The sequence below is a fragment of the Macaca nemestrina genome, chromosome 3 (genome assembly GCF_043159975.1).
Source record: "Macaca nemestrina isolate mMacNem1 chromosome 3, mMacNem.hap1, whole genome shotgun sequence".
Taxonomy (NCBI): Eukaryota; Metazoa; Chordata; class Mammalia; order Primates; family Cercopithecidae; genus Macaca; species Macaca nemestrina.
In genome coordinates, this window is record NC_092127.1 from 131633506 (window position 1) to 131705594 (window position 72089).

The window sequence follows — 72089 nt, forward strand, 5'->3', positions numbered from 1 at the left end:
GAGTGTTTTCCAGCTTGGTTCCATTTTCCCCCTCACTTTCAGGCACCCCAATCAGACGTAGATTTGGTCTTTTTACATAATCCCATACTTCTTGCAGGCTTTGTTCATTTCTTTTTCTTCTTTTTTCTTTTGGTTTCTCTTCTCGCTTCATTTCATTCATTTGATCCTCAATGGCTGATACTCTTTCTTCCAGTTGATCGAGTCTGTTACTGAAGCTTGTGCATTTGTCACGTATTTCTCGTGTCATGGTTTTCATCTCTTTCATTTCGTTTCTGACCTTCTCTGCATTAATTACTCTAGCCATCAATTCTTCCACTTTTTTTTCAAGATTTTTAGTTTCTTTGAGCTGGGTACGTAATTCCTCCTTTAGCGCTGAGAAATTTGATGGACTGAAGCCTTCTTCTCTCATCTCGTCAAAGTCATTCTCCATCCAGCTTTGATCCGTTGCTGGCGATGAGCTGCGCTCCTTTGCCGGGGGAGATGCGCTCTTATTTTTTGAATTTCCAGCTTTTCTGCCCTGCTTTTTCCCCATCTTTGTGGTTTTATCTGCCTCTGGTCTTTGATGATGGTGATGTACTGATGGGGTTTTGGTGTAGGTGTCCTTCCTGTTTGATAGCTTTCCTTCTAGCAGTCAGGACCCTCAGCTGTAGGCCTGTTGGAGATTGCATGAGGTCCACTCCAGACCCTGTTTGCCTGGGTATCAGCAGCAGAGGCTGCAGAAGATAGAATATTTCTGAACAGCGAGTGTACCTGTCTGATTCTTGCTTTGGAAGCTTCCTCTCAGGGGTGTACTCCACCCTGTGAGGTGTGGGGTGTCAGACTGCCCCTAGTGGGGGATGTCTCCCAGTTAGGCTACTCAGGGGTCAGGGACCCACCTGAGCAGGGAGTCTGTCCCTTCTCAGATCTCAATCTCCGTGTTGGGAGATCCACTGCTCTCTTCAAAGCTGTCAGACAGAGTCGTTTGCGTCTGCAGAGGTTTCGGCTGTGTTTGTTATTTCCCTGTCCCCAGAGGTGGAGTCTACAGAGACAGGCAGGTTTCCTTGAGCTGCTGTGAGCTCCACCCAGTTCAAGCTTCCCAGCAGCTTTTTTTACCTACTTAAGCCTCAGCAATGGCGGGCGCCCCTCCCCCAGCCTCGCTGCTGCCTTGCCGGTAGATCACAGACTGCTGCGCTAGCAATGAGGGAGGCTCCGGGGGTGTGGGACCCTCCCGGCCAGGTGTGGGATATGATCTCCTGGTGTGCCTGTTTGCTTAAAGCGCAGTATTGGGGTTGGAGTTACCCGATTTTCCAGGTGTTGTGTGTCTCAGTTCCCCTGGCTAGGAAAAGGGATTCCCTTCCCCCTTGCGCTTCCCAGGTGAGGTGATGCCTCGCCCTGCTTCAGCTCTCGCTGGTCGGGCTGCAGCAGCTGACCAGCACTGATCGTCCGGCACTCCCCAGTGCAATGAACCCAGTACCTCAGTTGAAAATGCAGAAATCACCGGTCTTCTGTGTCGCTCGCGCTGGGAGTTGGAGCCTGGAGCTGTTCATATTCGGCCATCTTGCTCCGCCCTCTGTATAAACATCCTTGTAGGTTGGTGACAATTTTGGATCTAGATTGAAGTGACAATTACACAGTACTGTGAATGCCTTGTGAATGCCACTGAATTGTTTACTTTTAAATGGTTAAAATAGTACATGTTATTTTATGTAATTTTACCTCAAATATTAAAAAAAAGACATGTAAACATGTGGCTGATCAAATTTTGCCCACAGGACCCAATGGATTTGTCAGTCATCGGTTAATTAAATTATCATAAATTTAATTCTGACATATTTAAGATAACAAATTCTGTCATTTTTGTCATTTACATTTGAACTATGATACATTTAAAATATATGAAGCATTTTAGGTAAGGACTCAAATCGTGAAAATTTTTCTGTCTACTTAATAATTATTATAATTCATGCAAATTTCATTTGCTACATACAGCCACTGTAGTGCTTTACCAAGTTAATACACCCAACCTTTCATCAGCCACATGAGGTAGATAATGGCATTATTCCATCTCCGTTTCACTGATGGAGAAGTTGAGGCATAGAGGTAAGGCAACTTGCCAAACCCCACATAATTCTGTAGTGGTTTTGCAAGGACTTGAATCCAAGCTAACTGGATCCAGAGTGCCAGAGCTCTTAACCACCATGCTATGCTGACTCCCCTTTCTGGGCTACAGTTATTTTCAAAATATTACATTTGTAGTTTCCATTTTCTTGCCTCTATATTAATTGTATGTTATTATGAATGTATAATTAAGATTTTAGAAATATCATTTTAGTTTTCTATCACTTCATAACCCTCAACCATGGGGACTTTGAAAAACAATAAGCATTTTATTAGAACTCTCATAGCATGAGTTTTGGGTGGGCTGAGCCAGGTGGTTCATACAGAGTATTTCTCAGGTCGTTACTTTCATATGATGGCTGGGGATGTAATCATCTGAAGGTCATTAATTCACATACTTAGTGATTGATGTCAAAAGACTGAAATTCCTTTTTGACTGAATAATCCTGACTTCCTAGTCTCCTCTCTGAACCTCTCCCCAAACTGTCATTTATCATCAGGACTTTGGGTGTAACACAGGGCTCCAAAGTGTACAGAGGGAGAAAAAGAGAGAGAATGAAAAATGACAGAGAGAGAGATAGAAAGAGATATAAATAAATAAAAAAAAGAAAGACAGACAGAGACAGAGAGACAGACAGAGATAATGTACAGTCTTTTGTAATAGTCTTCTTCCACTATACTTTTTTGCTGAGACAGCCACAAGCCTTGCTAAAGTTCAAGGGGAGGGACCATGGTTTGATTCGAATGTCACAGTATTTGCAGTCATGTCTCAAAATCTCCAAAATATAAGCTGTTGAGTTAGTCAACAGAAGTCACTGTGCAACTAGCAAATTCATTGTATATTGACAATAGAAACAGAGTAAAATCATAAAAGTGTATGAATTTAAACTTTTACACCTACTGAAACATTTATTATGGATTGTGAAATATTTATTCATAGATATTTTAAATACAAAATAGGTTTCCTATGAACAGACCTCAAATTAATCATATGGCGTAGAATACTGAAGTGATCATAAGTGGATCAATTCTTTCCCACTTATTCTATTGAAGACACACACACTTCTACAAGAAAAAAATGACATAGAACAACATATAGAGCCTAGTATAAAATGATGGAAGAGTCAGGCATGGTGACTCACACCTATAATCTCAGTGAAATGTCAAAAGTTCTTCTTGCCTTAGCCATGCCAAAGAATTGGACTGAGAGAAAAAACAAAAAAACAAAAAAGCTGTAGACTTTATTGAGCAGAGTGACAGTACAAAGCTTCCACAGCGTGGAAGGGGTCCCAAGCGGGTAGCCAGAGTTAAAACGTGCTGTTGCCTTTTAAATTATTTAAGGCGGGAAATACGTGCAGAGGGAAGATGTTACTAGAGTGAGAAACAAACGCAGTAAATTATTTTGTGACATGTCTTAGATTTTGAGGAAAACTGGAATTGTAACTTAGGTTTTATCTACTTTCTTGCAGCGGCCTGGCAAAGGAGACAGGATTTTACAGGACTTTACAAAGTATGTTTACAGGGAATTGGAATTGGGAGCATGGATAAGGCATCTGGTCTCAGAAAAAAAGGGGTTTTAACTTTCCTTTTAGTTTTAGGGGAGCGGGAAGGGAGAGAGGACACTGGGAAGCTTACAGCAGAATTTTCGCTGCTTATAGCTTTCTTGAGGAAGAAAATACATGCACAAATTCTGATGTTAGGAATATTTTAAGCATATATCTTCAATATTATTCATCCAGGACCAAAGTAAGTTCTGATGTAGGAAATGAGTGAGTTTCACAGCTTTCCGAGTCCCTACTGGACCCAGGAAGCCCAGCTGGCCCCTCCTTTCATCAGCACTTTCGGAAGTCATGGTGGGTGGATCGCCTGAGGTCAGCAGTTTGAAACCAGTCTGGCCAGAAAGGTGAAACCTCGTCTCTACTAAAAATACAAAAATTAGCCAGATATGGTGGCGGGTGACTGTCATCCCAGCTATTCGGGAGGCTGAGACATGTGAATTGCTTTAACCGGGAGGCAGAGGTTGCAGTGAGGAGAGACTGTACCCCTGCACTCCAGCCTGGGCATTAGAGTGAGTTTCTGTCTCAAAAAAAAAAAAAAAAAGAAAAAGAAAAAGAAAAAGAAGGAAGGATGTTTACAAATTGTTAAAATCAGAGGGAATTTTGTGAATAGATTCTTGTAAGAGCTGTGACAAAGTGACTTTTGGGAGGAAAACTTATGAGACATAGTCCCTAGAAGTAGGAAAAAAAATTTACTCTACAGGGTGCATTGACATCCTGTTATAAAATAAATATGGAAAAAATATGTGGTACTAGAGATCTCCCTAGACTGCAGCAGAGACAATTGAAAAAAACTGTGAAGGATGTTCCTACAATACAGAACATGAGGGATGTTGCAGAAAGCAACACCTGTTGAAGATTTCCTCAAGAAAACAACATGAGGAACTAAGCAGTCATACAAAATTGGAAGATTTGCCCTCAAGGATTCTAGATAGAGGGAACAATCAGAATGAGATTTGATTTTCAAGTTTTATATTTATTTTTTACGGCATTGCTCAGTCCTCCAGATTGGAGTGCAGTGGTGTGATCACCGCTCACTTCAGCCTCAACCTACTAAGCTCAAGTGGTTCTCTCACCTCAGCCCCCTGAGTAGCAGGGAACACAGGTGCATGCCACCACACCCAACTAATTTTTTTTTTTTTTTTTTTTTTTTTGTGGTGATGAGCTCTCCTTGTGTTGTCCATGCTGATTTCAAACTCTTGGGCTCAAACAATCCTCTCATTTCAGCATCCCAAAATGTTGGGATTACAGATGTGAACCACTGTGCCTTTACAAAATGAGATTTTTAAATAAGCATGATTCAAATGTCCAGAGCTGAAAGAGTCACTAATGTAAAACAAGAATGGGATGAGGAGAAAGATAAATAAAAAAATAGATATTTTTAAAATCAGAAATGTGTTCCCTAATTATATGAAATGTTGGTTGATTACATGAAGTAAAGTGGAACTGAATGCTTGACTGATACAGCCCTCAAGAAGAATCCCTTAATGCTTTAGAAATTGCCAATAAACTGATTAAAATAAAAAAGGGCTGCTTGTTAACACCTTATGTTAAAGCTTTCCTGATTAGTTTTTCTTCCAAAGCTCTCTTGTTTCCAGTTTTTTTTTCTGGTCTTAACTACACATTGTATGCTTTATTGACGTATTTATGCCCTGATTAAATGTGATTGTCTCAATTTTTATTTCGTTCTGTCCTGCCTCTTGTATACCGCATGTCCTCATTATTATTGATCAATCCAGCTGCAATGTTTACCTTGTCTGACTAAGGATTATTCATTAATTTTTACTTGTTTTAAGGGAGGAGACCCCCCTCATATCGTCTTATGCCCAATTTACACCTCCAAAGAAAGAAGAAGTAAAAATTAAAAGGCAGAAATGAAATCCACAGACAGACAGCCCGGCGCCTTGCCCTGGGCCTGGGAGTTAAAGATCGACCCCTGACCTAATCAGTTATGCTGTCTATAGATTACAGATGTTGTATAGAAATGCACTGTGAAAATCCCTATCTTGTTTTGTTCCAATCTAATTACTGGTGCATGCAACCCCCAGTCACGTACCCCCTGCTTGCTCAATCAATCACGACCCTCTCACATGCACTCCCTTAGAGTTGTGAGCCCTTAAAAGGGACAAGAATTGCTCACTCGGGGAGCTCGGCTCTTGAGACAGGAGTCTTGCCAATGCCCCCACTGAATAAACACTTTCCTTCTTTAACTCGGTGTCTGAGGAGTTTGTCTGCAGCTCGTCCTGCTACAGTTTATCTGACTTTTACTAACTTCGTTTCTTTGCTAGTCACTCTGAGCCATGGTCATGATGACTTAGGATTCTAGATCACTTATGAGTAACAAATTTATCCTTAATAAAGTCTCTATATTAAAGAAGAATCTAATGAAAAATATCACTTGAAAAATGAGTGTAGTACATGAACAAAGTTCTGACTGGATCATAAACCCAAAAAGTGATTAGTCAGTTTAATAATTAGGGACTAACAATGGAATCAATGGTATATCTTCATATACTTGAATTGGTAAAAATTAATATCCAACATAGGTAAATCTCCAAATAACCGATGACTCCAGTGCTGGTTTGTTAGGAGTATGAATAAAGTGGTGCTAGTACACATGGGCCCAGCACAACAAGACTCCCTCTAACCAAGTCTGAGCTCTGAGCTAACAACTACTGAAATCAAAACTCCAATCTGCTAGTATCTCAATTCTTATTATATATTTGGACATAAGACAAGTGACCACCAGTGGAAATGTGGACTCGGTGGGCCAATTTTAAGCTCACCTTTGTCAGAACCTCTGTATGCCCCCACTTTCAAAAATGTTCTTTTCTTTTCTTTCTTTTTTTTTTTTTTTTTTTTTGAGACGGAGTCTCGCTCTGTTGCCAAAGTTGGAAGGCTGGAGTGCAGTGGCGCAATTTCGGCTCACCTCACCCAAGCTCCGCATCCCAGGTTCCTGCCATTCTCCTGCCTCAGCCTCCCTAGTAGCTGGGACTACAGGCACCTGCCAACATGCCCGGCTAATTTTTTGTATTTTTAATAGAGATGGGGTTTCACCGTGTTAGCCGGGGTGGTCTTTATCTCCTGACCTCAAGATCCACTCGTCTTGGCCTCCTAAAGTGGTGGGATTACAGGCGTGAGCCACTGCACCTGGCCAAAAATGTTATTTTCAAAAGAAAGTCAGGCCTCCTACTCATCCAAATTTTACCAAGATTCAGTGCCCAAGGATACAACTTGTAGAATAATAACAAATGAGAAATTTGAAATGTTATGCCCCACCAGTTTTTAATTTATTGTCCCTCGGATGCAAATACAGCTTTATGATACCGAATCAGGATCCTGTAAGCATTCCTCCTTTGCCAGGTAGTTGAATGTTAAGCTTCCTCAATAGAGGACACTGGAGGGATAGTGAGGTGGTTGATACAGGAAGGCTCATCCCTTCCAAAGACAAACTCCTCAGTTATTCAGAAATATTTATCATTAATGTTGGAATTTAAGGATATGTATGTAAAAGAATATACTTAAGAATACTAAATAATATACTTAAAGAATGTAGGAAGAAAACTCCTAATAGCACATTTGTTTTATCTTTTAAGAAATATTGCATGCTGCATAGAAATTAATTCAGAAAACTCCTAAACCATTTGTTCTTGACATAGATAGATTCAGCTTCATATGTTATTTTCAAGATAACATTTACAATTATTTTATTTTTATGTTCAAGTTCTGTGGTGCTTGCATATCCCTGTCTTTATGCAGCATATTCAAAATTAAAAAAATATTGCAAATATGAAGAATGTTATATCAATTGTATCATTCTATGTGATTGCTTAGAGTTTCTGTGTTTAAACTTTGTTAACTGCTGAGATATTTAAAAGCTTGTAGAATCAATCTCCAAGAAACAGACACATCATATTATTGCAATTTTTGTAATTCAATTTACTATGAAATTTTTATGACTCTCCATCCTTCATGTTCACATATTTTCCTAAATATAAATGTACATATCACTTTATGTGAAAAGACTTCTCAAAATTAAACTAGTGAAAGTATTATTTGTTCACTCATGGATAGATATGGAATCATGTATCTGGAAATATGGTCTAAGAATTTCAAAGAAGATCAATTTTCAGAATATACTTTCCTAATAAAGAATATACTTTATTAGGAATATATTTCAGATACATTTCAGATACAGAAATGTATCTGAAAGTATATTCTGATACATTTTCAGAAGACACTTCATTAAGAAAATATAAACAGACTAGAATTTAGCTTTTGTAGTACATGTTGAGCATCATTATTGCCTCAGACTAATATATATACATATAAATTTTTTCTTCAAACTTAAAAAAAAAAGACATTACTATAATTAAAGTGCATGAATGCATTACTTTTTTCTTTTCTTGGACTTTGTTATTTTTTTCTTTCTAGTGGCATGACTATATATTCAATATTTAATAAAGTAAAATATTCAGTGTATATTTCTCTTCTAGACATTAAAATAATTTGTTTTATTACCAACTGTAGCTAAAAATATTTTTTCATAGCAAAGATTACTGTAACAATCTTTTTCATGTGTTACAAATGATCATTATGCCTCTGTTCTGATTGTTCAGGCACATCTCTTGTCAGACAGAAGAACTGTTCTTAAGTTGGTTCCTTTCTTCTTTGCGATTTGCTTTGCAAATCTTTTTCTGAATCCAGAGGCTGTAATGACCAATATTTAAAGGCAGGATTTGGAGAGCTTTTTGCCATTTATTATGCTTTCTTCAACATAGACCTTAAAAATTATTGCACAGGATGTTTGACTCTTTATTCCATCTACAATTTACTTTTCCATGTTATGAGCAGAGAATAAGAAAAATGATTATACATATTTCTGGTTTGTGTACACTCAGTATTCCAGGTATTAAAGAAGTCAGAAATGTCTGACTTGACAAATTAAGGCCAAGAAATAGTGACATCTTATTGCAGGAGAGAAATCATGTAACATTATAATCTAGAGGGACTGGTCTAAACTTGCTGGACCATATCTACAATTCCTAACTAAAGGGAACTAGTCTAGTAGTTTATTTTGTGTATTATTCTCCAATTACAAAGGGTCATTACTAAAGTGAAAACAGTAAATCAAGCATATTCAAGGCATCATGTAGAAACCATCTTTAGTCTTTCTAACCAAGGATTTTACAAGGTTGCATTGTTTTGGATAGGAAGTCAGTTACGACCATCTATAATTTTGAAACAAACAACATTCTCATTAACAAATATTTTGTATTTCATGAAGGATTTGAGCTTTAAACTCCCATGTAACACAAAAGACTTGTATAAACACCATGTTAAGAGACTTGGCCAAGTTTTGCTTAGCTTATATGCTAGGTCATAAATTTGTCTTTAATAGTCACCCTAGCTTCCATGGTAGGTCTTGAATCAAAATAATGTGATCCTGCCAAACTGCAAAACATACACTGTGTAACCCACCTTGCCTAATAGTTTTCAATTATTTCCCACTTAATTTTTATGTAATTTTCTGTTTTCATATAACCCACTAGTTCTTTTTTGTATTCCTCATTTTTATTCATATCAGTTTTCTCTTTAAAGGCCAAGCCTCAGTTACCTTTGTCTTAGAGTTGAACTTAATTTGTACTGTAGTTTCTATCTCCTACTTCAGTAGTCAGAATAAAATCTGTCTTGCCATTTTTAAGAAGGATCTTGCTGTTTTTCTTGACAGGGACACATATAATCCATATCATTGCATTTGTTTATATAGAAGAGTTTTCTTTACCTATGTAACAAACCTGCATATCTTGCACATGTGCCTCTGAACTTACAATAAATGTTGGAAATAAAAAATAAGATAACATAAAAATAAAAAAGAAGTTTCTAAAAATGCACAGTAGAAATACGTGTTTCTGAACTTCTCAAATAAACAGCCTGAGTTTCCAGTGAATCTCATTTTTTTTTTCAGTTTAGAAATATACGTAAGCAAGCATTAAAATGGAGTTATTTTAAGGTTTCTGAAATTAAAATTGTATATTACCTAATGTTTAACAAAGAGTAAAATATTTAAATAAATCAGGAAAGGCACAAGTCTTGTGAAATGTAGAGGAGAATTTTGCAACACCTTGATGAATAGTGGTGGCATTAAATGTCATGACCTTCCCTATCATGTCTGCCTGCTTTAGATCTCAAACAGTGCTACTCTCTTTTCATTTCTTTCTGGTCTTAACAAACTTTTGATCATCAAACAAGCAACATATTATGAAAAAGAGTAAAAATTGCCTCGCAGGCCAGCACAACCAGAGAGCAGTACTGGAACCAGGTGAGATTGTTGGCAGGTGGCAGCAAGTACTTGACTCCTTTGTGGCGCATGACAAACTTGATCTAGAAGACTGTTTGGTCCATGGGCTTCATAAGCTGATCATAATGAATGATTGATAGCCAGAAAACATTGTCTTTATAACTAAAGGAAAATCAAATAGACATAAGCTTATAGAATATAAATTATAAATATGTGAAAATTTTGTGTAGATGTCAGAAATTAGTGCTACATAAAAGTAGATGAAAAAATATTTCATTTCATGGTGGTTATAGAGATTTTGGTTTATGGGTTAGAATTTGTTGAATGCATAAGATTCCAAGATGTGAAAGGAGAATTGAAGAGAGGACAAGTATTTCTATCCTAGAAATTAAAATTAGTTAAGTCCAAAGGATAAAAAGAAATCATTTCAGAGTACAGAGGTTGAATTAGCCATTAATGAAATTGTAATGAATCTGGTGTGCAAATTTCAAAATAGTATCCAAGTCGAGAGATAGGAGACAAATCTTTGACAAGGTTCAGGTCCATGTCAGGGCAAAGCTGATAAGAAGTTGGCATTGATCAGGAATTAGTATTGACATTATATCAGTGAATTAGTGATTAAAAGTGTAAAAGTAAATGGCCTTAGTTTGAATTATGAACTGATATCTACTGGTCCTTTTCTTTTTTTAATGTATCTCTTGCTAGTTTTTTTTTTTTTTATTGTTAAATTGAATGAATAAGAATGGTATCTTTCTTATCTGATTATCGTGAGTAGTCATGCAATGATTCTTAGGGTACTTGGTAGAATTATTCTCATCATAAAGAGACTCTCAGTAAATGTTCACTATTATTACTGTTTTTCTTGCATTGTGATTTTAAAATCTAAGTAGTGCTTAATATTTTACTTTGAGGTATTGTAGTTCCATTTATTTCCAGTGTTGAAATAATTATGAACTAATAAACAAGGAATAAGGATGAATATAAGTACAAGGCTTACCAATTCAAAACCAAAAAGTGTGAAAGCCTGGCACTGTAGCAATAGCAATGGAGGTAACTTCTCTTTTTGATATTCAAAAAACAGAGCAGGAAGGCTCCGTTTTTCAGAGGAGGGAATTAATTCTGATATGTATTTTTAACACAATTGGGAAAAACTATAACTAAGAAGTTACATAATACAAACTACCAATATAATGCACACCATTTTATATACATTCAATGGGTATCAACTAATTAAAAATTATCTTTATTTTTCAACACAACATTGTATGTATTAATATTTATAATATTATCAAAATAATAGTAATAGCAAAACTAAAATTAATGTCTACTGAAGTAATTTAGAAACCATATATTTCTGGTTTCAGATATTTTGGCTATTAGACAGGAATATTCCAATCTATGTCTTTCAAGCCAATTATTTTTTGATTTTATAAATTTTCCAAATATGCAAAAGCAACCACAACCATAAGGACAAAGAATATGGCTACATTTATACAGTATGTTCCTTTCCCAATAATTTTTAAAGGCAAATTTGAAAGCTCTAGTTGTTTACAAGTTATCAGTAATGGGATCAAAATGTTAGGATAAAAAATTTGGAAAGCATTAAATATAATGGTAATTAGAGATTGATTATGTCTTGCTGATTTACTGAAAATAAGTTACTTTACAAGAGTTTTAAAAACAAGGAAAAAAGGTAACTAAAATGAGATGATGGACATGTTTATTTGCTTCATTATGGTAGCCTTTTCACTAAGTATTTATATCCCATAATATCACTTTCTGTACCTTCAATAGACAAAATAAAATTTACTTGAAGAATAACATTTGATGAGATCTCATTCTAAAAGACCCTCATGACTGTGCTGAAAATTAGTCAGTGCTGTAAAAATATTTATGCTTCTTTTCTTTAACTTTGCTCTCAGTCTTTCTTATAATCCTTCTGTTACTATTTTCAGTAATTCCTTTTATTTCACTTTTTGGCTATTTTAAAACTTATGCAGTATACTAAAACCTCTGACAAATGTTTCCACTAAAACCACCAAAAAAAAGATTGTGATACTCACAATTATTTATTGACGATTGCTTTTAAGCGTTACCAAAAAAAGTGTACTCAGCATTGTGTTCATGTTCAGAGTCACTGCTGCTTCCTTGGCATTCATGTGAGAAGTTGTCAGTACATGCTATGTAGTTAAAAAATTACATTCATGAAGAGTCATTAATGACTGCTTTTAATGCATTGATCAAATCTGTAATTGGCATTGTTTTTGAGTCTACTCTAACAGCTTCCCCCTTAGCCTTCATGTGAACAAACTTATCGAGTTGATCTGCAAACAAAGGAAGGCCCACCATAGGGATCCCATGGTTGATCCACTTATTGGTGTCATTGTCTGCACCATGAGGTATAAAAGCTTTGGTTTTTAGATGACCTAGGATTAGATAAACTTTTGAATAATTATTCGTAAAGAGTCTTAGAATTAAGATGAGTAATGCTCAACATGAGGCAATGAAATGGGCAATGTTCTCTAGATAACAAATTACTGTAACAGTCAAACTGCACTAAAATTACTTTCAGATCTCAGAGAAAGAAGCACCAAGTCCTCTGGGATGATAAGTGAAGACTGCACAGTTAAGAAGTGGTATGTGACTTGTGACTTGAAGAATGAATGCAAGATTGTCATGCGGACAAACAGAAAGAGCACACTGTGGACAAAGAAAACTGCATATTCCCTACTCCAGCCCCCAAAAAGCATTATGCATGCTAGAACATGTTCTCTTAGAGAAATAGCGGAGTCACTGAGGGTGATATGGCATGGTGTCCAGGGCAGCAGGGAGTAGGGTGGTGGTGATGCTCAAATAGAGGAAGGACAGGCCACCCTCCATCACAAAATGTGTTACCACTTCATAATAAAGACTGGGGATTTATTCCCATAGAAAATGAAGTCACTGGTAATAAAAGAAGAGCTGTTATTTTTCATCTATATTTGAAATATCTAGCTACTAGGAGAAGAGGGTAGGTGTAACATTTGAATTAGGAGATGGACAACCCAGAAAATGGTTGAAAAATTATTCGCGAGATGTAACTACACTTGAAATAAAGTTAATTTGTTTCTGGTCATAAAATAATGTGACTGTATATAATAAAATGCCAACAGTTGTAGTTTATTATATTTCCCCCCAGGACTGGAACATAAATGAAAAGAAGTAAGATTTTATTTTTGAGTTTTTAAATAACAAATGGTGAATCACAAATTTTCTGTTGTACTATTTTTATCCTGATTGGCTATTACCCAAGTTTTCAAAAATTTATTCTTCAGAGTCTTACCAAGAAGGCTATTCTGGACTACCCACTTGTACAGCTGAGTAACTGTACTAAGGTATCTGATTTTATGTCATCAAATTCCCATAGATCCATATAGATAAGGGAGCCTACCGATGAGAATACATGGACACATAGAGGGCAACAACACACACTGGGGCCTTTCAGAGAGTGGAAGGTTTGAGGAGGGAGAGGATCAAGAAAAATAACTAATGGTACTTGGCTTAATACCTGGGTGATGAAATAATCTATACAACAAATCCCCATGACACAAGTTGACTTACATAACAAACCTGCTCTTGCACCCCTAAACTTAAAACTTCAAAAAAAGATATAAAGTACCTTGTTTTATGAGTCAAATTCAAATTAGAGCATGTCTATTAGAATTCTAAAAAGAGACTGGGCACGGTGGCTCACTCCTGTAATCCCAGCACTTTGGGAGGCCGAGGCAGGTGAATCACGAGGTCAAGAGTTCAAGACCAGCCTGGCCACAATGGTGAAACCCTGCCTTTAATAAAAATATTTAAAAAATTAGCCAGGTGTTGTGGCGAGCACCAGTAATCCCAGCTACTAGGGTGGATGAGGCAGAGAACTGCTTGAACCCAGAAGGCAGAGGTTGCAGTGAGCTGAGATCGTGCCACTGCACTCCAGCCTAGGCGACAGAAAGAGACTCCATCTCAAAAAAACAAAAAACAAAAAACAAAAAGAGTTCTAAAAAGATGGATATCACCTACTTAAATGCTTTCCATATGGTTGATAAGGAAATTAGGACAAGGCAGGGTAAGTAATGAGAACTACTAGAAAACTGAAGTAAATAGAACAACCATATTTCCTTGACTTGGTTTTATATTAAATCAGATTAAATAAAATCATGATGTTTTATACATAGTGACTTAGATATTGAGATAATAAATGAAAAATTCAAATATTTAAGTAATCATTAGGCGGACGTAATTCCAGTGTAAAGAAGAGTAACAAATTGCTAATGGTCCACACCTTTTCTATTAATGTATTTACTACATTCATTTTCATCTTCCAAATACAATGTTAAGCTTTTCATTTCTAAAGCAATGAAGTGGGAGTGAATCTACTTATATTCACTTGTTTCATAAGTTACATTCTCATATCTGATGATTATAAAGAAAGCAAATCTATCAATCATCTATGTATGATTTCATAGTTTCAGGGTTTCAGCATGTTGGCAAGGCTAGTCTCGAACTCCTGACCTCAGGTGTGATCCACCTGCCTCGGCCTTCAGTTCAGTTTTTGAAGGAGAGCAGATTATCTAAGATTCATTTATAGTTAGGTATATTTTGCAAAGTGAAAAAACAGGAGTAAATTCAATAATGAATCTCTACAATCCAAAACCATTTAATACAATCAAGAATATCTTTCTTATCTATTATCATAAACATCCCAGTTGCCTCCTTCTAAAATGTTATTTCAAATGTTAAGACACAATTAATTCTACTCTATTAATTTGCTCAAAAGCAAAAATAAATATGTACCATTCAGTATATAAAAGTTACACAGTAAAAGTAAAAGTGTACATATATATCTTTGTTAATTGGCCAACTTATTAAATTTACATTTGGTCATCCTTACTCTTAACATGTGTATATAAATGTAGGTCACTATAAATAAAAAAAATTACTTCCACACAATACATGCTTTCTTCATGATATCTTAACCTCATTCACTTCTCAATCATTGTAAACTTAGATAAACCCACAGTTTGTGGGACAGTTAACATACAAGACAAACATCACATATTTCACTAAAAATCTGGGCCAACTCATTGTTTATTTGCCCCCTGAAATGAAAAATAAATTAGAATTGAAGCAGTGTATTGCTGTAACTTACTTTCAAGGTAAATGTGTTCTCTCATAATTACAGAACTTAGATTGAAGACATTACTGGTAAACTCCAATACAAGTGCTTTTAAAGAGAATTTAATATTAAACTTTGAGACAGCATAGGACAAACCCTATAAAATTCACTTTTCTTTTTCAACATAAAAGATCTTTTTGAAACTCAGTATCTTCAGTTATCAATAGTACTGCATTATAAAGCTAGTTTATGCAATTCTTCATAGCATTGGTCAAAATGACAAGTAATAATAAATAAAATTAAAGCATTATACAAACAAGATAAGTCATTGAAAATAATTTAAGGCCTTGAAGTGAATTAATCAGTCTAACTTAAAGCTGAAGAATAAACCATTAATTATCCACCTGAAATGCAAGCAATATGCTTTTTTAGCTTCTGTTCTGTAGACCAAATAACAGAAACAACTCTTCCTTACGGTTTATGGTTTATTTTTAGAATCCTGGACTTGAATGACAAAAAGTCAATTCCATTTTTCAATTGTTCACGGAAGATTTCTGACTGTTTTAGCCATTTGTGTGGAATGCCAAACTGTGGACACTGTGCAGATGCTAGTGCTCAGAAGGCTTCTGCTACTAAGTAAGGGTGAGACTGAATCATGGACTTCCCCCTTGATGTTTCCATTACATCGGTTGCTTGGTTGCTGTTCCAGTTTTTCTTATGTTTACACCCAAGTTGTCGAAGTACAATGCACCTATTAATAATGTCTATGGCTTGTGTTTTCAATTGTTCTGCAAAGTGCAAATCTGCAAGGACAAGGGTATCAGCAATATTTTCTATTGAGAGATTACTAGACAAAGCTTCCTCACACATGACCTTCAGCTGTTCCCAGTGCATGTTTGTCTGCAGCTGCCAACAAGTTTTCAGCCATTTTGTCAAGGTTTAATCCTTTCCCTGTGTTAATACATCTCATCATTTCTTTAAAAATATCAGCGTCTAAATCATTTATTTCCACTCAATTCTTTATGCTTTCTTCCATTTCATGTTCAAACATGGCATTAAAAACTGGGGATTGAGGTACAAGCAGATTTAAAAGCTTTACATTCTTCTCCTCTCATAACAAAACTGCAGTCTGTAAATCTCCTGTTTTCCCAGAGATTACCTACATCTTCTAGTTGACACTCAGCCACCTTCAAAGTAATTGTATTAGTATGTTCTGATATGTTTACTGAATCTTGGACCACACTCATCTTGCAAAATAATGTAAGCTTGTCATCTGGTAAAAGACTATTAGCTTCGTCAAGCTAAAGTTTCCCTCTAATGAATTTTTTAAAATCTCAGTCCTTCCCTTGCACGAATTGATATGCTCTTTGGCTTTCCATTGCTTTTATTTCTTCCCTTTTGGCATTCAGAAGGGAAAATTTGAATTTTGCTCACACTTCACTTTTTGGAAAGCTGACTAAATGCAAATATAAGGACAAGAAATCTTTACTTTCGTTATCTAATCCCTTTGGGTTTACCCTCAGGCACCATTTCATTTTGTCATTTGGGCCAAGTGAAAATGTTGAACTTTTTAACACCTCACCCATTTCCTCTTGACAAAAACTGAAGTTATTAATGGTCTATGTGTTGAATACTTTACTACTTTGACCTGTGTATAACACTAGCTTTCTACTATGGGACAAGAAGTTATATCTCTAGGTAGAGGTGGGGCAGGTTCCTGAGACATTGCCACTTTATTGCATTCTTTTAGGATTTATGTAGTACCTCACACAGTTGATACCTTACCTTAGATGTCTCAGAGAATTAGTGTTTGATTTTCACCAGGGGCATGGTTGAGAAGGGCCACACTCATGTTTTCTCAATTCCCGGATGTGCCCTGGCTGCATCAGCTCCCAGACGCCGAGGCTGTGCTGGAGGCAGCAGGGTTAATGGCGGCAAGTCCCTGTGGAGGCACCTCCACCGACCCACATTCCTCCTCCCTTGCCTGCCATCCTTCCCTATCTCCCTCTCCTCTTGGTGTCATTCCTTGCTGCAATAGAGTTTTGCATCCACATACCTCCTTAGTGCTGTTGACAAATATATTACATATGTATAAGTTAAATGTTCAGCATTACAACTATATATATGTATGCTTTATATAATTGTTTCTTAAATTTGTTAAGAAAGTTAAATAAATATGAATTTATATTATCTGTTAAAATTACATAATTATTTATTCAGGTGTGTTTTTTATTATGTGGATTCACACTGCTTTCTGTGTTTATTTACTTTTAGCCTGGAAAATTTTCTTTAGAATTTATTGTGAGGCAGATTAGTTAGCAATAACTTTCTGTTTTTGTTTGTTTAGAAATGTCTTTATTTCATCATTTTTTGAAGATGATTTTGATTTTGTAGTATGAAGAATTTCTGGTTGGCAGTTTTTTCTTTCAGTACTTTGAATGTGACAAACCATTGCCTTAGGGGCAGCATTGTTTCTGATGAGCAGTCAGCTATTAACGTTATCTGAGTTCCCTTATATGTGGTTACTTGTTGTAGTCTTTGTGCTTTATAATTTTCTTCCTTTAGTTTTCAATCTATTATTATTGTGTTTCTGTTTGGATCTTTTTGTGTTTACCCTAACCTAAGAATTTACAGAACCTCTGAAATGTGTAAATTAGTGTTTTAAAAAAAGTTTATAGGATATTTGGGGCATTATTTTTGAATATTTTTCCACTGAATCTTTCTCTTCTTCATGTGATACTCCTGTTTTGCCTACGTTGCTGTGCTTAAGTGTGTCCCAAGAGTCTATAAGGCTCTGTTTATTTCTGTTCATTCTTTGTTTCTCTCTTCTTTGGATTATATAATCTCTGTCGATCTCTCTTCAGCATTTTTTGGCTCTTATTTTTCTTCCTCAAATATGAAGCAGAATCCTGCTTGTGCATTCTCTATTTCTGTTATTATATTTTCATAGCACTATGTTCACTTGGTTCTTTGAAAAAATATAACTTCTATGTTTTTCTACATATTCTCGATTGAATGTGACACTATCTTTGTACCTTAATTTTCAGCTTTATATGTGATTTCCTTTAGGTCTTTGAGTATATTTATAATGTCTAATTTAAAGTTTTGCCTGTTAAATCTTCAACTCATCCTTTTTTTTTTTTTTTTTTCAGACAGAGCCTCACTCAATTGCCCAGGCTGGAGTGCAGTGGCACGATCTTGACTCACTGCAATTCCCACATCCCGGGTTCAATCAATTCTTCTGTCCCATCTTACCAAGCAGCTGGGATTATAGGCATGCACCACCAGGTCCGGATAATTTTGTGTTTTTAGTAGTTGGGGTTTCACTATGTTGGCCAGGCTGGTCTTGAACTCCTGACTTCAGGCAATCCTCCCAACTCGACTTCCCCAAGTGCTGGGATCACAGGTGTGAGCCACTGTGCCCAACCTAACTCATCCCTTTCACAGGCATGTTTTATTGCCTATTTTCCCCATATAGCAGTCCCACTTTCCTATTTCTTTATATACATGTTAAAATTTGTTAAACCCTCAATATTTTAGATAATATGTTATAGTTACTCTGGAAATTATACCCCCATCTTCTTTTAATTCTAATTGTTAATTTGTTTGGTGAGGAGATGGATTATTTTAATGAAGTCTTTTTCCCTTGCAGTGTTATTTCCTTGGTGTTTCTACTCAGAAAGTGCACCCTTGGGTGTTTTCACAAACCCTGGAATAACAGTGATTTTAATAGGAACACTCTTTGACTCCTTTCTGGTTTTTTTGTTTGTTTGTTTGTTTGTTTGTTTCACATGCTCAGTCTACCTCTTAAACTTTACAAATTATTGGCTGATTGATCTTTTTCTTTTGATATTGCCCTTTGGGCATAAATTACTTCATAGTCTGAACCAATAACATTTAGGCACTTTTGCAGTGATAGATTCTGAGGCATTTCAGGGTGATATGAACACAGGAAACACTGTTCTTTTCTGTCTTTTTTTCCTGATTAGTTAGCTTTCTTATGGTCTCGTTGGCATCACTCATGAAATTACCACCTACTTTAGCTGTTACCAAAAACTCTTCGTATTTTGACCACATGCTTAGGCTTGAATTTCCTACACATTTTTTCATATAAAGTGAATTGCTGTCATGAAAGCTTTAGAACTCTTTGTTTAATGGTCTCTTTCCTTGGGAGAAAGGTATCATCAACCTTTGCTCCAGAGCTAGGGGCACGGGCAGTGGCACACTTCTGTTTGTGCCACTAAGAGTAAGGTGCTAGCCTATAGTCTTGATTTGTTTCTTCTCTCATGGAATCTCCATCCTATAAATGAACTATCATAATGACTGTTTGGGACTCAGAGGTCTTAGTATGTTGTGCCTGAGTAAAAATTCTGTGCTTTGACAGTGGCTACATGAAAGAAGTGAAACTTTTTTCACCTCTCTTGCCAGAAATGTAGCCTCTGTAACACCTAGTTGAGGTGTCTCTGTGTGAAAAATTTAGGAAGCTTATTCCCTCCCAAAAAGATAATATAGCCCTCTTGCAGAAGTTTCACAGAGGGGCAGTCCAATGTTCTTGTCTCCACCGGCTTGCAGTAAAATTTCTGTCGCACTGAGGGAGGGTAGGCTAGCAAACAAGACATTTTTTAATGCCGCAAGCTCCTGCTATTTTAAACAACCCTTAGTGTGTTCCTTAAATGTTTATTTGTTTGCTGCATGTTTTGAGGGCAATTCCTAGTATATTGTTAAATTTGTTAATTAATTTTATTTTTTAAACCCTTTCTCTGTTTGCCCAGAGAATACTCACTGGCAGTACTTGCAGATGCAGCATTTACCTCGAGATAACTTTGTCACAAAATATCTAGCTTTTATTATTATTTTTTCATTCCTTTAGCATGCGAACTTTGGAAACAAACAAACAAACAAACAAAAAATTCCATTTTTAGCATTCTATTGGCAGTAGTGCTATTTCCGTTTACAAAATGTAGACATTTTCGATTGCTGAAAATGTCAAATTCTAGAAAATGTAGGATGATATTCACATTGTTCTAGAGCAGTTGTTGGCTGAAGATTAATCTGATGAATTCCATTTTTCTAAAGTAGATGATTCAGACTATTCTGATGTTAGCTCTCTTTAGAAATAACTCCAAGAAGAGTTTTTATAATGATGTTCACACTGAAAAAGAGTCAGATTTGCTTCATCCTGAAGGAGTGTATTTATGTAAAATTAAATAAATGCTGGCTGTGAGCTGCACTATTTTTTTCCTAAACTGGAAAATGGTGAGGCGATGTGGTTTCACAAAATTGCCCAGGCTGGCCTTGAACTCCTGGGCTCAAGTAATCCTGCCTCCTCAGCCTCCTGAGTAGCTGGGACTATAGGTCCATGCCACTGCAGTCAACTTCTCCTAACGTGATTAAATAGTTGTCTCTAAAAACAATTTTCACTATTTATTCTTGTTACATTTCAGAGCTGATTCATTTTATGCTACCAATCTGGAATTGGCCAGGACATGTTTTCTTCTAAAATGTCTATCTTCATATCATAAGTTTGCTCTGCCTCAGCATTCATTTTTAGACTTAATATGAGTTGTTTAAGATCTAGTCATAGCTTGTCACTTTTGGCTTTGTTAAAACTTCCCTTCCTCGTGTAGTTGTTTGAGATAGAGTCTACTTGTTTCTCATCCTAATGACCCAGAAATGCAACATATCACAGATGTAATGACCATGATATAACCTAATGATCAATACCAGAGTCATATAATAATTTTCCCCTTCTTGTGTGTTCCCTTAATCCAGCCATTCCTCTACTCCTGCAGAGAAGCCTAGGAAATAATACTCATGGTCCTTAATAAAAGTCCTCCCACAGGGGTTTCCCCTTCCACTTCCAGAGCTGGTTGAGTTCTCTGCCACTTCTGGACTTTCTGTCAGTTTCTTATCATCATCCCTAACATCAGTTAGGAACTATGAGTAATAAATTTCTTCTATTTTATGCATTTTGTTCTTCCTTTCTCATTTTAATATATTTTACCTGACTCATATATCTGAAACTCACTTCCCCACCTCCATGAGAGCTTTCCAGGATCTTGGTTTACAGCCATTCTCAAGAAAGATACTTCAATATAAAATTGGAAAGAACTCATAACAATATAAATCACAACACCTCTGAATATATTTAATAACAGAGAAATTAGAAATAAAAGTTTAATTTTATGCATCATAGAATTGCTATTTGGAAACAAATAGGACATGTTAGAAATAAGAAAAAATAAAACACTTTGTTGAAGTTATATACCTATTTGCATTTTTTAAAAAGTATTACCCAATGGGTTATAGCATGATGCCAACACATAATGCCAGGTTGCAAGGCATGGAGAATGGGAGAATGTGACATGACTATCTAATGGGTACAAATCTTCCTTTTGAAGTGAAAAAAATTACTTTGGATCTAGATAGTAGTGGTAGTGGCAAATGTGTTAAATGCCAATGAATCATACACACTAAATGGTTTAAGTGTATAATTTTGTGGTGTGAAATTCCTATATCAATTATTCTTTAAATAAACAAGTGGCTGACCGGATTTGACCAAGAAGCCATAGTTTGTCAGCCCTTGGTTTATGCTACAAATTTAATTCCCATGTGCTTGAAATAGTAAATGCTGTCATTTTTATCATTTACATTAGAAACATAGTATGTTTTGAAACTAATATATTATGCAATTATATGAACACTAAAATTATTACCGTGGAAATTTTTTAATTTAATTATAATAGTGCCAATTTTATTTTGCTGTACACACAATTGTTAGTGCTTTGCAATATTAATGATTTCATTCTTTCAGCAATCCCATGATACTGATAATGCAATGACAACCATTTCCATTTCATTGGTGAGGAAGCTGAGGCAAATAAAGTCCCCATAACTTGTCGAACCCCACGTAATTATATAGTGATTTCTAAGACTTGAATAAAGGCCATCTTGATCCAGAGTGCCAGCTCTCAACTACCATGTTATGTTGACTCTCTTACTCTGGGTGCAGATATTTTCAAAGTGTAGGTATTAGGTGGGCTCAGTTGTGTGTTCCTTCCACAGTTTCTTATTTCCTATGGTGCCTGGGTCTTTAATTATCTGAAGATCATTCACTTAACATACTTAGTGATTCGTGTTGAAAAGCTGAGAGTGCTAGTGGGCTACCAGGATTTCTTAGGCATATATTTATGTCTCTACAAAATTGTCATTTGTTATGGGGACTACAGATTGAGTTGTTGTGTAATAGTGAGAGAAAAAAAGACAAGAAAGGAAGAAACTGAAAGAGAGAAAGAGAAACAGAAAGAGAACGTGCTATGTTTCCACCAGAGCTTTGAAAGTTTAGCTGCATTATTTCCATTACATTCTTTGTGTTGAGACAGCTACAAAGTTTGCCAGACTTCAAAGGGAGGGGATATTACTTGATTGGAAAATTGTCAATGTATTTATAGTCATGTCTCAAAATAACAACAAATAAAACCTTTCGAAGAAGGCAGCAGAGGTTATTTATTTATTTATTATTTTTATTTTTTTTTTTGAGACGGAGTCTCTCTCTGTCACTCAGGCTGGAGTGCAGTGGCCACCTCGCCCGGCTAGTTTTTTGTATTTTTTTTTTAGTAGAGACGGCGGCGTTTCACCGTGTGTTAGCCAGGATGGTCTCGATCTCCTGACTTCGTGATCCACCCGTCTCGGCCTCCCAAAGTGCTGGGACCACAGGCTTGAGCCACCGCTCCCGGCCCGGCAGCAGAAGTTATTAAACTATTGTATGATTCATAAAATATTAAAAATAGTTATAGAAAAAATATTAAAATTACATGAATTTAGATTTCTACAATTATTGCAATTTTTAAACATTGTATCAGTTATTCATACATATTTTTTAAAATAGAACAAACGTCCTAAAAACAAGCTACAAGTGGATAAAATAGATGATATATGAGAAACATTATCAAGTTTTTGAATGACACTAGTGAATTAATAACATGATGTTACATTTTGGAACTTCCTGTCCTGAATTGATGTGTTTATTTCACTAATTAAATTTTAAATCTCATAATTAATACATGAAAACTTTGTGGAAAGTTAAACATTGCAGAATTGTATAGAATAGAAATTTAAATTATCATCCTTGGAATTACATGTATTTTTTGAGATTCTTTCTTCTTCATACTAGCTTACGTATATTTTATTTCATTGCAAAAACTACTTTTTTGTTTTTCTGGAAACTTCTTTTTCTGTTTAGTAATGTGATAATCAGCCTGTTATCTGCAGTGGCTACATTCAAACACTTGTTGGAGGTACATGTGTTCATTGACTGAAAGCCATTTAAGTGCTGGAGAAATTTGGTTCATTCATGTGCTTGTATGCAAGGATTTCTACATGATAAATTTCTAGATGTAAAACTTCAGTTTCAAATGGCATATTTACATTTTATTTAAGAGTGTTGGCTCAAATTATACTCCCTCAAAAATAGATTTCTCAGGTTTTTATGGGGTGCAAATCTTCTCTATGGCATTAATTTGTTGGCATTAGTTCTATTTTTATGACCATGAGTAAATTTTTAGTCTTTTATATCTTATTGGCCATTTTGAATTACTTCTTCATATTTTCATCAATTTTTTATTAGATTGTTAGTCTCTTTTCGTTGGTGATTTGTAGTTCTCACTGAACAATGGATACCAATCTTTTGTTATGTGTGTTATAAGATAGGTTTTATGTGAAATAATTCAGGTTTATAATCATGATAAAACATTAATCTTTGGCACTATATAAGTTCTGTTTGTCTTTATACCTGTATTAATTCCTGGATGATTTGTATGAAATTTTGTATAGTTTCTCTATCTCATTAATGTTTTAGTGCGTACGTGTCTATAGATTACATTATTTATCTATGTGTATACAATTATAAACATGCATATATATCTGTTTTTAATCACACCTTACCCTGGAGAATATTTTTTTGTGAGAATTAGTTAATGGTAAGACATTTAAGTGATAAAGACAAGTAGATTTCTGTCAATCTGGGCTAGTTTGATCATAAAGTGCTTCCCTGATGTGTAGATTAAAGGAGGGTTATGACTTGATTTAGCTATTTTCCACAAAATTTATAAACTTTTTAATTCTTTGTATATATTTTTTGACATGCTAAAAAGTTTATATTTCCATATTATATTCATAGGAGAGATGAATCAAAAGACTGTGGAAAATAAGAAAAAAGATACGATTATTTAAAGTATAGTTATGTGGAATAATAATAAGTATTTCAAGCTGTCTTCAAAATACAAATTGAATTTCACAACATATCTGTTAGCTAGTTAATTGATGATGTGTCTTGTTTAAAAGAAATGGGCATGTATATGTACATGCATGTTTAGCAAGATAGAAAATTCACTAAGTCCCTTTAGAGTGCAATTTCTATATGATCATAATCTAAAATTAAGGACTTAACGATTGTTATTAAAGGTCAAAAATGATAATAAAACCCATATGAAATTTAGGATGGTTTTTTCTCGTTTTATTAAGAATGATGATGGTATTTTAATGAGAATTGAATTAGATTTATAGATTTCTTTTGGCAAATGCTCATTTTCACAAAATTGATTCTACCCATCCATGAGCATGGGCTGTATTACTATTTGTTTATGTCATCTATGACTTTTTTCGCAATGTTTTGTAGTTTTCTTTGTAGAGATCTTTCACCTTCTTGGTGAGATATATTCATGAAATTTTCTATAATTTCTCTATCTCATCAATGTTTTAGTGTGTATGTGTCTATAGATTACATGATTTATCTATGTGTATAAAATTATAAATATACATATATATATATACCTGTTTTTAATCACACCTTAAGCTGGAGAATATTCTTTTGTGAGAATTGGTTAATGGTAAGACATTTAAGTGACAAAGACAAGTAGATTTCTGTCAATCTGGACTAGTTTGATCATAAAGTACTTCCCTCATATGTAGATTAAAGGAGGGTTAAAGGTAGATTAAAGGTGAGAAAAAAGTGTTTTTTCTTTTTTTTTTACAGCTATTGTGAAAATGGATGAGTTGTTATTTGATTCTCAGCTTTGAACCCAGCATAGCCAAAGCAAGACTAAGAAAAAAGAACAAATCTGGGGGCATCACATTGTAACGCCTAAGGTTCTTGCCAGCCATGCCAAAAACTGGTGGTGTGGCTGACCACGGCAAGTGAAAGAGACCTGGACTGAGAGTGAGCAGTAGGTTTTATTGAGCAGAGCAAGAGTACAAAGCTTCCACAGTGTGGAAGGGGTCATGAATGGGTAACCAGAGCTGGATTACATGATTGCCTTTTAAACTCTTTAAGGGGGGAAATATGTGCAGCAAGAAGATGTTACCAGAGCCAGAAACAAAGGCAATTAACCATTTGTAACATGTCTTAGTCTTAGAACTTGAGGAAAACCGGAATCGAAACTTAGGTTTTATCTACTTTATGACCTTGCCGTGGCATGACAAAGGAGACAGGATCTTACAAGACTTTACAAAGAATGTTTATAAGGAATTGGAATTAGGAGTGTAGATAAGGTCCACTGGTTACAGAAAAACAGGCAGTTAACATTTCTTTCACTTTAGTTTTGGGGAAGGGGGAAGGGAGAGAGGACACAGGGAAACTTACAGCAAAATTTTCATTGTTTATAGCTTTCTTGGGGAAGGAAACACATGCACAAATCCTGTAGTTAGGAATATTTTAAGCATATATCTTCAATATTATTCATCCAGGATCGAAGTAAGTCCTCATGTAGTAAATGAGTGAGTTTCACAGCTTTCTGGGTCCCTGCTTGACCCAGGAAGCCCAGCTGGCACCTCCTCTCAACATTACCCAACATATTGCAAGGCATATTCCAAGTTACCAAAACAACATGGCATCGGTATAAAAACAGGCATGGAGACCAATGAAACAGAATAGAGAATCCAGCATTAAAGACAAATACTGACAGCCAACTGATGTTTGACAAAGTAAACAATAATATAAAGTGGGGAAATGACACCTTATTCAACAAATGGGGCTAGAATAATTGGCAATCCACATGTAGGAGAATGAAACTGCATCTTCTTCTCTCACCATATAAACAATCAACTCAAGATGGATCAAATAATGAAATCTAAGACCTGAAACAATAAAAAATTATAGAAGGTAACATTTCAAAAACTCTTCTAGACATTGGGTTAGGCAAAAACCTCGTGACGAAAAATCCAAAAGCAAATGAAACTAAAACAAAGATAAATAGTTGTGATTTATTTAAACTAAAAAGCTTATGCCAGCAAAAGAAATAATCAGCTGTGTAAATAGACAACTCACAGAGTAATCAAAAATATTGATGAACTATGCATCTGACAAAGGACTGATGTCCAGAATTTACAAAGAACTAAAAAAAATCCACAAGAGAGAAATAAACCCCTTCAAAAAGTAGGTTAAGGTAAGGGTAACTAGATAAATCTTAAAAGAAGATGTATAATTGGCCAACACATACGAAAATATACTCGACTTCACTAATTATCAGTAAAATGAAAATCAAAAGCATAATGCAAAACCACTATACTCCTGCAAGAATGGCCATAATTTTAAAATCCAAAAATAATACAATGTTGGCATGGATGTGGATAAAGGGGGACACTTTTATGCTGCTGTGGGAATGCAAACTAATACAAATACTATGAAAAACCATATGAAGATTCCTATAAGAACTAAAAGTAGAAGTACCATTTGATCCAGCAATCCCACTACTGTGTATCTTCCCAGATACATAGTAGATACAAAGAAGTTTTATATGAAAAAGATCCATGAACATACACGTGTACAACAGCACTATTAGCAATTTAAAAAATATGGAACCAAACTAAATGCCCATCAACCAACCAACAGGTGGATAAAGAAAATGTGGTATACATAAATATATACACACACACACACACACACACACTCACATATACCTATGTACATACACGCACATATACATACTATATTTATACACCATGGAATACCACTAAACCATAAAAAGAAACAAAATAATGGCATTAACAGCGACTTGTATGGAGTGGGAGAGCATTATTCTAAGTGAGGTAATTCAGGAATAGAAAACTGAACATCGTAAATTCTCACTTATAAGTGGGAGCTAAGCTATGAGGATGCAAAGGCATAAGAAAAATAAAATGAGCTCTGAGGATTCAGAGGGGAGGTTGGGAGGGAGTAAGGGATACAAGACTACACATTGAGTGCAGGGTACACTGCTCACGTGATATGTGCACCCAAATATCAGAAATTACCACTAAAGAACTTATCCATCTAATCAAACACCACCTATTCCCAAATAACTATTAATATAATTTAAAATATTATAATAAAATCAACCAGATGAATATTTTTAAATATCTAGAAAAAATAGAATTGGCTCATGAAACCAAAGACGTTACAAAATAGTTCAATTTTACAGTAGGAAGAAGGTTAAGAGTTGCTGTATTTCCAATTCCACATAATTTCCACTGATAAATGACTTAAGCTCTAAAACAGTAAACATTTGGCTATAAATTTTAGGAAAAATGTGAAAATAAAGCTGCATGCATTCTAAAAGCCAAGCAATACTACTCATCTTAAAATATCCAAAGGAAGAGAGACTTTCTATATAATATAACTATGTAATAGTTTCCTTAGCAGCAGTTAAAACAATACAATCCCATTCAAAATGAAGCCAAATTATTCTGAGTATGTGCAAAACAGCACTGATACTGTCAGTGGACTTCTTAATGTTCTTGTGTTTAAGTAGAATGTGTGAAATATAGTTAAGCTGAGTAAAAATTTTCTTGTGTAAACTGTGAATTAGAACACAAATTTCAATATAAGTTCAACAAATTTCAATACAAACTCATATGGATTTATATTATTTTTTATTTTCCCGAGTGTTTTCTTCATTTCCACAAAATATTTCTAACCATTAACTGGGTGGTAAATCTCTGAAAAACAAATTTTTATTTGACAATGTACATTTTGAAAAGATTTTTATTTTTATTTTTTATTTTTCTTTTGGTCACAGGAAGAAAGAAATCTTGTATCATAACCTTTCTTGCTGGAATAAACTGAAGTAGTCTCATCTATCAGGTTTTCCAGCTTCAAATCTCAGATATAACTAATCACTTTTTCCCTTCTTTCCTTTTCTAGCAAACTTCCAGAAACAAAACAGACAACATTTCATGATGATAAATATCACAGTTGCCACACAGGCCAGCAGGAACCCAATCACATCCAAAGAGTGATACTGGAACCAGGTGAGGTCATGGGCTGCAGGCCGAAGGTGTTTAGCTCCTTTGTGGCGCATGACAAATTCAATCCAGAAGACTGCTCGATCCAGGGGCTTCACTGGTTGATCATGTTGAATTCTTGATAATTTCATAACATTCTCTTTATATCTGAAGGATAAAAAAAAAGACACCAATGCAGCAGGAACAGACGTTTACAAAACCCCTCAGACACCGAGTTAAAGAAGGAAGGGGTTTATTCATTAGGGAGCATCAGCAAGACTCCTGTCTCAAGAGCTGAGCTCTCCAAGTGAGCAATTCCTGTCCCTTCTAAGGACTCACAACTCTACAGGGGTCCATGCGAGAGGGTCATGATCAACTGAGCAAGCAGTGGGTACATGATTGGGGGCTGCATGCACCAGTAATCAGAACGGAACAGAAGAGGACAGGGATTTTTACAATGCTTTTCCATAAAATGTCTGGAATCTATAGATAATCAGTTAGGTCAGGGGTCAATCTTTAACTACCAGGCCCAGGGTGTGGCACCAGGCTGTTTGCTTGTGGATTTCATTTCTGCCTTTAGTTTTTACTTCTTCTTTCTTAGGAGGCAGAAATTCGGCATAAGACAATATGAGGAGTGGTCTTCTCCCTTACTAACACTGAAAGTAAGTTAATGTGTCTGTGCATATCAAGTTTATGAAAGGCTTTTAAAGTGCCAAATAATTCAAAGTAAATGTCACAGAATTGACATAGAATTTATGTATTTTTATTTGAGTCATCATAGAAAGTTTGGCTTTTAAATTTGATTTTTCTCATTGACAAATATTTTTAAAGTAGAAATTGAATGTTAGGTGAGAAAGTTAATTTTTTTGAAGCAGAGAAAATATGAGGCATTTTAATTTGCCTTTAATTGTTTAATTTTAAGTTTTTGTGGGTACATATTAAGTGTATATATTTATGGGGTATATGAGTTGTTTTGATACAATGTGAAATAATCAAATCATGGAAAATAGGATATTCATCCCTTAAGCATTTATCCTTTGTATTATGAACACATTACAATTACACTGTTAGTTCTCAAACAGACATATGAGAACGTGCTCAACATCATGAACCATTTTAAGTGCTGTAAGAAAGATCGTGAAAGTGCAATATGAGAATTATCATCTCTAAGTTCCTAAAAAGTAATTGTGTCATGGTGAGTGACATGCCTCATAGCTAGCCACTTTGCTTCTACATTACTCTTTTGTCTCCTACTGTTTCCCAACCTGTAGCCAGATTGACTTTTTGCAATTAAAGTCAGTTTATAGCACTCCCCTGATTAAGACTTTGGCCTGGCTTCTCATTATTTAGAGAATAAAATCCAACTCTGTTATTTGGTCTACAGAACCCTACATTATTAGACACTGGCACGTTCTTTTTCTAACACTTTCCCCCTGCACACTGTCTTCTAGATTGGCCTTCTATTTTTCTTTAAGCTCCCAAAGGTGTTCTTAGCACCTTACACATTTTTTTTTCCCTCTCTCCTGCTCTTGGAGTATTCTCTCTTGCTACAACCCAAGGCATGCTTCTCTCCCTTTCTATGGCTTCCTTCTAATGTTACTTCTAAGAGAGGCTTTTACTGACCACACTATCATGGAAACTCTAGGATTTTCTCTATTTTCTGTGCTTATTTTGCTATTTGATTCCTAGAATTTTAAAATGCATTATATATCTCATAAAATAAACATTTAAATATTAAATACAAAAGATAAATATACATACACTAAGTGAATAGTTCAAAAATGTAAGATCATCTTGAACATTATTTAGAGGTGAAGATATCTATTTACCTACTCTTCAGATCATGGTATAGGATATCACAACCTGTCTAGAATCACTCTCTTTTTCTGAACCATTTAGTCACTACTTTTGTCCTCCAATTAAGTATTAGCCTGACTTCGAATAGCATACATTATTTTTCCTTGTTTATGTAATTGAATTATATAGTATGTATTCATTAGTGTCTTTTTTTAATGTAGCAGTTGTTGGGTAATTCCTTTGCTGTGTAGTATTTTGTTGATTGATAAAGCACAGACTACGCCTTTATTTTATGATTAATACATATTTGGGTTGCTACCAATTTTTAGACACTATTGATAATTCTGTCATAAACATTCTTCTAGATGGTATTATATTTATATATTTATACATATCTCTTGGGTGTATAGTTGAGAGTAGAATTGCTGAGATAAAACTGGATGCATAATTGTGATTCACTTCTTGACTTTAAAATTTTTTGAAGTTTGTTTTTTTGATCTCTAAAATTTAAAGATATGTTAGTTATAGTTTTTATAACTTCCCTTACTTCCACTATGACTGAATCATACAGTTTCTATGACATTGAACCTTATTATATTTACTAAGTCTTGAGTTATTGCCCACCACATATCACTTCAAATAACTATTCGACATCCTCTAAGAAAATGTGTCTTCCAGTTGATATATATAATACATACATGTGTATTGTGTATGCACATATGTGCATGTGTGTGCATCATTTACATTATAAGATTACATTCATTAATGGTGTTCTTCAAATATTTTATGTCTTTACTCACTATTTGCTCTTTTTTTAAGTCTGTTTAGGTTGAGTGAAACTATTTGTATAATCACTTTTAAATCTACTAGTTTGCTTTATATATTTTTTTTCTATTTGTCCAAGCTGGTTTGTGTTTCTTTTCAATTATTTCCCATCTTCTTTAAAGGTATTTTTATTATTCATTAATCTTCTTTTTTTGTGATAAAGTATTTTTAAAGTATTCCTTTAGATGATACCCTCCTTACATAAAAGCATTATTGATAGTAGTTATAAATGCTGAATTGATGGTAGCTCGACTCGGCAAGGAATTTTGCACATTGATATCTTTGGGTGTGAAAAAATCAATTACTAAAAATTTAACTTAAAATTATATTTTTTGTGCTTCAAAGACCATCATCAAAAAGGAAAATTTAGTGCACCCAGAATAGGACAAAATATTTAAAAATTATATATCTGACATGACCCATAATATATAAATAGTTCTTAAAACTTAATAATAAGACAAATAACAAAGTTTTAAAATGTTCCAAGGATTGCAGTAGGCATGTTTTCAAAGAAGATATATGAATGATCAGTAAGCACATATAAAGATTCTCAACATCTTTAGCCATAATGAAAATGCAATCTGAGACCAGAGATTATTTTACACCCACTAAGAAGGCTGTAACAAAAAGACAGATAATTACAGGTTTGGCAAAAATATGGAGGAATTGTAACCATGTTGTACTGCTGGTGGTAGTGATGAATGAAACAAGTACTTTGGAAGACAGTTTAGCAGTTCTTCATAAACATACAGTTCCCACATGAGCCAGCAATTCCACTTGTAGTATCAACCCAAAAGAAAGGAAAACAGGTTTATGCAAAAACTTGTGTAGCAATATTCCTAGTAACCACAATTGGAAACAATCAAAAGGCCAATGAACTGAGAAGTTAACAACTAAAATATGATATATCCTTACTGAAAAATATTAAACTGCTGTAAAAAGAAATGAAGTATTAAAACATACAACAACATGAATAAAACTAACAGCATAAAAAACAACAAAAAATTAATCTAGGTGAAATGTCATTTACACAGCACCCTAAACTGTATGATTCCATTTATATGAAATTTCTCTAGAGAGAATAATCTCTAGAGAAAGAAAATAAATTAATGTTAGACTGGGGCTAAGCGGTCAGAGGAAGTGACTTCTGTGTCATTGCAGTATTTGTGCTGATATAAATATTCTAAAATTTTGTGATAGCAATGGCTTCACAGCTCTGTAAACCTAGTAAATATATTTGGATTTTATATCATAAACAGGAGGATTTTATGGTATCAAAATTAAATCTCATTTTCAAGTCCATTACAATAATGATGATAATAAAAGTTAATATTTCAGTGGGAAAATAGTCATGTTCTGAGGCATTTTAGATATCGAATTAAAATATTTATTATATTATTTAAATTATTGTTCCTTTCTACTATGGATTCATTATGTCAAAGTTTTAAGAAATGTATTTTTTATATTCACTATATCATTTTAAAAGTATTTTTGTGTAGAAAATTGTTTCACTAACTGGCTATTCATTAGATGTATGGGTCTCAAATACAATTTTTAAATAACTGATGCAAAATAAAAACAGATTTCAGATTGGTTAAATCATTTAAATTCTTTCAGAATTACTCTCTTATAAAAAGGATGAAGCTCACACTCACTATTGACAAGAGAAGCTATCTATAAATACCACCTAGTGAAAAATATTGTTCTACTCACAAAGGATCATTAATTACTGTCTTCAGGGCATTCACCAAGTCTGTACTCGACATTGTGTCGAAGTCCAATCTAACAGCTGCTCCTTTGGCTTTCATGTGAGCAATGTTATCAGGTTGATCGGCAAACAATGGAATGCCCACCATAGGGACCCCATGGTAGATTGCCTCATAGATGCCATTGGATCCACCGTGAGTTATAAAAGCTCTGGTTTTTGGATGACCTAGGATTGGATGAATTTTAGAAAACTTATTCATAGGAATAAAATGAGACACACAATGAAAGGCTCTGAAACTGACAGTGTTCTCTAAATAATACATTGAACTAATTTGCTATTACTTTTCAGACTTCAGAGAAAAAGACACGTACTTGTGCTGGGTATGTAAGTGAAGGCTGCATGGTGTGTGTGACTTCAGACTGCAAAACAATACAAGAGTTCCAGTTGGACTATTGAAAAAGTGTGATCTAGATTTTTAAAATGTGCAATAAAGAAGACAGCAAAGAGATGGGCATGATGTGAACTGCTATTTTAAGTGCAGTCACAGAGTGTGATAGGTGGGGTGTGCAAGGCAGCAGGCAGTGGGTTGGTGGTGGTGCTAGGATTCAGGAATGACAGGTCACACTTCATCATGACCTATCATCACTTTATGATTAACAATTTAATCCTTCAGAAAATACAGAATCACTGGTGATAGAAGAGCTATTATTTTTGGTGGCATTTGAAATAACCCTGCAAGAGAGGAAACAACAGGTGTAAAGTTGTAGAAATAGGAGACAGAGAGATACCTCAGGAAGTTATTGAAAAATTCTGTGAGATATATTAACACCTGAAATAAAGATTTTCGCTGATTCTGACCATAAAGAATGTGAGTGTATATCATAAAATGCCAATAATTATAGCGTATTCTTTTTCCCCTAGGACTGGTAAATAAATATAAAGAAGTTACATTTTGTTTTTCCTAAACAAATACTCAAAAAGCTTGTTTCATGATTAACTATTAACACTCTAATGTACTGTAACTAATATATCCAGTATTTGTTCACCCGAGTCTTACCTAGAAGATCATTCTGGGGTATCCACTTATAGAGCCGAGTATTGAGACCTAAGGTATCTGGTTTTTTTCCATCAAATCTCCACAGAACCTGTTACAGTGAAGAAAATATCTTATTCCATGAGTGGAATTCAAAAGTTATAGAATGTTCGAACTGTAAAAAGAGTAGGAATGAGATCAAGGGATGTTAGTAAATCAGAACTACTCAAAGACTGATGTAAACAGAATACTCACATTTAATTTTCTCAACTTTCATAATTAGTTAGGCACGTAAGGAAATCATGATTTTCCAAAATAGTACCTTAGAAAAAATCGGATTATCAATGAAAAGTTCAAGTATTTAAAAAATTGTTACACTTTTTAAAAGAAAACCTACGTGCAGCCAGTCATCATATGAAAAAAGAAAAAAAAGCTTAACATCACAGATCATTAGAGAAATGCGAATCAAAACCATGATGAGACAGCATCTCACACCAGTCAGAACATCACGATGTGGGCGAGGTTGTATAGAAAAGGCTTGCTTATACTCTGTTGGTTGGAATGTAAGTTAGTTCAAACATTGTGGAAGACAGTGGCGATTCTTCAAAAACCCAGAGGCAAAAATACCATGAAACCCAGCAATCCCATTACTGGGTATACAGCCAAAGGACTGAAAATTGTTCTTTCATAATGACCCATGCACAAGTATAGTAATTGCAGTACTATTCACAATAGCAAGGACATGGAATCACCCTAAATGCCCATTGATTATGGGCTGAATAAAGAAAATATGGTACATATACACTACTGAATATTATGCAGCCATAAAAAAAGAACAAAATTATGTATTTTGCAGGGATATGGATGGAACTGGAGACCACTATCCTTAGCAAACTAACAAAGGAATGGAAATAAAAATATGGCCTATCCTCACTTATAAGTGGAAGGTGAAAGATGACAACATGTGGACACATAGATAGGAACAACATACACTGCTATGTATTGGAGGGTGGAGGGTGGAAGGAGAACGAGGATCAGGAAAAGTAATTAACTGATATTAGCCTTGATATCTGGGTGATGAAATGATCAGTACAATAAACCCCCATGACGCAAGTTTACCTATGTAAGAAAACTGTACATGTACCCTTGAACTTAAGATAAAAGTTAAAAATAAAATTAATTTTTTTAAAAATAAAAATATTCTAAGAAATGTATAAGAAATTTTTACTATTCATTTTAATTCTAGTGTAAAACACTAACAATTTCATAATGACCTGAGTGCTTCTTTCGTTTTATGTATTTTATACTAGTTTTCATCTTCCAAATTTAATTTTAATGTATTCATTTCTTTTTGAGTAATTTGACAAGTAGTTCACATGTACCTACTTGTGTGTGGGTTAGAGCCCGTTGTCCTTTGATTGACAAAATAGCAAGAACATAAATAAGCTACTTATAAGAAAGAGATTAATGCTGCAAGGGTAGTATGCATAACTTCATTGGAATTATAAATTATCAAGCACTACTTCCAAAATAAATTTCAAGTGACCATTTTTGACACAAATTCAGAGTATTATCAGTGTTTCTAACTTTGGATACTTTTTGGCATAGAAATGAGGAACCTGTTGGTATCATGAATAAAAATACAGCTGTTGAATAAACTCAAAATTGTAGTTTGCTGAATTTGGTCAACTGATTATTAATACCAAGACAACGTGCTACAAAGCTTTGACAATAGTGATTAATAGGTTTTGCTATAGCCAAGACATTTTATGTTTAAGTTACTAATTTTGAAACTCCCAAGCAATCCTCATAAACTGAACAATAATTTACAGTGTTTAACTTTTATTTGCTACATCAGTGTTAAAGTAACTCAGGTTTCAGCAAAAGGTTGGAAGAGGTCATTACAGAAAGCTTTATCAGGCAGGAAATTAAAAGGTAATTGATAAATACACAAAGGTCACTGGCTTATTCTATATAGAAGAAAATAAATTTCTACTATGTTTTATAGAGTGGGCATCTGAACTTGTTTCTGTGCCTGGCTACCTTTTGTTTGACTCCTTTCTATATTTCCTTCTGCTTCCTCCATTGAGAGGGGTTGTTAATCTGATAGTGCAGAGTCCTTGTCCGGCCACATTTTATACTGCGCAGTGTCCACCTTCAGGGCAGGATCCATCTCCACCCTTTCTCTTTCATCTTCCTCCTTCAGACATTGGCTGGGTGCAGTCCAGCAGGGCTGGCTGCTTTTTCTCTTTCTCTAAATCTATCTGGCTGTGTGAATACTTGGACAAGTTTTCTGTCAGCCTAGGCTGTTCTTTCTCTGAATAGTACCCTGAACATTACTCAGGTACACCTTTTACAGTGATTCTCCTGCACCAGCCTCCCAAGTAGCTGCGATCACAGGTGCATGGCAACATGCCTGGGTAATTTTTTGTATCTTTAGTAGAAATGGGGTTTCACCACATTGGCCAAGCTGGTCTCGAACTCCTGACCTCGTGATCCGCCCGCCTTGGCCTCCCAAAGTGCTGGGATTACAGGCGTGAGCTACCGTGCCTGGCCTACAGTTTACACATTTAATCACAGGATTGGAATTCATTTTCCTTACTCCCCTACTCCCCACATGTGGCAGTTATTCTTCCTAAATTAATAACATTCGATCATGTTATACTACCACAGATCTGTAAATAGAGTATATACCGCATAATTACTAACAGAGCCAATCTTCTCCATTTGTTGTCAGGTATTTTACATAAGCATTTGACTTAAAGTGCAAATAGAAATACTACATCCCATAATTGTAAACATTCACCAAGAGCTTCCAGAGTGCAATAAGTTATAGAGGTGGTTCAAGAGTCAGTCAAGTGTTCTTCACTCATTGGATACTGCTGAGATTAGGAAAACTGTTCTGAAGCAAATGATCATAAGTCTTACTTGTATTTCTACAAGGAAACAGTTCTGGATATACATTTTTTATGAAAACACCTGAAAGTCATTCTAAAGACTACATTAAGCACAATTTTCACTTACCTGAAATATATCGAGTTAAATTCAGCTGTATGTATGAGTGTTAATATCAGAAATTAAAAATAATTGTGGGTCTCAAGTTGCCTTTGGTGGATACATATGGAGTAGTGAGTTCCCACTGATGCTAATAGAAACCACTCATGCATACGAAGGGTAGAAACTCCCCCAGGGCCACATGCAACCTCTAAGGCTGAGGCACAACTATGACTTCTGTTGGTGGATGCTATACAAGCACATTTAAGGCTATATTCGGCTATAAAGAGTTCAATCTACTCTTTAATATTCTTTCCATGTAGATCACATACACAATTCAAAATTTTATGGGACACGAGCTGAAAAATCTCCAAACACTTTTTAAATACCTTTCTCCATACAATTTATTGTCAGCATATTTACATACTTGTTCTCATTTTTCAACTTTTGGTCAACTTCACATTTGTCAGAAGTTTCTAAAATTGGATTACTTACAAACTTTAACAGCCTCTTTCAGTAGTTTTCCACACCAGTAAGGCACTTCATCTTACCTTTTGTGGGATCTGGGCAAGGGCTGATGCAATTACGTTGGCCCTTTCTTCTTTCATGTTAGTGACCATTGACCCCAGAGAAAACACCACAACACCATTTTCTCCAGAGCTCTGTACAAACTCTTCCATTTCCTGTGAAAAACGAATTTGTTTCATCACAAAAGAATATCAGCATAGCAGGCACTACTGAAAGAATTGGTACGAGTTACCAAAGAGAGAAAATCAGGTGTTTTGAGGAATTTTTGGAGTAAATAATATTTTCTAACTCAATCACTCTGGTTTTTTGCAATTAGATATATAATGTGAGATAATTGGACTCTGTTAAGGATATTTGTGTAAATATGTGTATATGTGTATGTATTTATGTGCGTGTGTGTAAGGGAGAAAAGAAATGGAGCTATTACGTTGTAGTCAGGGAGATAATGTTAAAAATATTATACCCAGACTCTTCTCTTACAATACTAAAATTACTAATATAGGTTCTTGGAAAGTGGCACCACTCAGCTTTAGTTCTATATTGTTGTTCTACTAAATCACTTGTGTTGATTTCAGGCAGGTTTTCTGTAGGATTCTTTTAGTTGGAAGCCATTAGTGTTTACTTCCCTCACTATGAGCTTTGAGGATAAGCTACTCACAGTTGGGATAATTTTATATCTATGTATATGTTTCTCTACAATGCTTTATACTTCACTTAAAGTTTGTCAGAGTTTTCTGGTAGTTTTTGAAAAATTAAACAAAAATAAAAGCTGATGGTTAAGAACCACTGACATTCTGGAGTTTGGTATTGTAATTTGGAATTTCTGTGAATTAGTCCAGGATTCTCATTTATAGTACAGAATTGTACACTATACAGTTACATAGTTGAATGAACATATTTTCAGGTTATTGTTTAGGTGGAACACCTATTGACCTGAGATCACACTGTTAAATTGATGTACTACTTATAACTGCATATGAAGAACTCTCATCATCACTTTGTTGTGTTTCAGAAGCAGCACTTGCACCAGAATAGAAGAAGCCACCAGGCCTTTCTGCAGGGGAGATCTTGTCTCTCTTTTGAGCAGCTCACTCACACCACGTAACACTCCTGGTGAAGATGTGCTTGGCTGAAATTGATTGCGAATTATTCTGAGTTGCGTTTTCCTATGTATGCCAATATTTAAATTTAAATACTTTGAGATTTAATCATTGTGGTAAAACTTTTCCTAATGGTCCTTAACAAAACAAAGAAAAAAAGTCCAAATGTTAACTGTGCAGACCACATATTACAGAGTGTTTTTTAAAATATGATTTTTAATCTTAACGTAAGAGTCATTGTACTGCTATTCCAGGTAATACTTGGGGCATCTAGGTATTGTGTGTGATTGCCGTTGACTGTAGCCATATTTACTGTAACTGGTGTTCAGTGTTTCACCTCACTAGCTTGATGCCGAGAGCCCTGTTTATCCATGCAGTGTTGAAGGAATCTAATCTCTGTCTACAGATTCATCACGGATATGGACTGGTTTTTTCTTCTTCTGTGATAACATAATAAAAATAATACAAAATTAATGTAAGAAATTTTATAAAAGCATGAAAAAAATGTTTAAATAAAATTTTTCTAAAATTTTATGTTGTGATATTATTCATGCAAAATATATTTTTTCATCATGGCTTTTGTCCTATTTATATAGCTCAATGCACACATGTGACACTTATTTAGAAAATTGTGTATACATTTTCCTCCTGCAAAAACTTGTCACCTTGTCACATTTATCATTTTCTAACTCCCTTTATTTGTATTATGGTTGACAGTGTAATTGAATATTTCATTGATAAAATTATTGTAATGCTATTGTATGTGCATAGTATAAGTTTTTAATCATTCCTTCATTTAAGATGTTGGACTACTTCCAATGTTAATTTTATGCATATATTCCATAATGTTGAATAGGTACACCTTGATTAATTTTTTTATCTGTATGATTTCATATGAATATATTATAAAACTCATAGCAAATTTCATTTTTTAAAACACTTGATACATTTTGTCAAGTGTCTTATTCTCTTATATAGAAATTATCTGAGAATCTAATATTTAATTGAAATGAAAGCAACCTGGATTAGCAATTATTTTACAAAATAAACAAAGAACTGGTTTCACAACCACTGACGTGCATTCAAATCTTTCTGCAAGTTAGTAACAACAGCTAATAGTAGTAATTATCACTATTGTACCACTAGCCCTCCTTTTTCTTGTCCTTCTACAAGTCCTACTCTCTTCCCCTTCCTACTGACACTATCGGTTTTCCTTAGTGTGAGTGGGAAAATCTTTCAAGAGTAGGGCAGGGTGGCATAGATTTTTCATTAGTCTTACCTCAGCTTTTGTCTCTTGAGAAAGTTATCATATAAAGCCCATGCAATTTGCATTCAACATAGATACTGAGTTTTAACAAAGAAATAAAATCTCAGTTTTATGTGGACAAAAATTATCTTTTAAGAGATTACTTAATAATGTAATAAAGAATGCTTGCTTTGTACACAGGTTTTAAAAGTGTGATATTAATTTAAAATATATGAGTTTATTGTGTCCTTTCATAAAGAATATAATCTTATATGCCGACAGAATTTTTTTGGTATTGAAACTAAGAACACTATTCAGATACAAGTGGTATAAATTATTTGGTCTTTATTATACATGCATTGTTCATTACCTCTGTGCTTCTCTGTCAGGCAGCTATGATGTTGAGACAAGTTGCCACAGGAAGTTTTAATATGGCAAAAATCGTCTGCTTTCATAGGGTATGTTTATGCTATAGTATGTAAACCTCTGGGGTCTCAACGAAGAATGATTTAAATGCTTTAGTAAGATCAAATGAACACTGAGTTCGTCTGCAAATGTTAAAGGAACAGATTTATATTGTTGAGAAAGTGTTTTAAGCTGCAATACTGGTGAAGATCCTTATTACCTGTGGTAGAATTTTAGAATTTCAACTAGCTCATCTTACTGTCAAAACTGATATGTCTACTTTTAATCAAGTCCACAAGGTATCTGTCAACTATGACTTTGCAAGATAATATAATTTTGATGTACTAAACAATCTGGTTCTATTAAATGAAGAACGATATCTCAAATGACTTGCACATGTTAAGTAATTAGTAGTGTTAGTAATAATAAAATAATAATTGCAAAATTAATGATATTTCTGAGTAACTGACTATAGGCCAGAGATAAATTACTAATATAAAACCCTCCCTCACGCAGGAAAATACACTAATATTTATACACCTTTCCCCCATCCTCCCCCATCTCTTAACCCTAATATTATGCTATCTTGTAAATATAGTTTAACCAAACATTAGATTATGAATCTAACTATAGAAGCCTACTACTTCTTATTTACTGCGAAAGTTCGCAGAAATTGCTAATTCATGCCCCCATGTTTAACAACATGGCTCGCTTAACTTTTAAAGGATGAAAGTTATCCATTGGTCTTAGGAACCAAAAATATTGGTGCAACTCCAAATAAAAGTAATAACCATGTATACCTCCATTACCATAATAACCTTGACATCCTTAATTTCCCCTGTCCTCATTACCTTTATCAACCCTAGCAAAAAAAAACCTATACCCATACTATGTAAAAATAATTATTATATCCACCTTCATTATCAGCCTTCTCCCTACAACAATATTTATACACCTAGACCAAGAAACCATCATCTCAAATTGATGTTGAACAACAATTCAAACACTAGAGCTGTCACTAAGTTTTAAACTAGACTACTTTTCCATAATGTTTACTCCAATTGCACTATTCATCACTTGATCCATCATAGAATTCTCACTATGATACATAAACTCAGACCCCAAAATTAATCAATTTTTAAAATACCTACTCATTTTTCTCACCACTATACTAATTCTAGTTACTGCCAACAATATCTTCCAACTCTTTATTGAATGAGAAGGTGTAGGAATTATATCCTTCCTTCCAATCAGCTGATGATATGCCCAAACAGACGCTAACACTGCAACCATCCAAGCAATCTTATATAACCACATCGGCGATATTGGCATCATCCTAACCCTAGCCTGATTCCTCTTACACTACAACTCATGAGACCCTCAACAAATACTTATCCTAGACTCCAATTCAAATTTCCTCCCACTAATAGGCCTCCTCTTAGCAGCAACAGGAAAATCAGCCCGACTCGGTCTCCACCCCTGACTTCCCTCTGCTATAGAAGGTCCAACCCCAGTCTCAGCTCTACTCCACTCCAGCACTATGGTTGTAGCCAGAATCTTCCTACTCATCCACTTTCACCCCTTAGTAGAACGCAACACAACAATTCAAAGTCTCACACTATGCCTGGGAGCCATTACCACCCTAATCACAGCAATCTGTGCCCTAACACAAAATGATATCAAAAAAATTGCAGCCTTCTCCACCTCAAGTCAACTAGGCCTAATAATAGTTGCTATTGGCATTAATCAACCATATCTAGCATTCCTACATATCTGCACTCATGCTTTCTTCAAAGCCATACTATTTATAAGCTCCAGATCTATTATTCATAACCTCAACAATGAACAAGATATTTGAAAAATAGGAGGATTATTTAAAACAATACCCCTCACCTCAACCTCCTTAATCATTGGTAATCTAGCACTTACAGGCATGCCTTTTCTCACAGGCTTCTCCTCCAAAGACCTCATCATTGAAACTGCAAACACATAATATACCAACACCTGAGCCCTATCTATTACTCTCATTGCCACCTCCCTAACAAGCGCCTATAGCACCTGAATCATCCTTCTCACCCTAAAAGGACAACCCCACTTCCCAACCCTAATCAACATTAACGAAGGCATTCCTACCCTATTAAACCCAATTAAACACCTCACAATCGGCAGCATAATCGCAGGGTTCCTTATTACTAACAGTATCTCTCCCACTTCACTCCCTCATACAACAATTCCACTCTACTTAAAACTCTCAGCCCTAAACGTAACTGCCCTAGGATTCCTAGTAACCTTAGACCTTAGCCTCATAACCAACAAACTTATAATAAAAACTCCACTATACATGTTCAATTTCTCCAACATACTAGGATTTTATCCTACTACAATCCAACGCATAACCCCCCACCAAAACCTGCTTATAAGCCAAAGCCTAGCTTCTATCTTACTAGACTTAATTTGACTAGAAAAATCTATATCCAAAACAATCTTACAAACCCAGGTTGCCGCCTCCATTGTCACCACCACTCAACAAGGTATAATTAAACACTATTTCCTCTCTTTCCTCATCCCGCTTACCCTAGCCTTGCCTGCAATCATGTAGTCTGTTACCCCAAGCAATCTCAATCACAATATACATACTAAAAATAATGTCCAACCAATAACCACCACCAACCAAGGGCCATAATCATATAAAGCACCCGTGCCAATAGAATCCTCTCGAATCAACCCTAACCCTTCCCCCTCAAAAACCACTCAAACCCCATGTTATTAAAATTAACCACTACCACCAATCTATCATACTCTGATGCCCATAAAACTAAACCCACTTCCATTACTAACCCCACCAAAGCACTCCCCAAAACTTAAGTCCCTGAGCTCCATGTCTCAGGGTACTCCTCAAAGCCATTGCCGTAGTATAACCCAAAACAACCATTATACCCCCCAAATAAATAAAAAAGATCCACTAAACCTATATAAGCTCCCCGTAATTCAAAACAATAACACAACCAACCACAGCACTAACAACGCCAATCCCCCATAAATAGGAGAAGGCTTAGAAGAAAAACCTACAAAACTCATAACTAATAGTGCACTTAACAAGAATAAAGCGTATGTCATCATTCCCACATGGACTGTAACCATGAATAATGATATGAAAAACCATCGTAGCATTTTAACTACAAAAACACTAATGACTGCAACATGCAAATCCAACCCACTAATAAAAATAATCAACCACTCCCTCACTGATCTCCCCACTCAATCCAACATCTCCATGTGATGGAATTTTGGTTCACTTCTCGGTACCTGCCTAACCCTCCAGATCATCACAGGCCTCTTCCTAGCAATACACTATTCGCCAGATATCTCCTCCGCCTTCTCCTCAATTGCCTATATCACCTGAGACGTAAATTATGGCTGAACCATCCGCCACCTCCACACCAACGGCGCCTCAATATTCTTCATCTGTCTTTTTCTACACATTGGCCAAGTCCTATACTATGGTTCATTCCTCCTCTTAGAAATCTGAAATGTTGTCATTACTCTGTTACTCACAACCATAGCAACAGTCTTCATAGGCTATGTACTCCCATGAGGCCAAATATCATTCTGAGGTGCCACAATAATCGAAAATCTCCTATCAGCCATTCCATATATTGGAACCAACTTTGTCCAATGAGTCTGAGGTGGATATTCAATTGACAACCCCACCCTCACACAATTCTTCACCCTCCACTTCATCCCACCCTTCATTATCACAGCCCTAACAATCTTACACTTACGATTCCTCCATTAAATAGGGTCCAACAACCCCTCAGGAATCTCCTCCTACTCCGACAAAATTGCCTTCCACCCCCACTATACAATCAAAGATATCCTAGGCTTGATACTCCTCTTTCTCACTCTAATAACCCTAGTGCTATTCTCAGCTGACTTCCTAAGCGACCCAGACAACTATACCCTGGTTAACCCCTTACATACTCCCCCTTATATTAAACCCAAATGATACTTCTTATTCACATACGCAATTCTACTATTCATCCCCAACAAACTAGGAGGAGTATTAGCACTTCTACCACCAATCCTTATCTTAGCACTCATCCCCACACTTCATATATCTAAATAACAAAGCATAATATTCTGCCTACTCATCCAATTCCTATACTGACTCCTAATTGTAACCCTAAACCCTCACATGGGTCGGAGGACAACCAGTAAACCACCCATTTACGATTATCAGACAAATAGCATCCATAACATACTTCACCACAATCCTAACCCTAATGCCACTTGCTTCCTTAGCCGAAACCAAACTACTCAAATGAATCTGCCCTTGTAGTATAAACTAATACACTGGTCTTGTAAACTGGTGATGGAGACCCTCTCCCCAGGACAACTCAGAGAGAAAGCACTTAACTTCACCATCAGCACCCAAAGCTAAAATTCAAATTTAAACTACTCTCTGTATTCTGATGGAGCATCAACTTTAAGTACAACTTAAGTATTGATCCGCCCCGTAATTCTATGTATATCGTGTGTTACTGCTAGCCAACATGAATATTATATTATACTATAAATACTTAACTGTATATAACACATACAAATACATAAGTACAATAAATGCTCGAAAAACATGCTCACAAGCAAGTACCATACCCGTTTATCTAACTATAGAACATAACACCACCCTTCAAAGTCAACTCCTGTCCCCAGGGATATTGATCAGTACTTTATATCCTTAATAGTACATAGTACATTTGATCGTTCATTGAACATAGCACATTTAAGTCAAATAAATCCTTGTCACCACGAATACCTCCTCAGTTAGTGGTCCCTTGTTCACCATCCTCTGTGAAATCAATATCTGGCACAAGAGTGCTACTTTCCTTGCTCCGGGCCTGTAACACTTGAGGGTAGCTATAGTGAACTGTATCCGGCATCTGGTTCTTACCGCAGGGCCATGAAATTAAGATTGCCCACACGTTCCCCTTAAATAAGACATCTCGAAAGATCATAGGTCTATCACCCTATTAACTAGTCACGGGAGCTCTCCATGCATTTGGTATTTTATCTTTTGGGTGTGAATGCGACCCCATTGCAGAAAGCTGGCCCCCCTACACTGTATGTCGCAGGATCTGTCTTTGATTCCTAATACATAATATTGTTGATCACACCTACATTCCATATTCCAGCCTTGCATAACTACCACAAGGTGTTAATTAATCCAAGCTTGTAAGACATAACAATAACTAAACACACTAGCAACTGCCTTTCACACCAAATACTACAATAAAATTTCACAACCCTCCTCCCCCATCCCCAACTTCACTTCCCTGGAAAAAAGATACCTTCGCCAAACCCCAAAAACAAAAGCCTCAATCCAACTTAGCCAGAGCCTAAATTTTTATCTTTTGGCTGCACACAACATTAACAGTCACCCCTCAACTAACACAATTTTCTTTTCAGCTTTGCTTCGCTGCCTCCCAAATTTAATTTCTTTACCCTGATTTTACTCAACTTACATACCCACCCACTCACTACTAAACCCACAACTCCCACTATCACAACCCCAAAGACAGTACTTCATAACTATATATATATATATATATATCTAAAATCCAACTAATCCCTGTTTATATAGCTTAACTTATCTAAAGCAAGATACTGAAAATGTCTAGACGGACTTACACCACCCCATAAACAACAGGTTTGATCCCAGCCTTTCTATTAACTCTTAGCAAGATTACACATGCAAGTATCCAAACCCCAGTGAAATAACCCTCTAAATCGCTACAATCAAAGGACTAAGTATCAAGCACCCACTAATGTACTTCAAAACACTTAGCTCAGCCACACCCCGACGGAAAACAGCAGTGATAAACCTTTAGCAATAAATGAAAGTTTAACTAAGCTATGCTAGTATAGTAATTAGAGTTGGTTAATTTTGTGCCAGCCACCGTGGCCATACGATTAACCCAAGCTAATACAGACCGGCATATAAAGAGTGTTTTAGATATGACCTCCATAAAGCTAAATTCCATCTAAATTGTAAAAAACCATAGCTGATATAAAATAAACTATGAAAGTGGCTTTAGTACTTCTGAACACACAATAGCTAAGATCCAAACTGGGATTAGATACCCCACTATGCTTAGCCCTAAACCCTAATAGTTAAATTAACAAAACTATTCGCCAGAATGCTACAAGCAACAGCTTAAAACTCAAAGGACTTGGCAGTGCTTCACATCCTTTTAGAGGAGCCTGTACTATAACTGATAAACCCCGATCTACCTCACCACCTTTGCTCAGCCTATATACCGCCATCCTCAGCAAACCCTAGTAAAGGCCACAAAGTAAGCACAAGTATACTCATAAAAACGTTAGGTCAAGGTGTAGCCTATGAGGTGGTAAGAAATGGGTTACATTTTCTACCTCAGAAAATTCCACGATAGCTCTTATGAAATCTAAAAGCCTAAGGAGGATTTAGCAGTAAATTAAGAGCAGAGGGCTTAATTGAATAAGGGCATAAAGCATGCACACACTGCCCATCACCCTCCTCAAGTATATTTAAGGACTAACTTAACTAATCACCCCTCATATTTATATAGAGGAGATAAGTCATAACACGGTAAGTGTATGGGAAGGTGCACTTGGATAAACAAAGGTATAGCTTAACACAAAGCACCTGGCTTACATACAGAAGATCTCAATATAATTTGATTACCTTGAGCCAACTCTAGCCCCAAACCTAACTAATATTATTATCAAATAAACCTAACTAAATCATTTACCCAAATAAAAGTATAGGCGATAGAAATTTTACCCTGGCGCAATAGATACAGTACCGTAAGGGAAAGATGAAAAAACTGACCAAGCACAAAACAGCAAGGACATACCCCTGTACCTTCTGCATAATGAACTAACTAGAAATAACTTCGAAAAGAGAACTATAGCCAAAACCCCCCAAACCAGACAAGCTACCCAAAAACAGCTAAAAGAGCACACCCATCTATGTAGCAAAATAGTGGGAAGATTTATGGGCAGCAGTGACAAACCTACCGAGCCTGGTGATAGCTGGTTATCCAAGATAGAATCTTAGTTCAACCTCAAATTTACCTACAGAATCACCTAGTCTCCTTGTAAATTTAATTGTTAGTCTAAAGAGGGGACAGATATTTAGACACTAGGAAAAAAACCTTACACAGAGAGTAAAAAAACCCAGCTTCCACAGTTGGCCTAAAAGCAGCCACCAATTAAGAAAGCATTCAAGCTCAACATCCAAACACCTAAAAATCCCAGACGTATCACTGAACTCCTCACATCCCATTGGATTAATCTATTATTTTATAGAAGCAATAATGTTAATATAAGTAACATGAACAATTTTCTCCACTGCATAAGCCTACATCAGATTGAAATACTTCACTGATAACAGTCTAATAATAACAAATAACTAATAAAATCATTACTACTCGTACTGTTAACCCAACACAGGCATGCTCTTAAGGAAAGGTTAAAAAAGTAAAAGGAACTCGGCAAATCTAACCCCACCTGTTTACCAAAAACATCACCTCTAGTATTACAAGTATTAGAGGCACAGCCTGTCCAGTGACACATGTTTAACTGCCACGGTACCCTGACCATGCAAAGGTAGCATAATCACTTGTTCCTTAAATAGGGACTTGTATGAATGGCACCACGAGGGTTTAATTGTCTCTTACTTTTAACCAGTGAAATTGACCTGCCTGTGAAGAGATGGGCATAAAACAATAAGACGAGAAGATCCTATGAAGCTTCAGTTTACTAATGCAATAAAAACTATATAGACCTATGGACTTTAAACTACTGTACCTGTATTAAAAATTTTGGTTGGGTTGACCTCGGAGCATAACCCAACCTCCAAACAAGCTATGCCAAGTCTACACCAGACAAAGCAAATCAGCACACAATTGACCCAATAACTTGACCAACGGAACAAGTTACCCTAGGGATAACAACACAATCCTATTCTAGAGTCCATATTGAGAATAGGGTTTATGACCTTGATGTTGGATCAGGACATCCTAATGGTGCAGCAGCTATCAAGGGTTCGTTTGTTCAACGATTAAAGTCCTACGTGATCTGAGTTCAGACTGGAGCAATCCAGGTCGGTTTCTATATATTTTACATTTCTCCCTATATGAAAGGATAAGAGAAATAGGGCCTACTTCACAAAGCACCCTCACTCCATAGATGATATCATCTCAATCTAACGGAACATTACACACCCAACCCAAGAACAGGGTTTGTTAAGATGGTAGAGCCTGGTAATTGCATAAAACTTAAAACTTTACAATCAGAGGTTCAATTCCTCTTCTTTACACCATGCCTGTAATCAACCTTCTGCTTCTTGTTGCACCCGTACCAGCCGCCACAGCATTCCTCACACTTATTGAATGAAAAATGTTAGGCTACATACAACTACGCAAAGGACCTAACACTGTGGGCCCCTACGGACTATTACAACCCTTCGCCAATTCAATAAAACTCTTCACCAAAGAACCCTTAAAACCCTCAATATCCACCATTACCCTGTATATTACCGCCCCAACCTTAGCCCTTTCTATCGCCCTTTCCAACCTTGGCCTTTTATTCATTCTAGCCACATCCAGCTTAGCTGTCTACTCAGTCCTATGGTCAGGATGCACATCAGACTCAAACTACGCACTAATCGGTGCATTACGAGCCATCGCCCAAACAATTTCATAGGAAGTTACCCTAGCCATTATCCTACTACCAGTTCTGCTAATAAGCGGCTCATTTAACCTACAAACACTCTTCACAACACAAGAACACCTCTGACTTCTCCTACCATCATGACCCTTAGCCATAATATGGTTTATCTCCACACTAGCAGAAACTAACCCAGCCCCTTTTGATCTCACAGAGGGTGAATCAGAACTAGTCTCAGGCTTCAACATTGAATATGCCGTAGATCCATTCACTCTATTCTTTACAGCTGAGTACATAAATATTATTATAATAAATGCTCTAACAACCATAATTTTTCTAGGTCCATTATACACCATCTATTCTCCAGAATTATTCACAATATGCTTTACCATCAAAACACTCCTCCTAACCTCCCTATTTTTATGAATTCGAACAGCATACCCCCGATTCCGATACGATCAACTTATATATCTACTATGAAAAAATTTCCTCTCACTCACACTGGCACTTCTTATGTGGTATATTTCAATACCCATTGCAATCTCCAGCATTCCCCCCCAAACCTAGAAATATGTCTGACAAAAGAATTACTTTGATAGAGTAAATAATAGAGGTTTCAATACTCTTATTTCTAGAATCATAGGAATTGAACCTATCCCTGAGAATCCAAAATTCTCCATGCTACCCATCACACCCTATCCTAAAGTAAGGTCAGCTAAATAAGCTATCAGGTCCATACCCTGAAAATGTTGGTTTCACCCTTCCCATACTAATCAACCCACTAGCTCAACTTATCATCTACTTCACCATCTTCACAGGCACCCTCATCACATCACTAAGCTCTCACTGATTTTTCACCTGAACAGGCCTAGAAATAAATATACTAGCCTTCTTTCCAATTATAATCAAAGAAACAAGCCCCCGTTCCACAGAAGCAGCCACCAAATACTTCCTTGCACAAACAACCGCATCCATAATTCTTGTAATAGCCATCCTCTCCAACAACCTGTTTTCTGGATATTGAACCATAACAAACAACATCAACCAATACTCATCCTTAATAATAATAACAACACTTACCATAAAGCTAGGAATAGCCCCCTTTCACTTCTGAATCCCAGAAGTCACCCAAGGAACCCCCCTAATCTCCAGTCTGCTCCTTCTTACATGGCAAAAATTAGCTCCCATCTCAATTATATACCAAATCTCACCATCAATAAATATAAGCATCCTTCTTACCCTCTCAATTTTATCCATTATGGTGGGCAGTTGAGGAGGGCTCAACCAAACATAGCTATGTAAGATCTTGGCATACTCCTCAATCACCATATGGGCTGAATAATAACAACATTAACATATAACCCAAACATTACCAACTTCTACCTAACCATCTATATCATCCTAACAGCCACTGCATTTATAGCACTCAACCTAAATTCAAATACTACAACCTTACTGCTATCCTGCTCCTGAAGTAAACTAACCTGACTAATACCTTTAATATCATCTACTTTATTATCCCTAGGAGGCCTACCCCCACTAACCGGCTTCCTACCTAAATGAATTATTATTCAAGAACTCACAAAAAATAACGACTTTATTATTCCTATTACCATAACCATTATAACCCTCCTCAACCTATACTTTTATATACGCTTAATCTACTCTACTTCTGTGACATTGTTTCTCACATCCAACAACATAAAAATAAAATGACAATTTGAAAGCACAAAACCTACACGACTACTCCCCCGACTTATTACCCTCACCACCTTCCTCTCACCAATCTCCCCATTAACCCTATCTATCTCCTAGAAATTTCGGTTAAGCAAGACCAAGAGCCTTCAAAGTCCTTAGTAAGTAATCATACTTAATTTCTGAAATACACAAGGACTGCAAAATTTCACTTTACATCAACTGAATGCAAGTTAATCACTTTAATTAAGCTAAGCCCTTACTAGATTAATGGGACTTAAACCCACAAAAATTTAGTTAACAGCTGAATACCCGAATCAACTGCCTTCAATCTGCTTCTACTACAAAAGGGAAAAAAAGGCGGGAGAAGCCCCGGCAGAATTGAAGCTGCTCCTTCGAATTTGTGATCCAACATGAAAATCACCTCAGGACTGGTAAAAAAGAGGCCTAACCTCTGTCTTTAGATTTACAGTCTAATGCTTACTCAGCCATTTTACACCCCCCAGCTATGTTCGCCAACCGTTGACTATTTTCAACTAACCATGAAGACATCGGAACCTTATACCTACTATCGGCGCATGAGCTGGGGTCAGAGGTACAGCTTTAAGCCTCCTTACCCGAGCTGAATTGGGTCAACCCGGCAACCTCCTAGGCAACGACCATATCTATAATGTTGTCATAGCCCACGCATTCGTCATAATCTTCTTCATAGTAATACCCATTATAATTGGGGTCTTTGGGAACTGACTAGTGCCCCTAACAATTGGCACCCCCGACATAAGATTCCCCTGAATAAATAATATAAGCTTCTGACTCCTTCCCCGCTCCTTCCTACTATTGCTCTCATCTACCATAATAGAGGCTGGTGCTGGAACCGGTTGAACAGTTTACCCTCCCCTAGCAGGAAATTTTTCCCACCCAGGAGCCTCTGTAGACTTGACTATCTTTTCATTCTACCTACCAGGTATCTCCTCCATTCTAGGAGCTATTAATTTTATTACCACTATTATCAATATAAAACCCCCTGCCATATCCCAATACCAAACCCCCTTGTTTGTCTGATCAGTCTTAAAAATTACTGCAGTCCTACTCCTCCTCTCCCTCCCAGTCCTAGCCGCTGGCATTACCATATTACTAACAGAGGGAAACCTTAACACCACCTTCTTTGATCCAGCTGGGGGAGGTGACCCCATCCTATATCAACATCTATTCTGATTCTTCGGCCATCCCAAAGTCTATATCCTTATCCTGCCAGGGTTCAGAATAATCTCCCACATTGTAACATATTACTCTGGAAAAAAAAGAACCATTTGGGTACGTGGGTATAATTTGAGCTATAGTGTCAATTGGTTTCTTATGGTTTATTGTATGAGCCCATCACACGTTCACAGTAGGTATGGACGTAGACACACGAGGCTACTTCACCTCTGCCACTATAATTATTGCTATTCCCACTGGCGTTAACATCTTCAGTTGACTTGCCACACTTCATGGAAGTAACACCAAGTGATCCTCCACAATACTTTGAGCTCTGGGCTTTGTAATTCCTCTTTACAGTAGGAGGCCTAACCGGTATTGTATTAGCAAACTCATCATTAGATATTGTATTACATGACACATACTATGTTGTAGCCCACTTTCACTATGTCCTATCAATAGGAGCCGTATTCGCTATTATAGGAGGTTTTATTCACTGATGTCCCTTATTTTCAGGCTATACACTCGACCAAACCTATGCCCAAACCCACTTTGCTTTAGATTTATAGGCATAAATTTAACTTTCTTTCCACAGCGCTTTCTCGGTTTATCCAGTATACCCTGATGTTACTCCGACTACCCTGATACATACACTGCATTTTATGTATGGATGATAAAATGTCCCATTTTATTTCCCTAACAGCAGTAATATTAATTTAATAATTTATATAATCTGAGAGGCTTTCACCTCAAAATGTAAAGTCTCACTAGTTTTGGACAACCCTCTACCAATTTAGAGTGATTGTACGGCTGTTCCCCACTCTATCATACATTTGAAGAACCAACCTATATAAAATCTAGATGAAAAAGGAAGGAATCAAACCCCCTAAAACTGGTTTCAAGCCAACCTCATAACCTCTATGACTTCTTCAATAAGATATTAGAAAAACTATGTCATAACTTTGTCAAAGTTAAATTATAGATTAAATCCTGTATATCTTAATGGCTCACCCAGTTCAATTAGGCCTTCAAGATGCCACATCCCCTATTATGGAGGAATTAATCACCTTCCATGACCATGCACTTATAACTATTTTCCTAATCAGCTTTCTAGTCTTATATAGTCTCTCTCTAACACTTACGACAAAACTAATACCAACATCACAGATGCCCAAGAAATAGAAACCATCTGAACTATCTTGCCCGCACTTTTCCACACAACACAATATGAAGTTGTCAGTATTTTTGTAAATGTGAGCATAATTATTTCTATCAACATTCTAGTCCACTTTTCATCACCTGCTACCTGAATCCATGCAAAATTTCCTGATGGTTGGTTCTTCACAGTCTGGCCTTCCTGCAATTTAATCCATTGAATATCTTGAAAGTTCTTCTTAAAGAAGAGAATCTTTTCATATATCTTTATTTCTTAACTCTTTTTCATAGTTTTTCAATATGCTTAATAAATATTTCAACTCCTAATATGTATCCGGCTCTAATTTGCCTCTCAGCATCATCTGATTCTTAATCTCTCCCTGCAAACTAAACTTGAGGACTTGAGAACTGTCCTGACCACTTTACCTGCTTTCCTTCTTTTGTCTGTCTCTCCCCGTCATTCTTTCACTTATTCTTGCATATTGTTCAGCTCTCATCTTAGTAATCAGTGACTCCAGGATACTTTTTATTATCTCCACTGATGCTTTCTTGTCATTGGGTTTTTCCTTGAGATAATAGATTTTATATAGTTTTTATTACTTGCACATATTCTATCTTTTGAAGTAGAGTGTAAGTTATGTGGGGACAGAAACTGTGTCCAATTTTTTTCTCTGAAAATTCTGCACTTACCTGTGTTTTGTGCTTATCCCTTTGCAAATATTATTTGAACGAATGATCAATACATTCTTAGGTGTTGCATAATGAAGACTTTAATTTAACCAACTCTATTTTCAAAGTCTCCTTAGTATTCTCCTCTATTTGTAATACTCATAAAACTCATATACGTGTGATGGTATCAATATGTACATGACTTTCTAATTGGTATCTGCTTTACCCAACCTACTTCCCATCTTTCTTTCAGGGTAAGTCAAACACTCTGAGTGAAGACTATAGAGTCATTTCTACTGAAACTTCAAAGCCAACAAAATAAAACCAATGAAAGTATGTTTACCTTAGGTAGGGGTTTGGCAGGTTTGCAGTGGAGTCCTCCAACAAAATCAACATTTGGTAAGAGTGGATGTGGAAACTGAAAATTCCAGGAGTTTCGAATAAGCCATATGTCAGCTTTCCCCATTGTCTCAGATAATGTAGTGGGTCTTCCTAACAAGAATAAGAAAAAGAAAAGTGGATGAGACAAGATAATTTCATTAGGTTATTTTCTGAAAGGAGTTAGAATAATGTAGGCAAAAATATAGGCAAAGTGTGCTTTGAAAAATATATACATATATTCATCTATAGACATAATTTAATTTTATGTATTATTTATTTTGCCTATGTATATTTATAAGAAAGGCAAAGTAGTAGGAGAATTGTGAGGTTAAGCTACATCTCTAATATCATATCAGTATACTCACAATCATAAACAATTATTAAAATAAGCCATAGAGAACTAAACATCAATTTCTTTTCTTTTTAAAGCTTCAATAGTAGCATATGGACATTTAAACAACTCTTTGAGCTCCATAGTCAATTAATTCTACTGTACCCATAAAAATAATTTTCTAAGAAATAGTCTAGTTTACACAACTCATTAAGCCAATCCTTTTATCTTTGGTTCTTCAAGTGAACTATGGACTATGTGGAGAGTATGGCTGAAAACCTTGTACTATTTTAGATTCAAGCTAATACCTTAATAATATTATTTTTAAGTAAATATATTTGTAAATTATAGCTAGAAATTTTTGAGAAATTATTGAAATAAAGACTTGTACTCAACCTTAATCTGTCTCATATTTTTTAATAAAGAGACATAGTTTGAAAAAAACTATGTAGATATAACAATCTTCACATTTCAACAAGATGATTGGACTTTAAATGAATGGTTTCCAATTCTTTAATGAAAGAGTATAGAAACATTAGAAACTTCAAATTATCTTTGATGATTTTTTGCATCTGAGATATGGACATTATCTCTCTCTACTGTGAAGGAAATCTGGTAACATGGGAACATCTTTTGATTTCTAAATAAGAAAACTAAGCTTTACAAGAAAAAATAATTTCTGCAGTTATATAGATAGTTGTAGAAAAATGTGTAACTACTCATTCTAAATCCATGCATTCAGTAAGATGTTATTTGATGGGTTTTACCATTTTTAAGATGTAAAGCAATGCATAGTAAAACAGATGTGTAATTGCTTAAAGTCTTAGATGCACTAATATGTAAGTTTATGATTTCCTGGGGTGTTCAGTGTGAGTGATGGCCACAGGGTTTTAACTGACCCTGTAATTTAAGCTTTTCTATAATATTTGTGAGATTGATAGATCATCTTGTATTTTTGTTTTATAAATTCACTTACCAAAACCCCACTACCCTGACTTTAAGGCTTTATATAAGCTCTGCTTCAAAGATACAAATAACTTAGATCTTCATGTTACAGATTGAAAAAAAAAAAAAAAACTTACCTAGAACTTCACTATAAAACTGATCCCACTTCTTCATGGCATATATTTGGAAACAAAAGTCAAAATAAAGCACATAGATCATATTTTTTACCCTCTCCATGAAAGTCATGTGATCACTTAATTCTGACATAACAACAGGTACATAGGAGGGAGGGAAAAGAAATCCTCCACAATGCTTTTCAAAATTGTAGCCAGGAGTGAAGCGGAGACTGTACACAAGGGGTGTGTTAAGTAGCTCAGCCAGCAGCTCACTACAGGGAAAAATAGCATCTGCAAAAACGACGTCAAATCTTGACTCTTGTAGTTTCTTCATTAATTTCTTATTTGAAACTACATCTTTACAGAAATTTCTAGTTATGTCACCAAACTTCCACATGATTTCTTGCATTTGTGAAAAATATAACCAAAATGTATCTTTTGGAAGTTCTGACCATCTCTTAATTTGTTGCCTGATGATATTCTCAAACTCAGTTTTAGTTAAAGATGTAGGAAAAACTTCAATTTTAAGAGCGGATGAGTTGTTGGGATCAAAAAGAATGGAAGCTGAAGATGCCAGTACAGTCACCTCATGACCTCTCTGGACAAGCTCTTCCAGGATTGTCTTCATATTCATCCAATGGCTATATTCTGCTGCCCACACCAGCACCTTTCCACAACTCCCAGAGCTAAAGTAAAAGCTCAGTTGTATTAGCAGAATTACTGAAGTCCATTTCACAGACATCCTGGTGCAATGCAATGCTTGTTTCCCAGTTGCTGTTCTTTTCTGTTTTTTCTCATGGTTATATCCAAAGATAAATTAACCAAGAAGTTAAAATGTAACCCTTATACTTCAAAGTACATACAATATCATTAAATCAACAATCCGAGCATGTGGATGGCAAGGAGACAAATGAAGGTAAATGACCTGTTTACACAGAAGTGATTAATTTCCCGTTTATGTTTATGAGTGCTATCCTTCAGCTAATATCAAGGATCTTGTATGGGCATGCCATCTGTCTTATGCAATATATTTTAGAGTGTCCAGAATGGTAGCAGTGAAAGGTCATGTTTCTGCAGTCCATTTGACACAAAAGTAAAGATAAAATGACTAAACATGGTCCATACATTTTTGTACACTTTGTTGACGTATAATTTAAAAATCATACAATTTATCAATTATTGTGTAAAATTTACTGTTTCATAGTATATTCACACAATTGTGCATCTACCACATCAATCTATTTGACAGCCCCTTTATCTCCCCAAAATAAGCCCTATAGCCTTTAGCCTTTTCCTCTCCACCTCTAGTTTCTGCATTTCCCCTGTGCTGGGTAATTGCTAATTGAATTTCTATCTCTATAGATTTGCCTATTCTGGACGATTTTTTAATACATGGAATCATACAATATGTGGTATTTCGTGAGTGGCTTCTGTTATGTAACATAATATTTTAAATGTTCATTTATTATATAGCATATACAAGTTGATTCTTACAACCATGATGTAAGATATTGAGAGTTTCAAGATGACACTATCTTTATAAACTTTGTTAAGGTAATCAAAGATAAAGAGAGAAAAAGAGAAAAGTAAATCAAGCTTGTAGTACATTCAGCATTAATCATTAGGTTAGCTTGTTCTCTGACTCACTTCCTCATAGTTATTTGGCTATTGTCTTGGAATTCTGCAGACCTTGTTACGAGATTGTAGTTCCTCTTAACTCTTCTATAGATAATAACTTAAACATTATGAAAGGATCAACTTTCCTTCTGAGGTATTCCTTCAGATAAAACTACTGACTCAGCAGATCTGAAGGACCTCACTGATGCCAGCTGATCTGAGGAACTTCACTGATGCCAGCTGATCTAGAGGTCCCCACAAGGAACTGACTCAGCAAATAATGTTGTTTCTTGTTCTGATACCTTTGTCCCTATTACCCTGACCAATCAATTACCCAAATTTTCCAGTCTATCACCATCTATGATCTCCTTAAAACCTCCAGCCCAGAACTCCTTGAGGAGCTGGATTTGAGGTTCTCTTCTCATCTCCTTGCTCAGTGCCCTGCAATTATTAAACTCCTTCTTTGCTGCAAACCTGACGTCTCAGTGTAATCGGACTATTATTGGACAGTAAGCATATGAACCTGTTGGTCCTATAACAAAACTTCAATGGAATAAGTAGCTGCAAATATAATAAAAAGAAAGATAACTATAATTAGAAGTGGAACTTAATGATGTAACAGAATTGATGAAATCTCATGATAAAACAAATAAGTGAGGAGTTACTTCTTAGGGAAGAGCAAAGAAACTGGTTTCTTGAGATGGAATCTACTCCTGGTGATAATGCTATGAACATTGTTGAATGACAACAGGAGATTTAGAATATTACTTAAACTTACTTTATAAAGCAGCATTAGAGTTTGAGAGGATTAATTCCAATTTTGAAAGAAGATCCTCTATGGGTAAAATGCTATCTGATCACATTGCATGCTGAAAAAAATCTTTTGTGAAAGGATGGGTTAAAGTATATGGCAAATGCCATTGTTGTCTTATTTTTAAGAAATTGCCACAGCCATGCCAACTGCTAGCAGCCACCACTATAATAAGTTATCAACCATCAACATTGATGCAAGACTCTCCATCAACAAAAGTTGCACTCACTGAAGATTCAGACGATCATTAGCACTCTTTAGCAATTAAGTGTTTTTTAATTAAGGCATGTACTTTATAGACTTAATATTATCGCAGACTGAATACACTACAGCATTGTGTAAATATAACTTTTTATATGCCTTAGAAACCAAATTGTGTGACTCACTTCATTACAATATTTGCTTTATTGTAGTATTCTAGAACCAAATCTGCAACATCTCAGAAGTATGCCTTGTATTAGTGAAAACACTTAATATGAGATATACTCTAAAAATATTTTAAGCTGGAGGAGTGGCCAAGATGACTGACTGAAAGTAGGTAATATGCATGGCTCTCACAAAGAGGAACAGAAAGGGTGAGTAAATAGAGCCCCTTCAACTGAAACATACACGCACTCACATTGGGACTATTTAAGGAAACAACTTGATCCACAGAGAATGAAGAAAAGCAAGGCAGGATGACAGCCAACCTAGTAGCAACACAGAACCAAGGAAAATTTCCTCACCCAGGGAAGTGGTGAGTGCATGTGCTACTCCAAGTAACAGGCTTCCTTCACAGATCTTTGTAACCCTCAGGTCACGAGATCCCCTCATGAACCCACTCAACCGGGCCTTCAGTCTGACACACAGAGGTATGCGGAATCTCAGCAGAGCAGCCACTCAGGCACATGTAGAGACGTGGTGTCTAGATACTCTGGCCTTCAGGGCTTCCTGGCAAAAGTAGCTGTAACTCTTGCAAAGTGGAAGGTTAGAATTGCAAAGTGGAAGGCTGAATTCAGGGGGCTGAGAAGTGACAGTCTGTGGGTCCCATTTTCACAGTACCTCACAGGATAAGATTCACTGGCTTGGAATTTCAACCAGCCATGATAGGAGTGTTGGGCCTCCCTGGAATGGAACTCTCAGCCACGCTGGGTACCCGGACCACTATCTTTGCTGCTTGTGCAACTTAGCTGTCCTGGCATTTGAGTTTTGGACAGTCCAAATCGACCAGGGGAAGGAAGGAATTCCCTAACACAACACAGCTACTCTACCAAAACATGGCCAGACTGCTTCTTCAGGTAGGTTGCAGATGCTGTTCCACCTCACTGGGTGGGACCTCCCAGCGGGGGACTCCAGGCACTTCCACCATTGTTCTTGGGCCCACAGAGATTTGAAAACTCCCTGGGACAGAGCTCACAGAGAGAGATATGGGCCACCATCTTTGCTGTTTGGGCGACTCAGCAATTCCAGCCCGTGGGCTTTCGAGATTATGTATGATGAACCGTACATCTTCCAAAGTATTAATGTTGTTTTTTATTTTTATTTTTATTTTTGACATGACTCTAACAAGTATCAAGAAAAATGGTTAACTGTCTGTAAAGAAAGTGTAACTATTTTAAGACGTGTATTACTTCTATTCCCAATTAGATTTTGATTAGTCTTTCATTGGTATCACTGTTAGAGTTTTGCATGTAGGACAGATATATAAAAATGTATTATTTATATTATAAAAGACCCTTATCTAATGCCTCACTATAAAATGATTACCAAAATGAAAGTCATAATCCTGGATATAAAAGGTAAAGAAAACTTAAAGCATTTTATATTTTACTTTTTCCAGAAAGGTCATTCTGTCTGTTAGTCCTACAATGTGCACAGGTACATACGAAGGTAGAGTTAGAAGTTTCCTGCAGCATCACTCTGATTTGCCTCCTAAGTGTGAGCACAAAAGGGACTGCAAGCAGCTCAGCCACTAGCTCCCCAGAGAAAACTATAGGGTCAGTGAACTATTATGCTGTAATGATTCAATTCCTGCAGCTTCTTCATGAGTGTCTGTCTGTAGACAACACTCACATAGTGGTTTAAAAATTCCACCCAATTCAATTAAAAAATATATTTAGTTTTACCTTTGATTACCAGATGCTAAGCCAGGAAAGATATTGAGAACTGGGTCTAGGAGCCAAATGTAGTAGCTCAACCTGTAATCTCAGAACTTTGGGAGGCCAAGGTGAGAGGATCATTTAAGGCAAAGAGTTTGAGACCAGCCTGGGCAATATAGCAAGACCCACTCTGTAAAAACATTTTACAAAAAAATTGACCAGGTGTGCTAGGGTGTGACTACAGTCCCAGCTACTTGGGAGGCTTTGGTGGGGAGGATCACTTGAGCCTGAGAGTTCAAGGCTGCAGCAAGCCATGATTGCATAATTGCACTTCAGCCTGGGTGACAGAGCAAGACTTTGTCTCAAAGAGAAAGTAAAATAAAATATTAAGCTAGGTCAAAAATTCATCATTTGCATTCTCAAGATTATCTTTGTCATATGCCACATGGACCTCCTTGAAATTCAATGAATAAGTCTTATAGTCAATGAGAAAAGCCTGCAGTAAGTAAACACTGTTACTTTGTGGCCCCTTTCTATGAGTTTCTCTAGAATGTTTTTGACATTAAGCTAATGGCTCACATCACAAGGCCAGCCAGGACTTTCCCACAGAATGCACAACCAGCACAGCAGAGCTGCCAGTGGAGAATAGTTAAAGCCCACTCTCAAACAGCGTGATGGTAGCTCCCAGATACAATGCTCACAGAGACTCAGAGTTTACAGGGCTCAGAATTGAAAGAAATATACACAGATGTTAAACATTAAATATTAAGTATAAATAGCCACTGTTTATTTTGAAGCTTGATGTTTATTATGGGAATCAAAAAATAATGTATCCAGAAAAATTTGCTCCAACCTTAAAAAAATAAAAATACATGAAATATAACTGTACTCATCTATATTTTCAATGACAGGGGAAAAAAACAAATATAATTTTTAAAGTTTCTAATTCACACTAAACACAAACATATACACACTTTCTGTCATTCCACACAAAGCCCAAATGTACAAGGTGGTTTTGGAAAACAAATATTTTACATCACCTTACCTATGTGGACCCTCACTAATTAGCTGTTAATACATTGAATAGCTATAATATAAAGGCTATTTTGATATGAATCACATGAATAATAAGGATGTTTAGAGTTCCAGAGAAAAAACACAAGTACTTCTATATGAAATAATTAGAAAAACTTAATGAGGCAGGTAACATATGATATAAGATGAAAACTTTGATTGGACCTAGGTAGTGTGTGGCCAAGAAGGGATTTTCCAATAAAGAACAGAAAGAGTAAAGGTCGTGGACATATGGAGAGCATCCCAATGTGTATGGATCACAGAGAATGTTGAGGGCAGGAGATTACAAAAGACAGTTAATTTGGAATGAAGACGTTAGGCAGTCTTACTTGTCACACTATGGATTTGGATTTTAATACACTACCAAAATTTACTTACACAACTTTTAAAGAATGACGGTTATGGAATCAATATTTTCCTTTAGCAAGCAACTGTGTCAACTAATATTGGCATGTAAAGTCAAGACCTTAAAATTAGAAAGGATTATTAAAAATGTGCATTTGTAACCAAAACAGGAGATCATAATGGCCTGATATGGTTGACTGTGTCCCCACCAAAATCTCATCTTGAAGTGTAACTACCACAATTCCCACATGTTGTAGGAGGGACTTGATGGAATTAATTGAATCATGGGGATGAGTCTTTTCCATGCTATTCTCTTCATAGAAAAACTTTGCTTTAGATTTTGCTATTTGTTTTTGGATAGTTAGTTGTCTTTACTTTCTGCTTTTCTTCATGCCTCCTTAGCTCCTTGATTTTATATATTAATTTATTTTAATTAAAAAAGAAAAAGAAGTTACTTATAATTTATGTTCAATGTTGAATTTTGTTCATCTTTATGCCTTTTGTCACATACTTCATTTTTTTATGGGAAACCTATATGAAAATATTGCATTTGAAAACATAGGAATACATAGATATTCCAATTTCATAAGCAAAACAAATTTCACAATCCTAATTAGCATACTTGCTTTTATTGAGTTTTATGAAATTTAATTAACCATTAATTTTTTAAAAACTCCTTGGATAGTGTATAAATAGTAGTACCTAAAGAGTGGAAATCTAGAATTACGATAAGAAGAAAGTTAAAATTATCTGATTGCTAAACTGTAATATCAAAATTGCAATTCCCTTTTAATTCTAGAAAAGTCTAATTCATAAGAAAGACTACATGAATCTAAGCTTCTACTTTTATGCCCAAGTACACTGGGTGGAGTTCTGACACAATCAAATATGTTGAGGAGATTCTTGGGCATAATTCTTTTCTACCTTTTTTATATCCGCCCTCCCTTTATATGTTCCTTGGAGTTAGTGCACTTCAGGGTTGCTTTTGTTTGTTTGTTTTTTGGTTTGTTTGTTTTTGAATAGTAAGCACAGACCTTAAGATTTAAAATCTTGGCCGGGCGCAGTGGCTCACGCCGGTAATCCCAGCACTTTGGGAGGCCGAGCTGGGTGGATCATGAGATCGGGAGATTGAGACCATCCTGACTAACATGGTGAAAACCCTTCTCTACTAAAAATACAAAAAAATTAGCTGGGCGTGGTGGCAGGTGCCTATAGTCCCAGCTACTAAGCTACTAAAAATACAAAAAATTAGCCGGAAGTGGTGGCAGGTGCCTGTAGTCCCAGCTACTCAGGAGGCTGAGACAGGAGAATGGCGTGAACCTGGGAGGGCGGAGGTTGCAATGAGCCAAGATCGAGCCACTGCACTCCAGACTAGGTGACAGAGCGAGATTCCATCTGAAAAAAAAAAAAAAAAAAAAGGATTTAAAATCTCAAAATGTGAGATAGGAACTTATTGTTTTATTTTCATTTTGTCAGAAGCAAATAACAACAAAGATAAGTATTTTCAAAGTTACTTCTAGAATTCATAGGCAAATGATTACATGCGCCCACATACACTACTAAAATGCTTTAAAATTTTTTATGTAGAAGTAGTGCCTGTTAATGCAAAGCAGAAAATGAGATTCAAGTTCTAAATGGAAAGCCACACTTTCTTCACTGTGTAAATGGTTGGTTATAAGGATCGGAGGTTGTACTCACCTTCTGTGGAATCTGGGCCAAGTCTGAAGCAATGAGATCAGCCTTCTCTTTTGTAAGGTTTTGCACAACTGGCCCCAGAGAAAACACCACAGTGCCATCTTTGCCAGAGATATGGACAAATTATTTCATTTCCTACAAAGAAAATAATTTCTGCATCATAAGATGCAATATTATGTAGAATAATGTAGTTTACTTCTGCTTTAATAAAAATCTAAAGAAGTTTCCATATGTATAGTTATATTGTCCCTATATTCTGCCATATTCTTCCAGTCTCTACAAGAAAGTTTGTGTTAGAAACACATGGCTTCAATACATAGTAATCAATTACTAGAAACAGTGCCCAATCAAATAATTATACAGAACACTTAAGTAATAAATATATGGCTCTTTTAATATTTGGTAAATATCTAATTCTAAAATCACAATAGTTTGCAAACTCATAAAAATATTCTTTGAGGAGTGATGTCAGTAAAATGATGAAATAACACCCCCCAACATTCATTCCCACACAAAAATATTGCTAGTAAACTATGTAAATACAAAAAGCCACTCTGAATTCACCAGAGCTAAAAAGAGAAGAAAATCCCAAGACTCATAGACATGGGAAAACTCATGGTCTATAAGATGAATAATTCTTTTGGATTGTGACACCCCTTCCACACACCAAGAAGACACCACTGTGAGAGAACTTTACCTGAAGTTACCAAGATCAGAGGAGGAAATTTGAAGTGAATGCTGTTTCTTCATGGATCTGTGATTTTTTTTTGGGAAGCCCATTTTTATCCTACCCCAGGAGAGGCATTAGGAGCGGCTAGACAGTTGAATGACCTGGGTTGAATTGGAAACAAGAGTGGGAGTACTAATCACAGTGACAGGCACACAGATCTCAGCAACTGCTTGGTGTTCCTATTAGCAGGAATGCCATGCTGCGGGGTCTGACCAGTACCATAACACTGCAGGGGCCAAAATCCAAAAGAAGGTCTGAATCTTTGGCACGTATTTTTTACAATTCTCAGGTCCTCATACGGAGCTTTTCTATGACCTGCAAACAAGTATAACATTTGAGATTAAGTTTCAGTCATTGCTTAAGTCTCTGCAAGAACTAGAAATCACTGCAAGTCTGGTTTTCAGTTACAATGCAGAATTAAAGTTCAGATGCTCCATAAAATTTTTGATAAGACAGTTAGTGCACCACTATTTTAAAAATTCAGAAATCACAGTACATATGATTAGAAAGTTGAAAAAAACACACTTTAGAGAATAATCTAGGAAAGAGATGATAAATTTTGCAAAGAAGTAGAAATGTTTTAAAAATAAAAAGAAATCCAATTAATAAAAAATAAGTGAAGTGAATTGAAAAACTCATTAGAAAACTTCAACAGCAGACTTGGTCAAAGAGAGTAAGAAATCAGCAATCCTAAAGGTAAAACATATGTAATTACCCAGTCAGAAGACCAAAAAAAGACATATAATTAAAATTAGTGAAGTAAGCCTATGACAATATCAAACATTATTAAGCAAACTACCTCCATATAATAGGAGTTCTTGAAAGAGATAAGAAATAAAAAGGTCTAGAAAGCATAGTTAAGAAAATAGTGATGGAACATTTTGTAAATCTAGAGAAAGATGACAGTATCCAGGTACCCTAATCAAATTTAATCCGAAGAGTATTTCCCAAAGGCACATCCTATTTAAATGGTTAAAAGGCAAATACAAAGAAACAATAGTGATAGCAGTATAAGGAAAGGTTTATACCACATTAAACAATGTTCCAATTCAAGTTTCATCAAATTTCTCAAAAAAATAAATCAAACTGTGAGCAAGAAGACAATAAGATATACATTTAAAGTGCTGAAAAAAATCTGCCATGCAAAAATACTGTGCCTACCAAAGCAATTCTTAAAACCTGAAAGAGTGATAAGATTTTCCCAGACAAACAAAAGCTAAGGCAGACATAAACACCAGACCAATCTTATAAGAAATAATAAGAAAGAAAATTTTTTTATTGGAAAGAAAAGGACACTCACATGTAATAAGAACATATCTGAAGGCAAAAAAAGCACTAGTAAAAGCAATTATAAAGACAAATTCAGAATACTCTAATACTATAATTGTGGTACATAAGCCATCTATATCTTTATCGTGAAGAAAAAAGACAAAGATATTAAAGAAAATAGTAACTACAATTGGGTAAGAGATGGAAATTTGAAAAGATATAAATATAGACATCAAGAAGTCATTATGTGGAAGACAAAATTATGTCAAAATACGGTTTAGTTTTCTTTGGGCTGAAAGTTGTCATCAGTTTAAAATATCTAACAATAAAGTATCCTTGTAAATCTTTCATTAACTAAGAAGCCAAACATAGACACAACAAACAAAAATGGCGTGAAATGAAAGCATACTACTAGAGAAAACTACTTAACCATAAAGGAAGACACAAAGAGAGAGAGACAGAGAGAAAGAGAGAGACAGAGCATAGAAATACCATTTGATCCAGCAATCCCATTACTGGGCATCTACCCAAAGGATTATAAATCTACTACTATAAAGACACCTACAGAGAGAGAAAGGATATACAAAAATAACCCAGAAAACAGTTAACAAAATGGAGGTAGTAAATCTTTATCTGTTAATAGTATTACAGAATGAAATTGATTGAATGATCCAGGTAAAAGACATAGAATGACTTAACGGATGAATAATTAAAACTCAACTCTATTGTCCACACAGGAAACTCACTTTCCCTATGAAGGCATACACAGACTAAAAGGAAAGAAATAGAAAATTTTGTTTCTTGTCATTGTAAACAATAAAAGAATTACAGTATTAGCCATACTTAGTTAAAATATATTTTATCAGAATTGATAAGAAGTTGGCCATTATATAATAATCAAGAACAAAATAGAGCAACAAAATAAAATTGTAAATATATATGGTCTTAACACTGGAACATCCAAATATATAAAGCAAAATTTATAGAGCTGAAGAGAGAGATTTATTGCAATATGATAATAGTAGAAGACTTCAGCACTTTACTTTCAACAATAAAAATATAATTCATTCAGAAAATCAAAGAAGAAACCTCAGAGTTAAACTGCACTCTAGGTAAGATAAACCTAACATGGACATTTACAGAACATTCCATCGAACAGCTGCAGAATATGTAATCTTCTCAACAGTACATGAGACATTTTCTAGAATAGACCATATTTTAGGTCAAAATAGGTCATAAAATTTTTTTAAATCAAAATTAGATCAATTTTTTTCCACAACAGAATAAAACTAGAAATCGATAAAAGAAAGAATATGGGAACATGTACAATTATACGGAAATTAACTGTGCTCATAAACAACCATTAGGTATATAGATAAATCATTTTAAAATATATGAGAAAAATAAAAATGGAAAGACAATATAACAAAACCTAGAAGATATAGAAAAAAATAAGTTCTAAAACAACAAATATATACCAGTAAATGTCTTCATTAAAAATGCAGAAATGTCTTAAATAAACAACCTATACCACCTCGAGAAATGTGAAAACAGAAACTAAACTAAAAAATAGTAGAAAAGGGATATAACAAAGATTATAGTGGAAATAAATAAAACAGACATTTTTGAAATATTTAAAAATCAACAAGACAGAAGTTGGTTTATTGAATACATAAAATTGAAAAATCTTCAGCTAGATTAACTACAAAAAGTGATGACTCAAATAAATAAAATGAGAGATGAAAAAGATACATAACAACTGATACATAGAAATACAAAGGATAATAAGATACTATTATAAACAAGTTCATGCCAACAAATAAAAAAATCTAAAGGATATAGAAAAATTTTTGGACACGTGCAACCAACCATGATTGAATTTAAAAGAAATAGAAACGAACAGGGAAATAATGAATAAAAAGACTGAAACAGTAATAAGAACTCACATCAAAAAGCAAAAACTAAAAACCATGAACTGATGGCTTCAGTACTAACTCAAGATGGATTAAAGACTTAAACATAAAATCTAAAACCATAAAAACCCTAGGAGAAAACCCAGGTGATGCCATTCAGGACATAGGCATGGGCAAATACTTCATGACCAAAGCACTAAAAGCAATTGCAAAAAAAGCCAGAATTGACAAATGGGATCTAATTAAACTGAAGAGCTCCTGCACAGCAAAATAAACTATCATCAGAGTGAACAGGAAAGCTACAGACAGGGAGAAAATTTTTGCAATCTATCCATGTGACAAAGGGCTGATATTCAGAATCTACAAAGAACTTAAACAAATTTACAAGACAAAAACAAACAACCCCATAAAAAACTGGGTAAAAGATATGAACAGACACTTCTCAAAAGAAGACATTTATGCAGCCAACAAACATATGAAAAAAAATGCTCATCATCACTAGTCATCAGAGAAATGCAAATCAAAACCACAGGGAGATATCATCTCACATCACTCAGAATGGCGATCATTAAAGTCAGGAAACAACTGATGCTGGAGAGGATGTGGAGAAATAGGAATGCTTTTAAACTGCTGGTGGGAGGGTAAATTAGTTCCACCACTGTGGAAGACAGTGTGGTGATTCCTCAAGAATCCTGAACTGGAAATACCATTCGATCCAGGAATCCCATTACTGGGCATCTACCCAAAGGATTATAAATCATACTACTATAAAGACACATGCACAAATATGTTTATTGCAGCACTATTCACAATAGCAAGGACTTGGAACCAACCCAAATGCACCTCAATGATAGACTGGATAAAGAAAATGTGGCAATATACCCCATGGAATACTACGCAGCTATAAGAAAGAATGAGTTCGTGTCATTTGTGGGAACATAGACCAAGCTGGAAACCATCATTCTCAGCAAACTAACACAGGAACAGAAAGCTAAACACTTCATGTACTCACTGCTAAGTGAAAGTTGAACAATGAGAACACGTGGACACTTGGAGGGGTACATAACACACTGGGGCCTGTCGTGATGGGTGGCAAGGGGAGGGGGTGCATTAGGACAAATACCTAATGCATGTGGGGCTTAAAACCTAGGTGACTGGTTGATGGATGCAGCAAAGCACTGTGGGACATGTATACCTATGTATCAAACCTGCATGATCTGCACATGTATCCCAGAACTTAAAGTATAATTTAAAAACTTAATCAATTTTTTCTCAAATGTTTTTCCCAAAACATTAAACACTTTAAAAATAATTTTTCAAGAATGTGATTATGTTGTTACTAAAACCAGAAAGGAGGAGTCAGAGCGAGAGAGGGAGAGAGAGAGAATTTATAGACCAATAATCCTGAAGAACATAGATGCAAAAATGCTCAACAACTGCTAGCCGACCAAATCGAAGAGCACATCAAAGAGATTATACACAATGATGAACTAGGATTTATCCCATGGATGCAGAGAAGGTTACATATATGCAAACCAATAAATGTGATACATTACATCAAGAGAATTATGAAAAAACATATAATTTTATCAGTAGATGTACAAAAAGGATTTGATAAAATTTACATTTCTTCATGAAGAAAACGTTAAACTTTCAACAAATAAAGTATATTAAAAAACACTTCAAACTTACAAAGGCCATATATGAGAAATGCACAGGTAACATCACACTAGAAAAAGAAAGTTAGAAAGCTTTATCTCTAAGATCTGGAACAAGAAAAATATGTCCACGTTGACCACTCTTATTCAATAAAACATTAGAATTTCTAGCCAGAGCAATTAGCCAAGAGAAAGACATTTAGGGCTTCCATCGGAAAGGAGAAAATCAAATTATCCCTCTCTGCGTATGACATAGTTTTATACACAGAAAATCCTAAAGACTCCACCACAAGCTCTTAAAATTGATCAACAAATCCGGTAAAGGCAGAAGGCACTAAATTATCATCCAACAACTCAGTTGTGTGTCTGTATTCCAATATCTAAATGAAAAACAGAGTGTAAAAAAGAAATCACATTTACAAAGCTACAAAAATGAAATATGTAGGAATAGATTTAGCCATGAAGATATAAGATATTATAAAATGATAAAACATTGATGAAAGAAATGGAAGAAAACACATCTGAGTTCAACACATCTTGAACTCCTCAAGTCACCCATGAAGATTAGAATCAAGTTCTTCCAAACTCCTGTTAATGTTGATATGCTGACCTGCTCCTATGAATTGCAAATGTTTTAGTTTCTAATATGGTAAATTATTTACAGAAGGTTTACAATTTACTCTGTTCATATTAATCACAGAAATCACAATCTAAGACAACAATATCATTACAAAATGTATTTCTTAAATGATAAAACTTGAAAGTAAATCACCTTTATTAGTGGGCCACAGAATAGATGTAATGTTGATGGGCATGAAAACAACATTAATCTCTTTGTACATTTTCATTGGAACTTTTGGGTTTCCATGTGCATTGTCATTGAGCAGTAATATTTTGAAATAAATTTTATTTTCTCAGGAGTAGATTGTCTTTAACTTAAAGTCACTAGCTGTATTAGCCACTAACAAAAGAGTCACCCTGTTCTTTAACACTTTAAAGTCAGGCATTGACTTCCCCTCTTTAGGTATTAAAGTCTCAGATGACACATTTTTTCAATAAAGGACTGTTTTGTCAACATTCATATTCTGTTGTTTAGTGTAATCATCATCATCAATGATCTTAGCTAGGTTTTCTAGATTATTTTCTGCAGCTTCTACATTGGCACTTGCTACTTTACTTTGCACTTCTTTGTTATAGAGGTAGATTTTTTTTTTTTTTTTCTCAGCCTCATGGACCAATGTCTGCTAGCTTTCCAAATTTTTCTCTGTGACTCCCTCACCTATTTCAGCCTTCATAGAATAAAAAGAGATAGGGTCTTCTGCTGGATTAGAGTTAGACTTAAGTTATGATTATTGTTGGTTTGATACATCCAGATTAAAACTTCTTCACATCAATGATAATGGGGTTTTACTTTTTTTTTTTTTTTTTTTACCATTTGGGCATTCACTGGACTTACACTTCCAATTTCCTGCATGAACTTTGTTTTAGCTTTTTTTTTTTTTTTTTTTTTTTTTTTTATTCACAGTTTGGCCGTTTGATGCAAGAGGCCTAGCTTTAAGTCTTTCTAAGCTTTTAACATGCGTTCCTCATGTTTCTTAATTATTTCTAGCTTTTGATTTAAAGTGAAAGATGTGGTACTCTCCCTTCTAATTGGAGACCTTTGTAAGTTTATTAACTGGCTTAATTTCAATGCTGTTGTGTCTCAGGACACAGGCCTGAGGGGTGGGAGAGAGATTAGGAAACAACTGATATGTGGGGCACTCAGTAGACACCCATTTATTACGTTAGACATCTTTTGTGGGCTTAATTTGTGATGCCCGAAACCAATTACAATAGTAATATGAAAAATCACCAATCACAGATCACCATGACAGATATAATAATAGTGAAAAAGCTTGAACTTGTGAAAATTAACAATATGGGTCACAGAGATATAAATTAGTTATTTGCAGTTTGAAAAATGATATCAATAGACTTGCGTGATGTGCAATTGCCAAAACCATTCAATTTGTAAAAAAAAAAAAAAAAAGAAACTAAATATGGGCAAACCATAATAAAGCAAAGTGCAATAAAGTAAGGATGCTTGTACTCTGAAGAATATTGTGATATGTGATATAAATGGTGCAATATGATCAGAAACCCAGAGAAAACCATTAGTCATCTATGGAGCAATCAGAAAAAGTTGGTGTTTCAGATCACATATACGGTGAGGTGAAAGCTTTGGTAGGCTCTAGACAGAGAGTGGCTAACGGAAACAAATCAGAAAATGAGAGAAAATCCTGATATTTGGAAACTATTCCCACAAGTATGAATTTTAGAGTAAATCATATACCAGAGATTATAAAAGAAAAATTTCGGTTGAAATTGGAGGCCTTGTGTAGCTTTATGTGATGTATATGAGTTTCTATTTTAATTTACAGGCAAAATAATTTAATCTAGTATTAAGGAAAAGCAGTCAAAAGGTCATTATTGTTTTGTTTTGTTTTGTTTCTTTACCAAGGTAGTCTGGCAGCTAAACAAAGATTGGCAAGTAAACAGAAGAGTGTAAATGTAGGGAAAATAATTAAAAGTATTTATTAGGAAACCAAGTATGAGACTATAGGGCTGTGGCTTGCATTGATAATAGTAAATGTGAGGAATATAATTTGAATTTGTGATTACCAATCGACTACATCTGAGGGTGAAAGTATTGTATCAACAAAGACACTGATATGGTTTCTACCTGAATGGTCAAAACATTGACAATGCCATTAGGTAAAATATATACAAAAAAAATGAGTGCTATGTTTGGGAAAAACATGATCTTTCTGCAACTAGTTTTTCTTCAGTGATTAATTTAGTAATAATACTTCTCTATGTCAATAATTATAATTTCCTAGAAGACTCATTGTTGAGTAAAGTGATAGAGTTTCATAATATGAATTAGATAATAATTTCTCTATCTACTCAGCTATATATGCTTCTGTTTTTTTTTTATGTTACACATTTAATGCACAATTTACAGCACTTACGTAATCCACTCATGAATGGTATATAGAGAATAAAAGAGAATGTGATATAGTTGCTATGCTCAAGTAGCTCACATGTTTATATTTAAGGAATTTGAATGGCATTCATTTCTATATTAAAGAAAGGGCTCCATTAGAGATAGTCCATGGTAAGGAGTGTGTAGAGAAGAATGTTTAGTACAGAAAGCCAAATGTATTTAATTTTTTTCAGATGAAATTATGCTTCAGCTGAGACTTTTCAATAGGTGCTCAGAAAGTCAAAGGAATGTTATTTAAAACCCCAATCAACTTTAGGAGCCTCATTTTGCTGAGAAGAGAACCACAAGCAAATTTGGAAGTGTAATCATTGACAGATTTTTTTTTTTTTTTTTTTGAGACGGAGTCTTCCTCTGTTGCCCAGGCCAAAGTGCAGTGGTGTGATCTCAGCTCACTGCAACCTCTGCCTCCTGGGTTCAAGCAATTCTTGGGCCTCAGTCTCCTGAGTAGCTGGGATTACAGGCATGTGCTACCATGCCTGAGTAATTTTTGTATTTTTAGTAGGGACGGGGTTTTACCACGTTGTCCAGCCTGCTCCCAAACTCCTCACCTCAGGTGATCCAACCTTCTCATCATCCCAGAGTGCTGGAATTACAGGGGTGAGTCACCACACCTGGCTGACAGAAGTTTTGAGAAAGAGAGAAAGGATCAGATATTTCAT

General features: G+C 35.5%; 1 protein-coding gene and 1 pseudogene across 1 annotated transcript; both read right to left on the reverse strand.

Moving 5' to 3' along the window:
- Positions 1-15516: 15516 nt before the first annotated feature.
- LOC105463618 (speckle-type POZ protein-like pseudogene) lies at positions 15517-16826 on the reverse strand (annotated as a pseudogene).
- An 8485-nt stretch (positions 16827-25311) lies between these two features.
- Positions 25312-55982, reverse strand: LOC105463619 (UDP-glucuronosyltransferase 2B18). Its single transcript, XM_071093464.1, has 6 exons — positions 55216-55982; positions 53765-53913; positions 37266-37397; positions 33745-33832; positions 32693-32912; positions 25312-28525 (listed from the first exon to the last, which is right to left on the reverse strand). Exons 1-6 carry the CDS (start codon positions 55934-55936, stop codon positions 28246-28248), a joined length of 1590 nt encoding a protein of 529 aa, XP_070949565.1. The 5' UTR covers positions 55937-55982; the 3' UTR covers positions 25312-28245.
- Between the last annotated feature and the right edge of the window lie 16107 nt (positions 55983-72089).

What these genes read in the sequence shown, in the direction of transcription:
- LOC105463619 (XM_071093464.1), bottom strand. Translation starts at nt 55,936, where the DNA reads ATGTCTGTGAAATGGACTTCAGTAATTCTGCTAATACAACTGAGCTTT. An exon ending in GTTTTATAGTGAAGTTCTAG is followed by an intron (nt 53,914 to 55,215) that starts GTAAGTTTTTTT and finishes TATTCTTGTTAG; the next exon opens with GAAGACCCACTACATTATCT. An exon ending in TTGCCCAGATCCCACAAAAG is followed by an intron (nt 33,833 to 37,265) that starts GTAAGATGAAGT and finishes TCACTGTAACAG; the next exon opens with GTTCTGTGGAGATTTGATGG.